The sequence below is a fragment of the Hyalella azteca genome, unplaced genomic scaffold (assembly GCF_000764305.2).
Source record: "Hyalella azteca isolate HAZT.00-mixed unplaced genomic scaffold, Hazt_2.0.2 contig7612, whole genome shotgun sequence".
NCBI lineage: Eukaryota > Metazoa > Arthropoda > Malacostraca > Amphipoda > Hyalellidae > Hyalella > Hyalella azteca.
The window spans coordinates 80,696-142,227 of record NW_025937733.1 but is presented as its reverse complement, the minus strand read 5'-3'; the positions used below and the strand labels follow the sequence as shown (position 1 = coordinate 142,227).

General features: G+C 37.6%; 2 protein-coding genes across 2 annotated transcripts in view; one reads left to right on the top strand and one right to left on the bottom strand.

Moving 5' to 3' along the window:
• Positions 1 to 1,064: 1,064 nt before the first annotated feature.
• On the bottom strand, positions 1,065 to 26,904 carry LOC108682989 (serine/threonine-protein phosphatase 2B catalytic subunit 2; the record flags this gene model as incomplete). The annotated part of the gene is made up of 11 exons (XM_018172261.1): positions 26,547 to 26,904; positions 15,234 to 15,437; positions 13,850 to 13,974; positions 13,029 to 13,140; positions 12,606 to 12,618; positions 12,178 to 12,205; positions 11,419 to 11,636; positions 10,601 to 10,694; positions 9,606 to 9,732; positions 8,112 to 8,192; positions 1,065 to 1,094 (listed from the first exon to the last, which is right to left on the bottom strand). Coding segments are annotated over exons 1-11 (1,204 nt in total), but the record flags the coding sequence as incomplete, so codon positions are not given.
• Positions 26,905 to 55,338: 28,434 nt separating this feature from the next.
• The window catches only part of LOC108682993, an 8,404-nt gene continuing 2,210 nt past the window's right edge, over positions 55,339 to 61,532 (top strand). Inside the window, exons 1-2 of the mRNA XM_018172265.2 lie at positions 55,339 to 55,396; positions 60,064 to 61,532. The exon at positions 60,064 to 61,532 is cut by the window's right edge and continues 2,210 nt beyond it. Of these exons, the coding sequence (XP_018027754.1) occupies positions 55,388 to 55,396; positions 60,064 to 61,532 (1,478 nt within the window). The 5' untranslated portion in view covers positions 55,339 to 55,387. The remainder of the gene's footprint in view (positions 55,397 to 60,063) is intronic.

Below are 61,532 nucleotides of genomic sequence, written 5' to 3'. Positions count from 1 at the left end.
TACCGTCTCTTATAAATATACAAATATATTAAGGAAACAAATTAAAACGTATAGAGTTTATGAGTATTGTATAATGAATGCAAAGAAATGAGCACATCGACCCGAACGCTGGGGGCTCCTTGAATCGGTCCAACTGCAATACCATCACTTATAAATATCCAGATACATCAAGGCAACAAATTGAATCATATAGAGATTGTATGTTTTATCACATGATGAATGCAAAGAATTAAATAAATAAATCAAATTCTAGAGAAATTATCTCATGAATAATTAGAATGCAGATAAATCAGGGCAACAAATTAAAACGTATAGCGGGTATATGCATCATCACATAATGAATGCAAAGAGAGAAAGGAAATAAATCAAAATTTAGAGAAATTATATCATGAATTATTAGAATGCAGATAAATGAAGGCAACAAATTAAAATATAGAGATTTTATATATATATCATCACTTGATGAATGCAAAGAAATGAGAGCAATAAATAAAATACACTCAGGACAAAATCTAGAGAAATTATACCATCAATTATTAGAATGCAGATGAATCAAGGCAACAAATCAAAACATATCATTGGAAATGACGTTCTTCGCTGGGAAATTGAGTTTTTCCTAGAATTGGTCTAGCTGTAATATCATTAATTATTGAAAATGTGAAAACCCGTCAACTACCTAGCGAAATATTTCCTCAATACGGCAACAGGCAACTGTCTCCATATATTGAGAAAGTACTGAAAAACTTGAAAGAAAAGCAAGATGCAAGTTAGAGCCAGCACCATTTATCACATCTTTCTTATGTCCTCGAGCTTGAATCAAGACAAAATAATTATAACAGAGGACAGGATGGGAGAGGAAACAACAGAGGACAGGATGGGAAATGGAAAGGGTAGGATAAAGTATAGGCGGAACAAGGCAGACAAGAAAGTGCAAAGGGAAGGAACGAACGGAAGATGGAGGAACGGAAACACCAGTAAAGCTTTGAACATAAGGACAGGAGAGATAAGGGAAAATGAGTAATGGCAGTTGGTGGAGACGCGAGAAGCAGAAAAGAACGACTTACCAGGTGTCACAATGACTTGTTGAATAACAACTGAAGTAGATGCCGGATAACAAGAGGTAGTAGAAGTAGTAGTAGTAGTAGTATAAATTGTGGTAGGGGGTACAAAGTAGTGTGGGCAAGTGAGAGTAGGAGCAGTAGGCAGCAGTAGCAGCAGCAGCGGCAGTAGCAGCAGCAGCAGTAGCGGCAAATGACGGGCAGACCAACACGAAGGAGAAGGAATAAATTCAATGAAAGTGAAAGGAACTTTCCCCAATTCAATGAAAGTGAAAAAGTGAAAGGAACTTTTCCCTTCCGCGGCGCTAACTGCTCTCCCGCCCCAACACCGGGCAAAGCACCTCAAGCCCCTCAGCCACCAACTCAAATATATAACAAAAAATAGAATTTATTTAGCTTTTAGTAAATATATATAAAAATATGAAATATATAGCGGAATATAATCTAATAAAGTAAGGAAAACTTTAGGGAGCAATAGAGGTACTAGATTATTTGCTGGCGTTACTTCTTGCATTACAGAGTAAAATATTTGTGTGGAAAACATTTCCACCGAATGTTGATGTAGTGCGGAAATTTAATGTTAAGGTTACCCATAGTAACAAAATCTGTGCACAGCATTAAAATGATCGTAATTGGACTTCATTAAAGCTTTATATTTCGAAATTAGATGTTCGTAATCGGTAGTTATCGCATTTTAAACATGTGTGCTAATCGTATTTTCTCACTTAGTCGAATAATCGTGATAAAGAATTTTTCTTTTAAACCATTCTTTCCTTGCGCAAAGTAAACTCGTCGTAACTATTTTCAGGAAGTCGTCTCAAAGAAATGTCTTTGCTTGAAGCCGAATTCAAAGTTTAATTTTAGCAATGGGCATGGATATCACTCTGGATAATGGACATTACACTGTATAATATATATCACTGTTCAATTGCAAAGCAGGTAATCAGTTCACCATGGACCTAGCGTAACCCATTAATATAAAACCATTATAAAGCGAAACCCAATAAAAGAACGGCGTTCAGAGAGGCTTGAGAAGCTTTACCCGTGCCCACACCAACCAATACAACACCGATTAAACAGAACAATGGCCATTACATTAATATAAAACTTAACTCAACCAAAATAATAATACGTGTACACAAAAATAAAAAATCTGTCCCAAGCTCTCACCATCGATAAAGAACATTAATATGTACAAAACAAATTATATTAAGACTGGAACGAGGGCAATGTACCTAGAAAAGAGTATATCGCAAAAATTATCAATAAAAACAATGAACATATTCGTCAAAAGAATGATGTGTGAATGGTGTAGGTTGATGTGAGTTTTGATGTTAGTTGATGGTGAGATTTGCTTAGACGTAAATGTAGTTAGTTCATTCGTTTGATCACTTCACATTTGAAAAACTCACGTCTCAAGCAGTTTTTAAAATTTTAATTATATTTTACTCACAAAAAAAAAAAAACGATGATAATTTGAAAACCTAGACGCGTTTTGCATCATCTCCAGTATCTTCAGTCTTAGGATACATCAATTATAATAAGATATAAATGACACATAAAATGTAAAGAGTGAAAGTCTGAATGAACGTTATTTTTGTATATTTCGCACACTAAGCGGACTGGTACCCAGTATGTAGAATACTTATCTGAGTTACGGTTATTTTAGGCGACGTAAAACAATTATGAGGAAAATAAGAGGAGAAATGTTCTTCAATAGAATATGGAGAATACAATCTACCAGTTAATTGGCTACCGTAGTAATTTTAACGCGTCATTGCGTATCGATTAAGCAAGAGTGGCTGCTGAAGAAACTGTATTACTTGAGTAAGTTGGAGCTTCATTAAATCACCCAAACGACACGAGTTGAAGGCCAACTTTAGAGGAATTACGATCAGGTTTTCTAAATTTCAATATCTTGGATACGTGCAAAAATAATGGCGATAGATTTTCTTCAAGTTATTTAACCATCAAATCCTGTATTATGCATTTTAGTTGATTTCGGAGCAAAAGTTTTGGATTTTCGAGCGACTTGATTGACGCTTGTTTTGATTGAGATGTTTGATACTTGATTTGTCTATCCATAATTTCCGATAATGGGCCTTCAATGTGGGAAGAAGGTAAGTCTGTGTTAGCTCACGAAGTTACTTCACAAACAAGTTCCAGACAAAAGATACGGAATTACAATACTCCAACTTTAAGAGGGAGAGATGAGGAGAATCAATGCTACAGACAAAAGAACGAGAGTAACTTTAGCAAAACGGATTTCAATTAAGTTATCAATCAAATATCAATTACGCCAGTTCCTGGCGCTGAACATGAATTTATAAGAACGAAAAAATTCAGTTTTTGATTTAACATTTTTCATTCTTGACGAAGTTTATAAAATTTTCCTTTTTTACTTTGATCTTAGTGTGTAAAAGAGTCCTATAAAAAGTGTTTGGATGGAAGAGCGTTTGTTGCTGTTGCTGCTGTCGAAATGGTGCGCTTGTGAACAAGTATGTAAATCAGTCATAATAATTCTAACTTCTTCTAGTTACTTGAACGATTCTCAACTACAAATGATAAGAAGCGATATGAGCGATAGACGTTATCAGGAGCTACCATCAAATGTACAGCAGGAACAGCACGCGTGTGCTCTCTCCATATACTTGGGAAGTCTCGTGTAATAAAATAAATATTCAATTACATGTACTCGTAAATATCATGAATAATATTCTTACCAAACTCTCAGAAAATTTATTAAATTCGGATAATTTTAGTAGGAGTTTGTTCAGGTCCTAAAACCAAATTTTCCGTCAATGGAAATATAGAGAAGTTTTTCAACGCAACTCTTGCATTCAAGTCTGTACTCGACGTTACTGGAGATGCGTACAAAATTTCAACCTGATCAATTATTTCAGGAAAAATATATATATATATATACCGGTATATATACCTACTCGTTTATCTCCTAAGCATCAAATGTGAAGAAAATGCGAGCGAATTTGAGGGGAAAAAAAACGTGTGAAATTGTGGCAACGATTGCGACTGTTGTCATAACTAAATATCAGTCAGGGGATGAAATGCTACGAAAACTCAGGAATAACGTGAACACAATAACTGAAAGTTATTCAGTGCAACAACAAGGTACACAGCGGAAGGCAGCGAGGAGAAGGTAGAAGGTTTGGACGAAGATCTACATTCTACCACAAGACGCTACAGAACTTCATCCAAAGCGACAGCAGCAGCAGCAACAACATAAAGTAGTAGTAGTAGCAGAAGTAGTAGTAGAAGTAGAAGTAGATGTAGGACTAGTGCAGCGCACCAGCTCTTAACTCAAAGGCCGCATGGTCCACGACCTTGTTCCTTTCGACATCCAGCAATGGCTAAATTTCAAACTCGTATCTCGTTGTTACTAATCTATAAACTTCCAATCATGAAATTCGTACGTTAATTACTATATTTTTATTTCAGAAAAAAAATTCCCTCAATGCAAGGGCAATGATGAAAATATACATTTTTTCATGAAAAGTTGGCAAATTTCCTCAATGCAAGGGCAATGATGAAAATAAATCATTGCAATTGCAATAGAAATAATGGAGCGTGCGGCCTTAGTGTGTTGGAAAGGACATAGGTAGCTCTGCCATCTCCATGGTAACTCTAGGATAAAAACGCTGCCTCCTTACCATCCTCCCCTTCATCGTCAACAGTTCAAAGAAAAGAAAAGGATCACAATAAAAATATCAGCTGCGTTCCTAAAAAAAAGAGAAAAAATTCACGCAAAATTCTTGTAAATAACAAAGTGTCGTCAGAGACCTGAATTATTATAAAAATACAAATTTTGGTTAAGATGATGTTAAGTGAAGGTAAGGTAGAAGTGAGTAATGCTTTGTTATGGGTGGAAACAACTAACATTTCTTCAGTGTCGACAATAACGTTAATATGAGAGCCGGACAAACAGGGAAAAAAGTTATTGTGCTTTGACAGAAGTGTGAATTAAAAAGATTTGTTAATTAAAGAAAGCATGAAATAGATGAGCATCTTTTTCACCAACTCAGACAAAAGCTTCGATCTTAAGTCATACAAATGATACACATCCATTCATGAACTTTCCTTTAACGGTCTTAAACAAGTTCATACTTTGAAGAATTAGCGATGAAAATACGAAATATTCACGAAGAGAACAAATTCCGCGTTATAGAGTAAATAATGAGCATACAAAAGAAGGACGAGAATTTTCTACTGATAAAAAAGCGGTGATGAATAAAGATAAGAAACGGCATGAGCAGTGACGGCAATGTGGACGTGACGGGGCATGCAAAAACTGCCTGCAAACTCCTACAACTGTGGCATGAGTTGCTTCATTCGCTCAGTTTTTTCAGCATTCACCAGCATTCATTGGTCATTCACCAACATACTCTGACCATCCACAACCAGTAATCCACCATTCATCCACCACCATTCTCTGGCCATCCACCACCATTAATCCACCATTCATCCACCACCATTCTCTGGCCATTAACCACCAGTAATCCATCATTCATCCACCACCAGTAATCCATCATTCATCCACCACCATTCTCTGGTAATTCATCCACCACCATTAATCCATCATTCATCCATCACCATTAATCCAGCATTCATCCACCACCACTCTCTGGTCATCCATCACCATTAATCCAGCATTCACCCACACACGCCAAGTTGGATGCACCGCAAAAGAAGATGGATGCACGGTAAATGGCGCAAGATGAACAAACGAGATAAAAAGAAGTCAAGACCAAAAAAGATACGAAAGAAAGCAGGCAAAAGATTGCTGCTTAAAATCTTAGCAAATATAACGTTCATAAAATGTTTAGATTTGATTAATAGACATTATTATATAAATTATTAGACATACGAAACAGAGACAGTACGTAAGGAAGCTCAGCCGTATCGTCTGCCAGTTTTAATTGCTTTTCTCTAGTGTCCAACCATAGCATTAATTTATCAAATGGTCCATATAACAAACAATTATTGAAGTCTATAATAAAATTCTTAATACAAAGGGTAAGGAGCTTTGTAGGTTATTCTTGTGTTAATCCGCGTAGCTGCAATCGAAATCCTCCCTCAATTTATATGCATTTTCAAATTCAAAAATGGAAAAAATAATGCGACTTCCGATCATATTCAAATTAAATCATATCCAAAAAGAAAATGATCTCAGGATAAACAATTCTGATTCGTGTAATCAAAATAACAACGACAGTAAACATATTGTATTATGAAAGCTTTCATCAATGAAAATGGTTTTACGAACGATAATTGATTGAAATGGTTTTAATTTTGAAATGGTTTTACTAACGATAATTAGAACGTGACAATAGCAAATCTGGCAGACGTTACTACAGCTGAACTTCCGTACGGCGTCTCGACCCACAGACATCAGAATATAAAGGAAATAATGATCATAGGAAATGAAACAATCTGGGCTCTGAAAGAACAATGTAAAAAAATATTAAATATTATTAAATACCATTAAAATATTCAAGATCATGATAATTTGTGGTTATTTGTTCCAGGCTACCTGCTGCTGGCTGACTACAATATCGAAGTTTCAATGAAGTATATGAAAATACACTCATAGAAATAAGCGAGACTTGTCCAAATACGCTATATGCTACGACCGCTTCTTGCTTGTACCACGTGTATCAAAGCATCAAGGTTTTGACATTATGACATATTTATTGTTCTGAGTGAGCTATTCAACATACTTAATCCAGCAACTTATTAGCAGCGGGAAGCTTGATGAATTACAAATTTAATCTTTATACAGCAAATAATTTTGATTCAGTCAGCATGAGGACAACACTGGAGTTCACTCGGAATACCAACTTTCGATAAGAATAAGAAACATTGAATAATAACGACGAAAGCCGCTGGGCAACAAACGATGTAAATGATGAATTGCAGCATTGTTGACTTCTGGTACATCATCGTATACCACGCAATGTGACTCTTGCTCATCAATGATACCAATTGTAAAACAACCCGCCAGATATCAACACCTCAACTCGAGCTAACAATCGCACTCATGAATAATTAAAATGGAACATTACATTACTTCATTAATAATTACAATCCCATGAAGGCAATGATGTCCAGATCTCGATAGGACGGTCGCAAGAACCCTCCATCAGGCTTTGAAACGCAAGCAATAAATTAGAATAAAAATCCCCACGCGTTTCATTGATTATATATACATAATGAATGGCTACTACCCTTATGCGGCTCCAAAACATCTCCAAGGAAACGCAATGCGCGTAAAAGTTACAATAAAGGTGTTTAGAAAGAGGTAACGAGACCATAAATATCAGTTCTTCATTCAACGTTACTGCAGGAAATGAAATCTTGACCCCTTAGATGGCGCCTAAATCTCAGCTTCTCAACCCGAGGGACTGTAGCAAATGCTATGTGTCCTATATACCATAAATTTCAGTACGTCAACCCGAGGAACTTTAGTTAATGCTATATTTGTCTTACGTACCATAAATGTCGGCTCTTCAACCCAAGGAGCTAGTGCTATATTTGTCCTATATACCATAAATGTCGGCTCCTCAACCCAAGGAGCTAGTGCTATATTTGTCCTATATACCATACAGCTCAGTTCCTCAACCCGAGCAGCTGTAGCTAATGCTATACGAACCCTATATACCGTAAATTTCAGTTCCTCAACCCGAGTCTCAACCCAAGGAGCTAGTGCTATATGTGTCCTGTAGACCATAAATCTCAACTCCTCAACCCGAGTCACCGCAGCGAATGCATTAGGTTTTATTCCAACACACCGACCCTAGACACCAGACTCCTCAAGCTTCAAACCAGCGATAGAAAGCCACTAACAAAACCGTAAACATGACTGGAAAAATCCAGTGATAAGCGGCAAGCGAAGGCACCGGACAACCAGAGTTGATGAATGTAGGGGACCAGGAATATTGCAAATAATGATGAGCACCAGACGCCCTGCAGTTATCATTGTAACCAATAATAAATAATAATAAAGAGCAATAATGGTGCTGGAGTGGAGCGTCTTACCATCCTCAGGTGAGAGATCGCCTTCGTTTGTGAGCTCGTCGTCTGAGCAAATACTCAGCACGTTCACCAGCATCTCCGTCACTGCAAACAAGAGGATGTGTTATTTGTATATTTCACCATTGATTTGTCACTTAACTTCTTCAAAAATGATATTCAACCAAGAGTTTTCAGAGCATTTTCTCATTTATGGAAAGAAAGGCGCTATTGAGCTCGTCATGTTCCTCCGTTTGTCCGGTCCGTCCGTCTGTTTGTCCGTGACTTCACGGACGGACGAGAAAATGCGCTCTCTGTCACTCACTGCAGTGAGTACCGAGTTAGATTTTTTAATATAAGCGCACACCGTGACACGCATTAAGAACTGCACATAACCACCGACTAGGCCTTGATAATGACAAGCTGCTGCCTCACAACGACGTCCATCATACACGTCCACACCGATAATATCGATCTTATCTCGTCTGCCCACTTAGATCGCGGAACGTTCCAGGCCAGCGCCCTACGGCCCCTGCACCCTTCATTTCCCATCGTCTTTGTTTATTTTGGAGGAAGCCCATAAAGGCTAATTTTTAATCCAGATTTGGTCCCCTTGTGGCCACCCGATTAAGGGAAGGCATCATGCCTCCTCTTACTAAGCAAATGCAGTGATTTTCCGTTCGCGTCATAAAGGCAGCTTTAGGCAACAGGATTCAGGATCCTGTTTCAGGATCCTTAAATTTGTACCAGGAGGACCGTACGAATGTAACACAACTACCTCTATCAATGTTGACCGCAAGTGAGCATCTAATTCCAACGCCTTGTAAGAAGCCTGGCTTCAAAGTCCTTATCGCACAGCGCTGACCCAGCTTCCCTCTAGGGCCCTGCAGTTCCCTAGCAGCCTACACCTCCAGGGTCAAACGAACTCCTATTGCTGGTTGCCCTGAATGAGGGAGATCCCTTCCAGTCCACACAGCCTGTACCCTTCCCCTCAACCCTTAGCGCCTCGTTACTGTGGGACAGTCCTCGAGAGAGAGGCGATCTTTTTGGTAACCATCCCTACGTTCCCTCACCTCCCCTCCCCCGTGGGCCATCTAAGCCGCCCGGCGCAACAAGGTACATCAACCGCCGTTTTCGTAAACGTCAATAACGCGTCTAAATAATAATTATTACATGCCAAAGTGAAATTTTGTCATTGCCATGAATTCTCCCCGCTTTCGTCTTGAGAACACATTGGAAAAAATCAAGCAGCACAAAGAAAATCAAAAGTATCAATGGTTGTAAATCCTTACCAATTGACCTTTTAGTCCACACATCACTTCACATTTCAGTAATTCACCGTTCATTTGTAAATGATTTACAGCAGCGTGAGTAGCGTAAATGTAAAACAAAGCGCATTTCGCAGATAAATATATTTACGTAGGAAGCGAAATTCTTATTTAAATCTATTTACCTTTGAAGCGTAATTTGTAGATAAATATATTTACTTACGAAGCGTAAATCTTATATAAATCTATTTACCTTTATCGCCGACGAAAGGCAGACTCCATGTGAAGACATCCATGAAGTTAGGTAGCCAGTACGGGTGTGGAGAGCAGTTGAACTGTCGAATGTTCATCACGTTGTTCTCGTACTTCAACACGGCAGCCTGCAACACAAATACTGTTCAGCTTTGAGCTGTTGAAGCATTCACCTGCATTCATTGGTCATCCACTACCAGTAATCCACCATTCATCACCACCATTCTCTGGTGGTGGATGAATGTTCAACAGCCTCAGTTCAACAGCCTCGGTTCAACAGCCTCAGTTGAACTATCATTGAACTAACCTTACAAGAAAAACATTAATCATGATACGAAAACCTGATTGCGCGAATACCGAAGACGAACTGTCATGAAATAATCAATAAAACAAAGTATTCTAAATTTTTATTTTGATTGCGACTGCAGAAAGATGTTGCAGAGCAGCACTACGTATAAGAGGCCTTATTATTGATATGTTGTATAAGATAAGATAAGATAAGATAAGAGACCTTATTATTGATATGTTGTATAAGATATAAGATAAGATAAGAGACCTTGTTATTGATATGTTGTATAAGATAGAAGATAAGCTAAGAGATCTTGTTATTGATATGTTGTATACGATATAAGATAAGAGACCTTGTTATCGATATGTTGTATAAGATATAACATAAGATAAGAGCCCTTGTTATTGATATGTTGTATAAGATATAAGATAAGATAAGAGACCTTGTTATTGATATGTTGTATAAGATAGAAGATAAGCTAAGAGACCTTGTTATCGATATGTTGTATACGATATAAGATAAGATAAGAGACCTTGTTATCGATATGTTGTATAAGATATAAGATAAGATAAGAGACCTTGTTATTGATATGTTGTATAAGATATAAGATAAGAGACCTTGTTATTGATATCTTGTATAAGATATAAGATAAGATAAGAGACCTTGTTATTGATATGTTGTATACGATATAAGATAAGATAAGAGACCTTGTTATTGTAGACGTCCAAGTAATTCGGTGCCGAGAATATGGTGATGAGGGAAGGGAAGCCAGTCGTTTGACTCTTGCGGTACATTCGATAGCTGCGCACAAAACACACAATAACAATAAATACATACAAAACTACGACATTATTATATATATGTTTATATGTTACGTATATAGTATATATATTGACATGATGTTATAAATATACAACCATATATTTTCATTATTAAAATAACTTGAAAATAAAAACTCTTGTGTTGACCCAGAATTTTGGGCATTTTGCAGCCGTTTGTTGAGAAATAAGATTGTACATTTAGAATAATGCCAATTACGAAGAAAACAAAAACAAACGGCTTTGTAGTACGCTCGTATGGAGGTTGTTACATTTGAGGTTAAGAGGCAACCATCAAATTTACTGAGAAAAATCACTTGCAAAAATAACAGATGGCAAAAAAATGGCGGTTATGAGAAAAAATATGACTCAGTACTCACTGCGGTGAGTGACAGAGAGCGCATTTTCTCGTCGACGAAAACATGAAGTCACGGACGGACAGACGGACGGACAGACAGATGAACAGACAGACGAACAGACAAACGGACATGGCGAGCACAATAGTGCATTTTTTCATAAATGAGAAAATGCGCTAATGAGGGAGATCCCTTCTAGTCCACGCAGCCTGTACCCTTCCCCTCACCCTCAACCCTCAGCGCCTCGTTACTCTGGGACAGTCCTCGAGGGAGAGGCGGTCTTTTTGGTAACCATCCCTACGTTCCCTCACCTCTTAAATGAGAAAATGCGCTAAAAAGAAATTGGCTTACCCAGCATCCTGCGCTTCATGCGCCCGTATGATGGACAGGAGGTTGTTGTGTTGAAGGAAGTCACAGCACGCCGCATAACTGTAGAAATACGAGCATCCGCGTACAGAATTGTGGCTGAAATGCTCGGCGTTCTTCTCGTTACCGAACTCCTCGAGCGGGTCCGACCACAGCAGGTCGCACATCGGCCCGAACGCTGGGGGCTCCTTGAATCGGTCCAACTGCAATACAGTCACTTATAAATATCCAGATATATCAAGGCAACAAATTAAAATATTTAGAGATTATGAGCATTGTATAATGAATGCAAAGAAATGAGCACATCGGCCCGAACGCTGGGGGCTCCTTGAATCGGTCCAACTGCAATACAGCACTTATAAATATACAGATATATTAAGGCAACAAATTGAATCATATCATATATATCATATCATACATATAATCATAGAGATTATACGTATCTTCACTTGATGAATGCAAAGAAGTTAAAGAAATAAATCAAAATCTACAGAAATTATCTCATGAATCATTAGAATGCAGATAAATCAAGGCAACAAATTGAAACATATAGAAATTAAGAGCATTGTATAATGAATGCAAAGAAATGAGACCAATAAATAAAATACACCCAGAACAAAATCTAGAGAAATTATGTTATCAATTATTAGAATGCAGATAAATCAAGGCAACAAACCAAAACATATCGATGTACATGACAGTACTTCAATTGAAAATTGAGTTTTCCTCTAGAATCGGTCTAACTGTAATATCATCACATAGAATTAAAAAACTGAAAATACGTCAACAAGCAAACTATTTACCTCAAAATCGCAACGGAATAACTATGAACTATAACTAGGTATGTAACTATAAATTGAGAACGTACTGAAAAAAATGTAAAATGGGAGCTCAGTTTATTACAACTTCCTTATGTCCTCGAGCTTGAATTACACAAAATATAACTCAGTACGGTACTCACTGCAGTCAGTGACAGAGAGCGCATTTTCTCGTCGACGAAAACTTGAGGTCACGGACGGACGGACAGACGGACATGGCGAGCACAATAGTGCATTTTTCCATAAATGAGAAAATGCGCTAAAAATAATAATAATATAGATGATGAATATAACAATAATAATAATAATAATAATAATAGTAATAGTAATAATAATAATTCCTGCAAGTAATACTGCTTTATTTTACCTGCAAGTAATACTGCTCTTTATTTTAAATGCAAGTAATACCTACTGCTTTATTTTACCAGTACATTAGAAAACTTAATGTTTCCTGAAACTAAAACCTAAAACTAAATCTTTAGCTGTGATTCATTCAAATTTCGCCTGAAGTCTCTACTCCAAATTATGTTTCACTTAAAAAATTATACCAAATATTTGCAACCTAGAAACGCGAACATGCTATTAAGATGAGACTCAACATCGTCGTTAATTAAATAGAAACATTATAATTATATTCAACATGAACGGAAACAATTTTATAACCAAATCATACAATTCCAAATATTAACAATTACATGTAATAAATAGCAGCACGTATGATTACGAAATAGAGTAATTTATGATTATTATGGGATTATAAGAGACAAGTGTACTGACACTCTTGTTTAAATGTGAAGTATTCTGTAAGATGCCGACATTCGTGGTTCCCTCTCAAAAGATACAGGGTTGTTGGATAGCATATTTTCAACGCCCACAGACATAGCACACACTGAAAAAAATATACATACACATTAGTACAAGTGCAATCGATTTTTCGACAAAAATCTCTTCAAGAAATAAAGTACCGGTGCCTATAACATTTAACGCGATCTTAATAATTTTGATGTCTACAAACACAATCAAAACTCTTTCAAAACTGGAATATTATTCATTAATTTGAGTAAACATCAGTTCTTAACTGTTCCTCGTTTAGTAACACTAATATGACATAACATTTCAAATGTACGTACCTCAATATTGATAAAAAGAAAATATTCCCTGTAACCTCCTGACAGTCCATTATATAAGAATTCATGATACGAAAATGCGCCATGAAAGAATATTTTTATCACGAATCGTATGCTAATGGGACATGAATAACGATAAGGCAAATAGACGATGTTATTATGATAACGATACTGAATTTCATGCAGCTTTATATATTTTTTTCATTCCATGGCTGACCAGCTGGTTAAACAACTCAATTTTTATTGTGAGGCATCATCTCACAAGGAATAGCCTCATCTCACAAGGCACGGCCTCACCTCACAAGGCATAGCCTCATCTCACAAGACATGGCCTAACCTCACAATACTTGGCCTCACCTCACCAGGTACCTGCAAGTAACACTGCACTAACACCTCACAAGACATGGCCTCACCTCTATATATATACGGTATATTCTAAAGCAGCCTCAGAAGACTTAGTCATGACCTCACCTCTATACTAAAGTAGCCTCGGTCAACATAATCGCCTAAGAAGAGGTATTTGGTGGAGCTGGGCGGTCCTCCGACCTCGAACAATTTCATCAGGTCATAGAACTGGCCGTGGATGTCACCACATACTGAAACGAAAAGCTTCATCAGGTCATAGAACTGGCCGTGGATGTCACCACAAACTGAAACAAAAAGCTTCATCAGGTCATAGAACTGGCCGTGGATGTCACCACATACTGAAACAAAAAGCTTCATCAGATCATAGAACTGGCCGTGGATGTCACCACATACTGAAAGAAAAAGCTTCATCAGATCATAGAACTGGCCGTGGATGTCACCACATACTGAAAGAAAAAGCTTCATCAGATCATAGAACTGGCCGTGGATGTCGCCACATACTGAAAGAAAAAGCTTCATCAGGTCATAGAACTGGCCGTGGATGTCGCCACATACTGAAACAAAAAGCTTCATCAGATCATAGAACTGGCCGTGGATGTCGCCACATACTGAAACAAAAAGCTTCATCCGGTCAACAGGTTAAACACCGTGCATTGTTCAAATCCCAATTCATCTAACCATTCCAATGTATATTTAAAATGAATTTAAGCAGTGAATATTATAGTCAGATTAAAAGGCTGCATGCCTGTAATTGTTCAATAAGTAAACTCAACCGTGTGTTCGAAATAAAATAACGCTGTGTGTATTACACACATCAACAGAGGGGATGCCTTTGATAGTACAAATTGATCTTAACGTATCTTTGAAATAATATTTCGATATCTTACTAAGTCATTACCCGTATAGTAGAGTTCCCTACAACATGAGGACCTCTATTGAATGAGACATGAAACTGATCGAGAAATGATTATTTATACGTGATGTATACGATAACCCCTACAATCAACAGGATATTATAATGAGTAGTAATGAGATTACGATGGAAGCGAAATAAAATTAAACTCTGTTTAATTAAGATAATAGTAATACGGTAGCATAGTTCTAGGGATGTATATAACTCAAGTTTTGAGCTATAAAATAGATCATTTTTAGCAAGAATGTTTTTGTGAGGGTCATCCATGATATTAGTTACCAATGAGTTGTGTTCCTCAATGAACTTCTCTCCAGGCTGATACCGAACAGTGAACACCGCACTCTCAAGAATACTTACGAGTTCGTTACTCCCTCAACTGATCACTGACGGTTTTTCGAGCTAAATACATCAATCATTGACGAGAAATCAGCTTCTACGTGTATTTAGGCTGCTACTTGTCCTAAAAACTACGTGTACTTTCAAGAGCCTCTATGTCGTCACCTGTTACAGGAGCCTCTATGTCATCACCTGTTACAGGAGCCTCTATGTCACCTGTTACAGGAGCCTCTATGTCACCTGTTACAGGAGCCTCTATGTCGATCATAGTCTTCTCCTGACGCAGCAATGCGGCGCCCTCGTTGATAATACGCAGAGCTGCCGACTCTTCGATGCGGCCTTCCAAGATGAAGTGGTTCTTGAGCCAGTCGAATTTTGGTTTACCAGTCTTGGGATCAAACACCTCAGCGCAGGTCATCTTGTGAGAGGGAGGGAAGGGCACGCCTGCACATCAAACAAGTACCAATTAGCGCTTATCCCTGGTAAACTGCAATATATCTGATCGATAGTGAACAGTAATGCGATAAGACTTCATTGGCTTGGGAACCTAAACAAATATTGGATCGGCTGAAAACAGTAATAAGCTAGGACAATTTTCATTGGCATTGCAAGCTAAAAATATTGGAACTGAAAACAATAAAAATGCTTGAGAACCTAAAAAAAATATTGGATCGACTGAAAACAATAATGCGCATAAGACATCATTCATTGTGTTCACTTTTCCCCAACCAGTTGGTGATTCCGTCCTTTTAATGTTGTTATCCCAAGACATCGCAAAACTGTGAGCAATTCAACAAGTATTGCACAGGGAGAAGTGCGAGCAAATGATGATAGGGCAGAAACATATCATTAAGATTGAATTGCATAGATATTTCACAATGCCGCGTGTCAGATTGTAAGATAATTGTGAACAGAGTAGGAAAGAGTTGAAAAAAACAACACAAACTGGTATTGAGGGAGAGTGTATACGCAAGATTAAAATGGATGATCTAAGAAACATTGAACAACGCTTATTCTTCCGACAGACACAATGATAAAATAACTATCTCCTGCGACTATAATAACAACGAACGATACCAGTAGCATGGTGCCATGAATGCAAATACAGAAATTATCAAGTGTAGAACTCTAAGCTTCGTTGAGTACGGGAAAAAAACGCTGACGAAGAGAATGAAAGATTGGAGGTGGCCAGACCGTCAATAGCTGCTATCAATGAGCGGTTGCGATAAAGGCGAAATTGATCAGACGAGCAAATCCGAGGCATGTGTATAGGAGACGCACCGAGGACGACGTTGATGCACGTGAGCATGCGACATCCTTCCGTCATCCAACTCCTTCATCAATAGGTAGTACCTACACAGCTACACTGACAATACTCCTTCATCAATAGGTACCTATACTGACAATACTCCTTCATAAATAAGGGGACATTAGTAAAAAAACGCAGGTTATCATAAACAATAGGTACCTACACTTTTCTACCTCCATCATCTAAACATACCTTTGCTTTCTAAACTATCAACATCAATATAAGTACCTAGGATTTCGTAATATTTTCACCTCGTCACAGGACGACAATAAGCATATTAAACCATACACAAGCCACGTCACCATTGATATACAAAGACTAAATAAAAACATCCAACCATCCATTACCCGCGAGAAGTTAATAGGTACTAACCCCAGACAGTAATTAACCGCAGCTTTATAGGAATCACTTATCTTGCTATAATCATTTATTTACGCCTGGTCGTCATTTTTAATTGCAATTAAATGCATCCTCCCAATGTTTTTTTTTCATTTTTCAATTACGACGTTCATATTAATAAATTCATAGATTTAATAATTGACATCATAATTGTATCATTTTTCATCATCTCACTATACGCAGACAAAATATTAGTGATTTGCCATAAATGTCTTCAATCTCAGGAGGCGATAATAAGAAATATCTCTGATTGATTTGTGTCTAATCGGACACTATTTCCGTCCACAGACTTAATAACTTATTCATAAGAATGTTGTGAAAGTATTTAAAACAATTTTAGTCAGATCGACTAAAAACCGAAACTAGGATGCATATGAGAATTGCAATCCATGCAAAAGGACGACCAGCAAGAATTAAAATGGCGCGCATATTCGGTAGAACATAATCATATATTGAGCATGAGGTATCAAACAGAAGCTTCTTCCATAGCACAGCAGACTCGGGGCACTTTAGCAGACGTCTACAGCTATAATGCAGAGATGATCCATTAAAGGAGAAACTCTGACGCGAGAGTCCGGTTATTCAAATTTTTTTTTGCTATTAAAAGTGATAGATTTAATTGACAGTATCTTAGTGTCTGTTGGGACGGCATCGACGCCCGGTCTCTAGTAGGAGTCTGCATGATGCCTTAGTTTCCTTAGTATTTGTTTGGGACGTAGCAGTCCCAGGCCACGATGGATCGCCGCCACGATGGATCGCCCGACCATATTTTGCGACGAAACACACATTTTGTCCAGGACGAATATTAGTGAATAGGAATATGACTGAAGCACGCAATACAAAACAAGTCCCGCACAATTATGGTCAGGAGAATAAGGTGCGCCGTCAAAACAGGTTCGACTTCCCAGCCTCACATCTAGGCGCTGTCACTCCCTATTCAAAATCGGCGCCGCGCCACAATCGGCCTTTTCCTGGCCTTCAAATCATCACCGGGGCAGAATGATGTTTAGCTAAAACCTTCCATACATTCATCACGAATATTTTGTTGAGAGTTCCGACAAATTAATTTATAAAATAGGCAATGCGATTTTATTTTTCCGCAACCCAATTAAGCCGTTTCGTGTGAGTATACTTTTTGCTCGAGACGGACGACGGATTACTATGAATTTAATTTATTTTCGAAAATCTACCTGCATGAAAACCATTGTGGCGCTCAAGGGGATACTCTCCTAGGAATTCTTGTGAACGAAAATATAAATTGCTGAAAATGCTCGTATATAAAAAGCCACTTCAAAGAGAAAGTCGTCACGAAAACAAGAAAACACAGGCGGCTATGATGATTTTAGACCATAGAGGTCCTTCAAACGAGCGTTAATACAGAAATTGACCATTTAACACATAAATAAAACATTGAATGGAAGAACTCAAGTTAAATGGCTAACCGTGACCTATGAGGGCAACGGCTGAGAACGAGCTCCACGCCACCACACGCACCACAAATTACGATGGATAACGAGGCAGTTTCATGGTAAAAACGGAATATTTTCAACTATGAATCTACTTGGAGCTTAGCTAGAGAATAAAGTTCTTTAGTAAATGCATTAACAATAGAACTGCACAGTCGTAGTAGTTTTCTCGGTTATTTCGTAGTAGTTTTTACGGTTATAAAATTGGTAATTTTTAGAATGGTAATTTTTTTAGAATGAAAGATTCAGTTCATTCTATGTTGCATGCTTATTTCCACCCAGTGAAGTGCAGTTGTAGACAGACACCCAGCCAGAGAGAGAACACATTTAAGCAGCAACTGATCGGATCAGTTCAGCTTCGAGAAGAGAAACGCGGAGAAGATCGGATTACAAGGCCTAGGACATCTGCCTCAATCAGCACGACACAAAGGCAAGTTAGGGACAGGTGAATACAGGAGTGCTTTATAGTCCACGAGACAGACATTCAAAAGGCATGGTGAGCGCAGCGATCGGCAAGATTGCAACAAAATCTAGGCAAGATTGCAACAAAATCTACGCGCCTGACGACGACACAACAACACGAGATAATAGCATTGGCACAGCCGTAATCCCTATGAAGCTGTCACGCAAGCCATATGTACTTTTGAGGCACGCGTAGGCGAAAATTTACAGCTCGCCACTCACAGATTACTTGGCAAGAATTGTGACTTTAGAGAGTTGAGATCATAAAATAATATGCGTTTAAAAATTACTTTTCAAAGACAATTAACACTTCTAAAGAGGCCAGTATCTTCGAAGTTACAGAAGTACAATGAATTTTCAATTTAATTTTTAAGTTATAAAAATTAGTTCAATATATATAAAAATTAAATGTTCAAAATTATTTATTCTATCAACTGATTTATGCATTGTCTCCGACTCTACGCAAGTGTGCAAAATTTCAGATCGATTGGACAGGTAGAGGAGTGTTAAATATCGATTATAAGATTTGTTGCGGACAAACAAGAAGTGAAGTTAAAGAGAAGTGTTGTTATAACAACGGCAGGTATTTGGGCGTGAAAAATCGCGTGTACATGATCGATTTTGGTAAGAATCACATTATGCTGCCTTAAGCATCAAAGATCGATGTTTGGAAATACATCGCTCAATATTTTGTCATTTCGAGTTTTATACTCAGAAATGCGGAACAGAGTTCTGTTTCTATTTCCCGAACACAGTGTAATCCACAGTTGGAAAGAGCATTTTAACTTGGATAAGGTTTGCTCCCAGTACATGCAAGAACACACGAGACATGCAGACAGTGATAGACAGGAACACTGAGACGTGCAGACAGTGACAGACAGGAACACTGAGACATGCAGACAGTGACAGACAGGAACACTGAGACATGCAGACAGTGACAGACAGGAACACTGAGACGTGCAGAGTGACAGACAGGAACACTGAGACATGCAGACAGTGACAGACAGGAACACTTAAACGTGCAGACAGTGACAGACAGGAACACTGAGACGTGCAGAGTGACAGACAGGAACACTGAGACATGCTGACAGTGACAGACAGGAACACTTAGACGTGCAGACAGTGACAGACAGGAACACTTAGACGTGCAGACAGTGACAGACAGGAACACTGAGACATGCAGACAGTGACAGACAGGAACAATGAGACATGCAGACAGTGGCAGACAGGAACACTGAGACGTGCAGACAGTGACAAACAGGAACACTGAGACGTGCAGACAGTGACAGACAGGAACACTGAGACGTGCAGACAGTGTTGGCCACTGCTGGCAGCGCTGACAGTGCCAGCAACTAGTGGCGTGCTGGCCACTGCTGGCAGCGCTGACAGCGCCAGCAACTAGTTACCCGCTGACAGCGCCAGCAACTAGTTACCCGCTGACAGCGCCAGCAGTGCTGGTATCTCGTACTTCACATTTCATGACGATACCTACCACAACTATTACCACCTAAGTAAATACTTTTCGCCCTTTCGTAAAAACATGATATATTATAGAAAGCATTAAATAATACCGTTTACAAAACAGCGAACAATTGTTAATTTAAACGAACAGAACATAATGCGTTTCAAACTAGTATAAAATCTTTTTCGTTTAAATTTTGCGTTTTAAATTTTTCATTGAATTGGTCCAACTGTGACCAAAACACGTGCCATTTCAAATACGAATACGGGAGCAAGCGAAGCATTTTTTCACAGCATTACTGCCTACATGACTGGCAAAAAGTGTAGCGTCAATACCGGTAAATGCCGATTCGGCAATCTTGTCGATCTTGTACTTTTTATGTCTTCACTTCATCTATAAATTCTTCATGGTTATGAGAAGCAGCTCTTTTAGCACAAAATACCAACACCATTGCAGTTGAGAACAGGCCTGATTAAGATCAATAAACTGGTCAACTCGAACGATCAGTTTCGGCAAAGGTTGATAATAAATTTGATCAAGACGGAAATCAGAGAAATGCAGCAAGAAAGAGAATGAAGTGTGCCAAGGGTCGCTGCTGCATTCCTCGCCTCCACCACTCGCCCTCAGTTCGCAGCCGTTGGAATTCATGCCAAAGCGATGAGACTGTGAATTGAATCGCAAGGTCTAATTCTCGATGCGCTCAGCCTGCATTTTGTTAAGATGCGAGGCAGCGACAGAGCGGCCCCACAGCAGACTCTGCCTTCGACCCTTTGTCTAGCGTAGTAACTCTTGTTACTAGGCCTCGATACACGAATGACATTGACAATGCACCCCAAGACAAAGGGTTTAATTGGACTGTCATGTACCACCTACGACTGAGCTGTTTTTTAATATAGCGTACGGCAAGCATGGCAAGGACATTAGACAAGCCATGCAAGTGATGAGTGGTGTCATACACTCTGAAAACGACGGGTAATGTCCTAATAGTTACGCACTTTCTAACCACAGCACGAGCCGAACACGCACGTAGCAGGCAGTTTTGCAGGGCGTAACTGTTTTGTCAGGCATATTTTTACCTACAAAAAAGCGAAAACTGTACAGCTACCTAGACATTGTCTCACTCATATCTTTGAGTGTGGCGCAGGGACATCTCGGTTGAAGAAGTCCGCAAATAATTATTTTATATTGAAATTACTAGCCGTTAACTACAAAATGACTCTGAACTAATTTTAAAAAGCTTAGAACTAATTGAAGCTCATGTTTTAAAGCTGCAGAACTAATTGATATCCAAATTTGGATATCCATACAACTGTAGCAAGAAACACAAAGGGTACTGATGCAAACGAATTAACGGTACAGATACGAGAAATTTGAAGCTCGTGTCAAGAAGGACGATGAAACGGTTACTGGAAATTATTTTAATGATCATAAGTTTGCCGGTCCCGTTGTGTATATTTAAGCTGTATATGGAGCAACAAAATTGCACCAATATTATTGCATATTGAATGAACACCGGCAGTCGTCTACTACTAATGGCAAATACCTGCACTGGAGCACCCCCGAAAAATAATAGACACCATAAATTGTATTTTGTAGCTTTGCCAAAATCCACACTAGATACAAGTGACAGTGGCGGCTTTCTACTAACTTCGTAATTCATAGCAAATAATGTAAATAAATAACTGAATACTAAAACGCCGGTTTGAATAGGAGATCTTAGCATGTCATTGTGAAGTCTTTATTATACTATCGCACCGTGAAGGAATTACGTACTAAACGACTGTACAGAAGCATCATTTCATGGCGCGATAAGCTCGTCTGCACACGCCATCATAAAAAGTTACAGCTAAATTGGCGGTATCGACCTATTTGTACGACTTTTGAGAACATCGTTCATCATATTATGTAAGCTCGTTTAGTGATAGATGGTAATGCGCACTGCCCGGCGATATATTATCTGCACATACAAAAAAAAAACACTAACAAAAATATGAAGAATTTAAAAGCAAAGAAAACGGCCAAAAAGATCACCATTTCGTATGAGAAAAACCGTTCCAGAGTCCATCTCCATCGTCAGTTCAAAATCCAAAACACAATTACAAACAACTAGCAAACACAAAATCAACTTGAAGATATTAAAATATAAATTGTAACGAAAACAAAGGAATGTGGTGAACAAGAGCAGACAAATCTATCGTTTATAAAGCGTGGCTTTCGTATTTGCTCTTCTTTCCATGGTTTGCACTCCGAATTTGATTTTTTACGCATTACTTTGTCACCAAATGGGTTTCCGTCGCAATTGGTATATACCTACTCAAATTACAAAATTTTTTTCTAAGCAATATTCTGAAGTCGTTCCAGAACGTGACAGTGGGAACGCTCTTTATTGTTCATTTCCTTACTATGGTCCCGCATCGGAGACTATGGCAAAAGAGTTGAAAGATTTGTTCTCTAAATGCCCCCCCTCCCCAAATGCAAATTTTCATATATTGCTGGTGAATAATTTTAAAGTCGGTTCTTTTTTCATGTATAAAAATAGACTCCCTGTTCCTATGCGATCGGTCCCCTACTTTATATAGGTCCATAGTTGTGTGCAGTGCACATCTGCGTACGTCGGTATGACAGCTGGAAATTTTTATACTAGGCTGGCGGAGCATAAAGGAAGGAGTTTTAGAAAAGGGAACCTGCTTGCGAATCCCCCTCATTTAGCAGTACGCGTTCATGCCGAGCAGTGCAACGTCCCGGTGTCCGATAGTGATTTAGAGTATAGCCTCTACAAGCGGTTTTTCTGACCTGCGAACTCTAGAGTCCCTGTATATTTTTAAACAAAAGCCTAGTTTGAATCCCGCCTGCAGTTCATATCCCATGGAAATTGTAAATAGATAGATAGGTTTGTCTGCTTATGTTTACCTCATTCTTATTTGCTTTGTTATGAGAATTCATGGTTTAATATATTCAATGTGAATTTAAGTTTGCTAATTGTTGGTGCTTGTGTTTTAAGTTCGTGAACTGACGATGGAGTTAGACTCCGAAACGTTTCTCGCATATGAAATGTTGCACTTTTTGGCTGTTTTCTTTGCTTTTAAATTCTTGATAAACTTGAGCTTTGAGCAATCAAGTGTTCTTAATTCTAATGAAATTATACATTGTACGCAAAAAGTGTAACTGTGTCTGAAGACGTTTCACTTAAATTTTACGAGTTGTTTTGAATGTACATAAAAGTTTCTTGCGAATAACCAATAGTCTACACTTCATTCGGAAATGTACATTGAATTAATTGAATGCTTATCAATTGAGCTTTTTCTAATAGATCTTAGTCCCGCCATCGGCATGCATGATGGAAGGAGACCACCTATGGACGAATTAAGCATGGCCTGCTAAAAAGATCAGGGGCCGCACTATAAATAATAGTCAATAATTTTCATCTCCGTCAGGCAATACTGACGGCTTTTCAAGCTAAACCCAACAATCACCGACAAAAAATCGGCCGTTATGTGTACTTGGACCGTTGCGCGTATTTTGGCCGCTAAGTGTACTAAGGCCGCTACGTGTACTTTAGCCACTACGTGTACTTTAGCCGCTACGTATTGCTTTAGCCGCTACGTGCACTAAGGCCGGCCGCTACGTGTACTAAAGCCGCTACGTGTACTGTGGCCGCTACGTGTACTAAGGCCGCTACGTGTACTAAGACCGCTACGTGTACTAAGGCCGCTGCGTGTACAACGGCCGCTACGTGTACTAAGGTTGCTACTAAGACCATCACGTGTCCTTAATAATAACAGTAGTCTAGCATAGCGGGTTTTGAAAGTACTGCCCCTGCAGTTCGCCGCGACGCGTGTGTGATGAGCCCCCGGGGACGGAGGCCGCCGCCACTCACAAGGTCACAGCGCGTGCCGTCCACAAAAACTTTGGCAGCAACGAGACTCGCGACGACGCTGCTTAGCCCGCCCTGCATGCTGCTCATGCTCTCCGCTACAAGCCACGGTGCTACGGCCTGCACTTGCGGCATACCTTCCTGCGCGGCTACCCTGCATGTTTACGTGCAGGGATTGAAATCTGACTGCGGATCTGTTACGCAGGGGAGGGATCTTGCACAGTCTCCCCCTTCTCTCGTTGTGATATGTCTGAATCTTGAAGGTCTCGCTCTCGAAGTTTGGACTGATACGTTCCAAACAAGTACCAAGATTAACAAGTGCCAAGATCACATGCGAGCCACGATCTTACGATCTAAACAGGTTATCATTCATACTTACTGGGAGTATATAGTGAACTATTGAAGTATCGCCTATCGCCATGCATAATGTCGGCATGAGACAGTGATACGAGTGAAACTAAAGTTTTCCCTTAAACCTTTTTTTCATTTCATTTATCGTGCGGCCTTGCAGCGGCACGAATAAATTCTGAAGCATTAACACCACCGGTTTTGGCTGACACTTCAGCGCTGTGGTCGCCACATAGCGAGAGTGCATGCGATTCTTTGCTAGTGCCCAACGAGAACACAACGATACAAGGGCACAAAGCCCGCGCGTACGATGACAGTTTCAGTTGCATCGACTTCCTATACTCAGACGCATAGTGCGTAAAATTCTTCACAGACCCGAATCGCTCAAGAATATCTTGAGTTTCACAAGCTTGAACACAAGCTTATGTTACTTTTCTTGAAATTTCTCAGTCATAAGATTGGAAGTCATTAAAAACTGCAGCTTTAAGTTATGAATTTATAATTGGCATTATTGAGATGTAACGATTATGAACTTCTGAATGACATATAGGTTACCGGTGAGTACCAATGCTCCATGCACCTGACATGAAATTATCTGAACTTCAAATCAAACAAAATCCTTGCGGCATTGCGGGGCCCATAAAACGGAACTCAGGGTTCATTTCAACGCCATTAGCAACCACATAAACCGTGACTTAGAGTTACTTAAAATATTAATTTCAACGCGAAGGCAACCACACTATTCGTGGCTAACATTAGCGAAAACATCAATTATAAGGACATATCAACATAAATCATGTTTTTGGATAGAGAAAATGTTCCTAATCACGATACGGTAACAAGAACCTTGGGTTAGAGTTGAGGGAAACGTAATTGAAATGCAATGGTGACCACGTTAATTATGATGGGGCATAAAAATACACGTGAAAATAGAAAGAAAAAGGCGAGCATGAAAAAAGACACTACATCAAATTCAGGACTACGAGACTCGTGAGTTGCAGGTGGTGTACCAGTCAATTGTTTACCACTAGACATTTTTAAAAACAAAACCCGGATGAGGGAAAATAGATGTGAATCTACGCCAAGCATTTAATGCTCGTAAACTTTTCACAAAGAAAATATATAAATAATCAATGGATGATATTGGCAAAGGAACAACCTGATGCTCGATAGATCGTATTTATCGGGATGATATTGGCAGAGAAACAACCTGATGCTCGATAGATCGTATTTAGCGAGCCATTTAGCTGGCACTACGTTCTCTTGCTTGCCAACTCGTCCCTTGTTCAAGAGCTTTGTTCTAGTCAGTTCTGTTGTGCATACTATTAATGTAGTACCAAGAACAACATGGAATCGAATCCAGTTCAAATATTACTTCTCTTACGTAGAGCCTCGAATTTCAACTGTGAATTTAAAAAAATAAGTTTACGAATACATACGATGTGCAAACGAGTCATTTAAGATGTGCCAAAAACGGCATTTGAAATGCAGTGATTAACATCATTCGTACCATAAGCAATGCAAGGGATTATTTACAATAAATAACTTAAAAAATTGTTGGATGATCAACCAGTGGCAGCAAAGCAGGGCCAATATACCATGGCCAAAAAGCAATGTTAATTAATTATCAGTTTATGTGATAATACAACGAGCAGAGCAAGTATTGCAACAATACTCAAATGGAAAAAGAGACGACAAAACACTATACAAACAAGTGATAATGATGAATCTAGATCATGTCGCGCATTGATAGCTTAAACTTATAAAGTATTAGAACATCATGAGGACAGCACTGTCGTGAGAACAGCACTGTCGTGAGAACAGCACTGTCGTGAGGACAGCACTGTCGTGAGGACAGCACTGTCGTGAGGANAGCACTGTCGTGGAGACAGCACTGTCGTTTAGACAGCACTGTCGTGGAGACAGCACCGTCGTGGAAACAGCACTGTCGTGGAGACAGCACTGTCGTATAGACAGCACTGTCGTGGAGACAGCACTGTCGTATAGACAGCACTGTCGTATAGACAGCACTGTCGTGGAGACAGCAGCATCTTGAGAAAACTAGAACTCAACATGAGCAAATAATTTGACTGTATGATCAGCACAAAAAGAGGACCATACCATAAAGAAATAGAATATATTAAATAATCACCTCGAGCACCAGTGCACACCATCACCACCAGATTCGACCACCATGTCGGTCGGCTGGCAAGCTCACTAGATCGTGACTCACCATGCCGAGGATCTTTCTCATCGGCGACTTCCGTCGCACCCTCGTCGCTGTCTTTTCTGTTGTCACCATCTGTAGGATTTTCCTCTACTTCCGTAGGTTCAAAATTCTGCTGCTGTTGCTTCTTCTTCCTCTCCTCAAGACTGAGTTTTCTATCGCTAGCACTCTTCTCCATGTCTCACACTACACTGCAACACCTGACCTACACACTTGTTCAAGAGAATGCTTTCTCGTCTTCTGGAACCTGAGCTCACAAATAGGATGCCTAGACAGAAGACCTCTGACGCTGCTTAGATAGCGCGTAATTTTATAGAGATGCGATACGCGCAGACTTGAATCCTGTATAGTTGTTGAAATTTAAGGGAACTGTTGAAAGAAAAAACGCTATGACTAAACATGCATACTATCTGTAGTTAATTGCAATGGTATATAATGATAGGGCGGGCGTCTATCCTAAAAAAATGAGTAGGCTGGAAAAAACAGAAAGGCCAATTCGAATGCAATTTTCAGACATTCTCAACATGCAATTTTTTAGAACTATGCCAGTGATTCGAAAGTATGCCGCACCATTTAAAAACAACCATTATGCATGCTTTAAAAACGACCATTATTCGACTTTAAACCGTTAAATTGTGGCTTGAAGTTGCCAGGCCGCTCGGTGCAATAGAGCACAGCAAGTGTTCGGTAGACCAGAGAGCAGTTAAACAGTAAGAAAACGTAAAAAATATCATGTACTATTGTATACACTCAAATTAGGGACTTCTTAAGTGACGGCGGTTAAACAGCTAACAGCATACAAGAGGTCTTGTTAAAAAGGAGGCAGATAATTGATAGAGGCCGGCGATAAGCCTATGTCCTTTAAGACTTCAAGACTCCTGCATGACAGAGATCAATTCGGCGAGGAAACATCGTTCGCGCATCAGAACGTACGTTTTTTTATTGAAATTCATTTGAAACTTGAACAGAGTGTCGTGTGGTATTGGGATTTCAGTTGAAATAAAAAAAATAATTAAGGTGCATTCACATGCAATTGGAACGAACTCGATTTGAAACGCGAAACATTTTTTTTATTATAAAAAGTTTTTCTTCTTCCCTCTAACAATGTAAATTGGCATTTTCAAAAGTTTAAGAAAATTTAAAGCTAAGAAGAATCAAGTCAAGACATTTGGCGTGGCTACAATAAGACGAGTTCGACCACAGTTTATAGTCCAGATAAATAAATACAAGCTCTCATGACCGGAAAATACATAAACGGATAATAATACAAGCTCTACTATATTAGGCCCTCCATGAGTATAAACGCCTCTTGAAATGGCTTACTAAAAATTAGGAGAAAAATCAATTCAAATACCTACTCTACCCGAATCACTAACAACGGCACCTCCCACAACCTTAACGACAATCAGAGTTGCGATTTCTTACTCATACTAAGCCAAAATAATTATGATATGTCCCATAGATAATTAAATGGTCAAGTACATCGCTAAATAGCCAGCGTCACCGAGTCATCTGTAATTATACGTGTCAGGATAATTGCTTGAAAATTTCAAACTATATTCTGAGTATCCAGTTAGTGCAGAAAGATCAGAAATTATATTCGAAATCGAAATGGCTATCAAACATTGGTGATGAAACAATAAACAATAATTAAATACAAATTTGAGCAATGGAACGCAATACAAATTCATGACGATGCTGAAAAAATACCCCAATTCAAAGTTAAGAGATTGAATTAAGTAATTAACTAGCATACGACCAGTGACAAGTGTCAGTCAATTTGCGAGGCCATACGAAAATTTGTTTGGGAGCAAACAAGCGTTGTGAGTTAATCAAACGAGATTCGAGCGCTTGATAATAAGCTTCACAAACAAATCAATACATGCATTTGTTTCAGATCAAAGTAATGAGCTATCAGTTGCTGATGTCAGGTCTGGGGGACACAAGACAACAACACGCATTTGTTTTTATGCATCAAACGCTAGTGACAAGTATGAAACTTGAGCAATTAGACAACGTCGTTGGCTTGAAGAATAACAAGAGTAAACTCGGGTCAGTATTCTGTTTTTTCTTACTCAAATGATAAGAGGACAGAGGAGGGATCAAATTAAAATGCAATATTTTTTGGAACTTCAGAAAAAATTGTATGGCAAAGGGAGTACTTCGATTACAAAATCCACAAGGAGAGTAAAACAAGGAGTAGAAGAGCAAAATTAACATTGTTCGGATGCAAATGTGAATGTAAATATTCAACCATTCACTGACTAGCTCAAGATTTTCAAGTGAAAATCACCCGATGGTATCGAATAGTCCAACAACAATTTCTTGGAAATTAGCGGCTGGACGAATTGAGATCTGCTTTGAATTCGCGAAATGTGTGTAGGTGTAACATTGCGGGTGAATAAAATGAAATGCATACAGCGTTCATGAAGTCCATAGGCGATGGCATTTTAGTGAATTAACTCCAATAATAGCCACCGATAGGTTACACTCTAGTCCAGCTCTCGGTATATAGCCTACAAATAAAGCACTAAGCGAATCTCAAAGTAGAGTGCGATGATTGAAACGCGTCGAAATAATGCGTCCATGGCGAACGTAAAATCATGAAAGCGTTCAATCACATAGCCGGTACAGTAAAATTTTTAAAAAATCCAATATATGCACGGAACAATGAAATGACAGGCAGGCGTTTGACAAGCAACTGATGGAAACTCGGTGGAACCTGCAAGCTTAGATGAGTGTGCAACGATAAGAAAGAGGTATGGAGGCGTTTATCATGAGAAGAGCAAGAGATAAGATAAAAAGAGGGGGCAGAGAAGGCGAGGATCTCGTTCATAGTATAGCAGCAGAGCTGCAAGCTTCTCGGGCACCAAGCCAATGCGACACACAAAAAGCTTTCCGCAAACAAGTTAAACAAATAAGCAATGTTCGCGTTGCTTCTCACATCTAAACAACACACAAAATGAACCACCTACTGGCGTAAACATCACCAGTTAGCAGATAACCTTCGAACATACGATAACGGCATGTTAATTATAATGTTATCTGCCAATCATATCACAAGGGCATCTTGGTCATTTCTTTTGTTTATCAAGGCTTAAAATCAAGTTTAAACTCGGACGTTCAACGTTATATGTTCAATATATGTACTAGAGTGGGAACAATATTATAAAGTTTGAATTATTTCGAAAACTAATTGAGAATAAAATTTCATTGTTAACTTAATAAATGAAACCGACTTCCGTGCCTAAAACTTGTGCGAGAAATGTTTTTACTGCTTTGATTTGATAAAGAATGAAATTTCGAAAGTTCTGGAACGTACTTTAAACTTTTACTCGTACCGGTATCCATTTCAAATTTTACTCACACCGGAAAACCATGCAGGAACTATTTTTAATGCGACGACCCGGACGCGACTTCCTACAACCAAGTCAAAACATTGCGAAAAAAATCTGTAAAAATTTCTCGAGTTAAAACCTGAATTTTATGCGAACGGAAAGCAGTAATTAGCCGGACCGTGTCTACTTTCCCTGCAAGGAACGGTGTACGCCACCTTTCGAGTGAGCAAACTTTCCATTTAAGTCAGGAAGTGTCACGTGTAGGAGCGTCACCAAAGCGACGTGTCATCATAATTAAAGGTGGAGGTTAATTCATATTGCTAGCAGCATATTGCTGACACGAACAAATAGGCCTTAGACCAGGAAAAAAATATTCAATGACGACCGTCAAGCAGCAGCTGTTAAATAAGATCGGTGACGAATTGCAAATCCACAAGTTGTAAATTAGGACAATTTTGGTACCACAGAAAAAGATCATTGCAACAAAAATATTTATTGCGAGATGAAAGTTGCACAGCCAGAGATACAAGTAAAAATCCATTATTAACGTTGAAAAAACATCATTTTCAACATAACGTTTTGGTAGGTACCAAAAATGAAGAAAAAAGACCAGCAAGGCAAATTTGAGAGGCTTTTTAGTGTTCGCAAGGAAAGAGAAGCTAGAGAAGGCAATTAAAGAGAGCACGCGAGAGCTCAGTTTGTTCGTGCGCGTATAACAAGGAGGCACTCATACAGGAACATATTGAGGTCTTCAGCTCTTGGTCACAATAAACATATTGAGAGCAAGACGGTCAGACGAGCTTCTCTCCAACCCATAAGCTCCTCAGTACAAATAATGTGACGACATCGTTACTATCAAGTAGCGGGCTCAGCCACCGGAGAGACTTGAACTTGTTGCATGTAAGAAAACGGCCAGCATACGCTTTGAAGAAAAAAAATGTTTAAATTTAGAAGTCAAGTGGAACTGGTATAACCGTGAAGTTCAAAACGATGAAATTCTATTTACTAAAAATTAAATAAGTGAAAAGGTGGTTGAATCACTAGATAAATTCTTCTACAGGTAAAATAGAAGGGGTCATAAAGATCAATAAAGTAGATAAGGGATTCTCACGTCATGGACAGGCATACAATACAAATCTGCTGTGAGCAGAGAAGAGTAGAATTCTCACCGGGACTGTAATTTCCTACTGAGGAGGCGTCAGATACGTATAACGAAAAAGCGATAGTTGAAAACTTCCAATATGAGGAAATTCCGTATGTCTATTAGAAATTAATTGAAGTTTAAATTTCGTGTAAACAATTTCGGGGGAGATGGCCGAGTTTATATATATTTTAGAGATCGTTAGAATATTTAGAAAACACATGTAAGTTGGAGCGTAAACATACTATACAAATGATTATCGCTAAGAATGTGAAACGAATGTTTACATATCCAGGTCAGTTAGTATCAGGCGGCTCGCGGCTCGGATACTAAAAAAATTAGTTAGTATATATGACGTTGTATAAAAGAAGTTGAAGCATCCAAGAGAACATTGACAAGCCAGCTTATTGAGCTCTGTATGAAAAAAACGTACCTACTGAACAAACTAAACTTGTATCTACTGTGTGCCATATGAGACAAATTACTGCTAATATTTTATAGTCTTTTGTTGCAGTAATTTGTTGTCAACGTACGGCGGCTAGATATCATATTTAGATCACATAAAAGCGGCACAAGGAATAATTTCAGCAAATAAAAGCAATAAAAAAGAACCTTAATTATTGACCATTGTAGAAAAACGTGAAATCAGTTGTAAGTTCGGAGTTGGATCACTTTTTTAATCTAAGGCAGATTTTTAAATTTAGGTGTCACTACAAGTAAGTTTGGTGGAAGGTGCGCTTCGACCAACGACTGTACACTGTACAGTATCAGTAACAACAGAAACACTTGTTCAATGAACGATGCGCCCGGCCACTTCTGGATCCGTGCTCCTTTTTCCTGTTTGAACATATTCATCAAAATAAGCTGAGGATAACGGAAACACACATAGAATCGTTTCCGGTTATCTAATTTAGCTACCAAAGTTTCAGTAAAAATGAAATTGCAACAAATTATCAGTCATCTTAATTCATGCGTACGAAATGGTACCGAAGAAACAATAAAAACGTTCAATCTTTATATTTATTTCCTGAGAATGTTTGTACTGCATGACCGAGACAAAATCTATAACATGGCAGGCAGGCTGAGACAGCTGAACTCGTAAAGCCGTTGACAGACGAGCGGTTATTGCTGATAATTTTTATCCTGTGTCTTGATCAACAGTTAGAACTCATTAGCCACGTATTCTGGATACGATTCTTGCCCTGCAAGTATTATTGATGCGGTAATGAATGGACACAGGCACGTGGATACGTTTAACAAGTTAATAGTTCACGTCGAGTTAACTTGACAGGGGGGCGAATGGTGGGCATTTTTGAATATGCTAATACATTGCGATGTTACATCCTGGGACTGTCACTGGAAGAGTAAAAATTCATCCATTTAAGAATCGTTGAATAAAAAATTTTCCGGGAAGATCATCAGCGTTACTACAAACTAGCGCTGTGAAGCCGATTGGTAGTTCTCTCTTGCACTCATTGTCATAGATAAATATGATGTCCTTATAAAATGAACAGCTTTCCAAAGGATATCTCACATCCAGGGTTTACTGAGGCAGTTACAATAGTGCATTGACACAGAGAACTGTAAAAATAAACGACCGCTTGAATCTCCATCAGAATCAATTAGTTACCTCTTGGACATGGACACGAGACAATGATAGACCCTTGAGCAATACTAATTGGCAATAGACGTTGATTCCGTCTACAAGGCCTGTAATATTCATGCGAAATTTCTACAATCCACGAGCTTCAAGATGACAAGCAATTATTAAATAATAGGTCGAATAAAACTGTGTTTAAGGTCAATACGCACGTAATTTAAGACCCGATGTTTGAAAGAAATTCAGATACATATTTTAAAACAGTGGATTCCTCATAATTCAAATCAGGGAGAACACTGATGTTCAAAACCATTTCAGTTGCTTCCTACTTGAAAAATCTGTACCCGAGTGTTTCTTACAATTTCCTTACCCACGACGTCTGCATGCTTAATCCAAGATAAACCATAACCGTTATCCACATCAACTCCTCCAGTAAAAACCTAAACCACAGAAAACTTCTAGCGTATTTCTACCCCTAAAATTCAAATTCAGGGATGTCAAAGAGCAGACATGCAACAGAAACTCGATCATACAAGACGAAACGAGAGTGAAACTTCACTAGCGCGCGCGCGGTTACATCGCCTCTGGTCGGGAGGCGGTCGTCAACTGGCAGTCTAGCTAGCGAGGCAGCTTATCACGATGAGCACGATACATACACGCGCACGGCTCTACCTCCCTCCTCTTTCTCTGTACCATCAGCATTATTCTTATAATTAACAATGGCTGTAGAAAAATAATTAACAATTGCTGTAGAAGAAGCGATTTCAATACTCAGAATACAAGAAATTTTTCATTGATGTTTTTACTAAGACCAAAGTACAAGTATGGTGCAAAATAGCAACATAACGTATTTACAGGTGCCCAACCTCGTGGTCCCGTGGAGCAACGGACTTGGTCTTCTTTCACTTTGCTTCGTCCATATGCTATGCAAAGACGATTCTTCAAATGTCATTCTAACTGCGGTATGACAGTTGCATACGTAAAAAATATTTAACTAGCCCTGCATTGCAACACGCTGCATTTTTAGTGACAAATTCCCCGCTCAAATAAGTTCATATGCTCGAGTATTCAAACATCGTAGTGACGCGGAACACGCGCCTGAGGAATTTAAGGAAGGCAACATGTACACGACAGCATTCATCCCTGCAAATAAGCTGGCAATTTACAGCAGAACCTCACGTTGGCTCCACGTACGAGAACAGCAAACACTGAACACTTGCGCACAATTATATTAGACGTGCACACAACACAGGTATACACGACGCTCACACACTTGCACCACACACACAACACACTTGCACCACACACACGCAACACACTTGCACCACACACACACAACACACTTGCACCACACACAACACACCACACTTGCACCACACACAACACACCACACTTGCACCACACACAACACACCACACTTGCACCACACAACACACTTCCACCACACAACACACTTCCACCACACACTACACACTTGCACCACACACAACACACTTGCACACCACCAAAACACACGGCTGTAACTCGTGTAGCGCCATCTAACACACCCAAATAAAAATTAAGGGTGGAGCACCGATGATTATAGGTGGCGATAGTAGATTATAGGTGGCGTAACGGTGGGTGGCCAGATCTACCAAAAATCGACAATAAAACGTCAATAAATCGAAAGGGTGGCGAGTATAGGTGGGAGTCATCGATGAATCATCGATGATTTATAGGGTCTGAAACATCTATGGCTCATTGCAGACAAATCAATTGTGAGCCACCGATAACCGTTTGCCCAAACTGCACAGTGCACGAAGGTATTTGCCTGTCTCTTATACACATNCACTTACACTACACTACACACTTGCACCACACACAACACACTTGCACCACACAACACACTTACACTACACAACACACTTGCACCACACACTACACACTTGCACCACACACAACACACTTGCATCACACAATACACTTGCACCAGACAACACACTTGCACCACACAACACACTTGCACCACACACAAGACACAACACACTTGCACCACACAACACACTTGCACACCCCCCAAAACAGACAGCTGTAACTCGTGTAGCGCCATCTAACACAGGCCACACATCACACGAGCTGTATTATTCCTTTATTCCCATTGAGACAGAATTTGATCTGAATTGGATGCAAGAGCACAAAAGTGGACCGTTTACAGCTTCTCGTACTTGTAGAAGCAGTAGCTCTTTCAATGCGTATCAATAACAATATTCAGCTCTACTTTGCTATTGTATCAATCAATAGCAAATCAATTTTATTAAATAAATAACAAAATTAATAAATGTAATTAAATAAACCACAAGGTTGATTTTATTTCTAAACGAGCAATTCATATTCATGCGCTCGAAATGCTTGACACAGCACTTTGTTTGCAATGCGTCATCACTAAACTCCGCTGAAAGCAATTTAAAATCAAACTTTGAGACATAAACGCATATTAACAATTAACACCAGCGACTATTCATTTTACTGCCCACGTTATGCACTGACAGCCATACACTTGGATGGATCAAGAAGAATTACTAATGCACTTCATATTCAAAATTGTCATCAACTAAAGTACCCTCTTTCACGGGACACATCTGATTCAGTTTCCTCGCATTAATAGAACCAATATCAAACATGTGCTAGCCAACTGTGATCAATTTCAATGCAGTTAATAAAACAATAGAAAACGTAGTGCGATCAATACACAAGTCGGTAGTCACGTCATAAGCGAATCCTTTCTTCACTCCAATTACAACTCGTCAGACATGGGCTGTGATGAACAACAAATAAATTTAAATACATAAATATGATCCTTCTAACATACTTGCGCACAATTACGTTAGACGATACCCGCTTTCTCAGTGCATCAGCAATATTTTTAGATATAATTTTCATTTTACTTTAATGAGTTAAACGCGAGATTGCATGCTCAAGATTTAAGAGAAATATACCATTGGTAGGCCAGCTGAAATATAACGGAAACTCGAATGAAATTAAATTATGTCGAAGCCAAATTAACTGTGAGCGCAACAAAACAAAATAAAACAGGGACATGCAAAAATCATAGTCGCATAGGAGTTAGCAAAACAAAATTATCACAAAAAATAATGATCCAGACGAAGTAAAAGAGAGGAGAAACGACAGTTGGGTTATCAGGGACAACGCCACAGAACAGTATTGCAATGAAATAAAGAGAGGCACCAAACAGCAGCGGATGCGCATAATCTCGAGAGCTGCTGATACCGTCACGGATAACGTCTAGCAGACTCCAGTAGACGGAGGTGCAAGTCTCATGCCAGTGTCACACGCATCCATAACTTCTCTTTCGCATTATATACTCTTTGTTTGCATCGATACTTGTAACTATGCTCTCAGTTGTGATGCAAGTATCTCGCGAGTAGCAAACGCACTTCGTTAGTTTGATCTGTTGCAGCGCCACTTCTCAAAATGTTAGTCTAGACACAACCTGGCAATAATTCACTCTGATACAAGGAAAGAACTGGCGTGAATATCTGAGCAGATGTGACAGTACATGTACTTATCGCGTTGACAATAATAATTATACTAATTCATTAACATTTCCATGGCCCCATTTCTACCGGACTCGCGGAAAATATCTAGTCTCCATTAATGCCTCATTCGCGCAGAGTAATATCATCGTCTTGATCGATTCTTATTGTGGATATAGAGGCTTGTATATGTGCAACAACTTTTCAACGAATATTTCCTACAATATTTACGATGGATGCCAGTTATAAATGTAAAGTTCCTTCCAGCACACAACAACTAAACAATACATTTAACTTCACTTGTTTGAATAAACATACGATTGGTCAAATTAGACTTAAGTCATTCGTCCTATACATAATTCCCTGATAAGTGTCTCAACTAAGAAAAGTGGGAGTACATGAAGACCATAGAACCGTCCAGCACTCAGATTTACTGACAAAACTTGAATAAAAGCAGACATAAAGACACTAGAAGCGAGCAAATTATCTATTGCAACGAACGTAAAACGACGGTTATCGAGCGGCGTATCGGTAGAAGAGTTTACCTGTAGCGTATTTTATAAAGCCATAGGTAAAAAAACAAACTGATTCCCTGGCCTTCACCCTGAGGCAAACAAACCTGCTCAGCGCCATGGCAGCATTATAGCACTTGACCGAATACAATTCTATATAGATTTAAACAATATATAAGGGAGTACATATTAGTCTAAATTTAGATGTCCAACTTCTGTCTACACTCAGTTCAATGTGGTCTATCTAACCTTGACTTACGCGATTAGAATAAGAGGTGCAAAAATTAAAACGTCAATATATAAATTGAGTACCAGGTCCTGAATTTCGATTTCAAAGATATTTACATCATTGCTAAGCGATATGAAATATGATGGAAGAAATTCGTCACGTTTCGAAGAGAGAGCGAAGCCCTACGAGTTGTGTCAATACTGGATCGTGTTCAGTAACTATTCGCACGCTGAAAGATTGAGCTTTTCGCGTTCATACATTATGCGGACACAAGATGAACACTGAGCTTTATATGCTTACGTTATCATGCTTCCGTGAACATAACTTGAACGTAATAGTTGATAAACAGCAATTAGTATTCTAATTTCAGCTGGCCTTCCTTGGTCATCGAGATTGATTATTTTCGATGTCTTAAATGCAGATAACAAGTAGATGGAAGTTATCTACGTTAAAGAAATGTAAAGTACTATTCGATGAAAGGGCAGTATCTAAAGAAGCCTGAAAGTGAACTATGAACAAGATTATGTTTAGACTAAAACTCCGCTTTTAATGTCACAGTTTAGCGGAAAAATAAAATTTCAATAGCGTAGCTAGAAATTAAGAAAATTAAAATTAAAACGACCCGCCATGTAAATAATTTAAAACGACTCGCCATGTAAACGTCTCGAGGGTTAACTTTTTCGCAAGACGCTACTTTCTTCCTTATACGTATTGAATCGTGATCAGGGGACCTCAACTAATGAAGTAACGTGACCTGCCTGTGGTGTTGCTGCACTGAATTCAAAGAAGACCGAACGAATAAGGAATGGCGATTCAAAACATGGTGGAAAATACCCTGAACTGCATACTAAAGCTCTATCATAATCTAAATTTTGAACCAAACTTTGTCCGAAACAAATACCAAGATGATGTACGGCATTCAGATCAGAAGCGTTCGAATGCACAGAGAGAAATGCAGTGTACAATACTAAAATATATGTATAATAGGCATCCAGAAAATTACTAAAACTTGCATATGGATTAAGATAGCTACCTAAAACATATCAGCTTGATACTTTAGAAGGGGTTGGGGTTTTGCGCAACGCTGTTCAGGCCCACAGGCCCGCGGCCTCGTGCGTTTTCATGCACACTAGCGCGTTTCTTATTAGTAATAAGCGCCCGACTCAACCACCAAAAAGCCCAGCCCAGAAAGGTCACTGATTGAGAAACGATTTTCAGCGCCCGATAACCAATAATCGAGACCGAGTCCTGTGGACTTTCCAAAAATAAAGCAAAGCGCGGCTATGGATGAATTTTTTACTTTTTATTGCATGGTGTGGAAGAAATGGGAAGAATTTAGTAACAGTGAGCAGTAGAATGTCAAGGGAGTTTTGATTGAGTAACGCAAGGAAAAATTTTAGTATAGAATAAATCAAAAATATGCGTGCATGTTAATGTCTACTATAATAATGATGACGAATGAGTCCAAATGAGTAAAAATGTTATCACTCATAGCAACAAACAGAGAGAATTAAACGAGGCCTTGTCACATTATTATTTATCTACACGAATTGAAACGAGCAAAACAGCAATACATTTTCGGCGCGAATCTAAATCATTTGATGCCAGCGATAACATTGTAAATAAAGATCACTACCCGTACCTTAATTCAAAATAAAAAAATTTGCGTAGCCTATAACAATAAAACTACAGTACAAGCAATATGCGCGTGCCGCGAAACGCGTAAACGAACTCATCAATAACTTCTCATAAAATTCAAAAATACAAGCGTCGGGACAAGAGGTATTTTCAGTACATCAGCCTTTTGCGATGCTCCTTTTCTTGTGCATCAGAAAAATATCACAAAATATAGTTCCAGGAAAATTTATCGAATGCAGTCATAAAATTTAATGCAGTAATTAATATCATATTTCCAGCTGAAATTATCGAAAAATTCAGTGATATTTAGCACAATTATTCAGTCTTCAATCTTGCACGAGTGTTACTATGGTAGAAAAGTTGCTGCGCAGGGCCTGGAACTGCGTTACCAACACAGCCAACAACAGCAATAGGAGCGACAGGTGTGCCACTGATGCTGGCACATGTGTTTAGTACACCTACACAACACATTCATATTTACAACTCGCATTCATACTGCTGTATCATTAATCAATGCGGTAACAATTAAATAGTCAATTTTACCTGCTATTTTTTGATGGACGAAAGCTCTATTCCACAACTTACGTCTTAGGTAAATTTGAATGGTGAAGAGCCAAATCCTTTTCCTTTGGTTTTTCTTAGCTGACCAAGCTCTATTGTTGACCCATTTATTAAATTAAATTCACTACGTTGTTTATAGACGCAGGAAACCGCAGCATCACCAAAACAAGTTTTGAACAATAACTATTATTGTATTCGATTAGCAAGTGCCTCCAAGTCTTTTCCTCTATTAAAAATTATGGCTAGAGATTGAGTGGACACACAGGACGTCTGTCAACTTCCCTCATTTCACGGTCTCTACAGTTCCAATCATTCACATTAGGGCACAAATGTATCAAAGTATTTTTGATATAGTATATTCTTCAGTAATCATCTATTAGAAATTGAAAAACAGTATATACACAACTATATCAAGTTATTGAAAAGCATTCGTTTTAATACAACTAATCATAGACACGCATTCAAACACATCAACACCAGGAACTTAATTAATCAAACCTGTAAAACTATTAAAACATTATACAAATCTGGTACACTCAAAATTAATGAAAACGTGGACCACATTGCAGATAGCACTTGAGTTCCAACCGCCGAAAAGCACGCGATGTAGAAGAAACACACGTAGACGCTAACGCGGGATATTCCATTGAATTCCCTGTCCTTTTAGAACGAGTCTAGTAAAATTATCAACACATGTGTACTCATAGCAACACAAATCGCATATATATGGTGGATTTGATGGTGTGCAAGATGCTCGACTGATGTACACTTATAACATCACAAATTGCGTGAATGGCGATGAAAGAGTGCAAAATACTGGACTCAAATATTCTCGAAGTATTGTAAGACTTCGAATTTTTTAACTCTAGCGAAAAAAGACGCAGATTCCCGCATTGAATGATACAAATTACATAAATGTTTTCAATTAAAATAAGGATCTAATTGTGACATACGAATTCAGATGTATCTATTTAAATTGTAGACCATATACAAGTAAGATACTATTCTACATTCAAAAAAATTCTGTTCGAAAATTTACACATTTCTACAAGTAAATCTCACGACAGTTCGAAATTCTTAACTGATTCATAAACACTAATTCAGTGTACAAAACAAAACTAGAAGCATCATGCATTAACTTATTTAAAAAAAAATACTACGACTGTACCAGTAGAAAGACAATACAGGTCAACTAACGAGTGATCAAAATGAAATCGAAAGTAAATAGGGTCAGTTCAAGGCATCAGAGTAACTATGCAGCCCTTAAAGGGTTTCCCAGTTGAACACATCAATTATTCCTGTCACAGAGCAACAGCGATCACAGCCGAGTGTCAAATCAATGTGTCGGCTCATCAGTATACATTTCAGGAGTTAGAAACACATCCATGCATACATGCACCTATAAGCCTTGGCTCAATACTTTCTGCCTTTATACGCTCCACAGTTAAGACAACCTGAGATTGATGTGGTGTTGGGTTTAGGAGTGACGCTGAATACGCTAATAAAAGAAAAAATTAGCTAAAAAAAAACCTTTAGGGCCAATTTTGATCACTAAATAGAAACGATCGGAACAAATCTTACATCAACATTTGTGCAACAACTTCTGAGAAGGCAATATTTAAAAACTTATACGTTAATATGGTAGACCCCATGTGCCAGCAATGCTGAGTGCGCGCAAGCTGGTAGACATTATATACCCGTCAACTCTTATTTGGGTAACAGATCGAAAAGCCTCCTAAAAGATCGAAAAGCCTCCTAAAAGATCGAAAAGCCTCAGTGATCGAAAAGCCTCCTAAAAAAGCCTACCACGTTAATCGGTCAAATTAGAATTTCTCAATACGAGTGATTAATTGAACAAAGGCTGCAATTTACCCTTCTATGTACAAAATTGTGCAAATACTCATTCCTGAATATATCTTATAATTGGTAATACATTCTGCTTCTAGTTTCGTTATTTCGAATTTCTGTCATTTCTATGTGTATGAGGCCAACTTTGTACACTATTTACGCGTACAATCTGTGGATACTACCCACAATAATACCAGACGCAAATTTTCTTCACCATTGTTAATCAAATCCCACTTTTGCATATACGCTCTTACTGGCGCACTCAATAAATAGTATAGGAGATAACATCAACAAAATACTAAAGAGACCACGAACAGAAACCGAAGAAAAAGTAGGAAGTAAGCGCAGTAGGTCTGAGGAAGAAAGTAAGAAAACGAGCAAGAGCAGGAGGATGAGAAATAAGGAGACGAAACACGAGAAGCAAAAAACGAAGACTAACTGGAGAAAAATATGAGGTGAAACTAGAAAGGCATATAAGCACCAAAGTAGCAGCAGCCCCGGCATGGAGTTGGGGGCGGCAGTGGGTCAATATGGCCGTCATAATAACGAGCCAGAGAGGCTGCAATCATAAATGGCAGTTTATGGTCCCAAGAGCTTCCCCGGGACAATTAGAGCGCCAGCGATAACGTACCACGCCCTTGCCGGAGCGACAGTTTTGTCGTGTGGCAGGCGCCAAAATGGTTTTCGATACATTTAATAATGACCAACATGGCACATGCATTGCAGCTCACTGCTCAGAATTAATAGGGACCATGACCAAATAACGCTTGACAATACCGCATTTCGCTAAATGTAGAATGCTCTTTGGTTCAGCGACGATGCAGGGTGAATGAATAAAATCACATAAATATGTCAGTGGCATCGAAATTCGTACACTGATGAATGCAGGTAACAGGTGCCGTCGTCTCATTAACAATAAACACGTCGTGTATGTGGCTGACCAATAAGTTCTCCAGAGTACAAGGCGTACGATAAACTCAATTTAATACGCTACAGAAAAGCATCGCTACAGAAAAGCTGAGTATCAGCATTGACCTCTAACCAAAATGAGCAAATTGGAGATAATGGAGCCAGTATTGTGAGGAATACTCTTCAATGCATGCAGCATTAGAGTGTCTGCAGTGTTCAGGAATTGTGAGGTTGTGTCTTCAAATTAAAAGCCGTGCGAAAAACTTGAGTTAGCGCGTCGATGTGAGCGAAAAGTTGCGCAGTAAACCGTGACTACCAACTGTCATGGAATGATCAGACGGCGGCCCCCGTCGCACAATACACGTCAAACTTGCAGTTTAGATCAATGTGAAGAAAGCGAATTCAACAAATACAATTTTCTAAGCATTATTTTATGTTATCACACTGACTAGACAATAATAAATTTGATTATGAAGAAAATTAAATTTTAATAAAAATAAAAAGGTTGATTGAATTTCGTTTGCATTAACGAGGCACAAAACGTTCAACTAGCGTCGTCATAAATGTTGAACCAAATTGGGCAATAAACCTAGACGTCCAAGTTAAAATGGGCACAAAAAAACAAATGCGATAGCATCGCGAAGTTTTTCACCATTCAATACAAAACTATACACTCGATGCTTTCCATCACCCTATATAATTATAGGTTTCACCGCACATATACTGGACGAGTAAAAAAGATCAAATTTTCCCGGGGAAAATCTCGAGTATAATTAACAAAGTAAAGCACTGTTGGAGCTGCACAAGCCTGATGTCCGAGCAGCAACGCGGCTTTAGCTAGAATACAGAGTGCATAGTAAATGCCCGGTTACCCAGATGTTAGGCGCGTCGTAACCACACAATCACCGTCCAATATCGGCGAGTCTGCGCCCGCATTTCCAAAAGAAATTGCTACTCATAAAAACGAGGGCAGTGCAAATGAGAACAGCGAACGCAACACAAATCGCCCACCCACCACCCAAGGCCTATACCACAGGCTTGTGCAATGGCAACAAAACAATCCAGAAAAACTCGACGATGACTGGGGAACTGAAGAACTAATGTTCTAATGTTAATAGCCGAGCTCCTGAGTGCAATGATGGCCGCGACCTGACGTGAGGTCCACCCAATCAACACTTGAATTCAAATTAGCTTTTAATCGGCGAGATAAACTGAAGTGTGAATACACGAGCTGCAGGAGAACGTCAAAAATACATCCATTTTCTATATCTCATTTGTCATGCAAATGAGTTTTACTCGTGAGTTTTTACTACCTACTGTAGTTCAGTACCTATTCTATTAATTCTCAAGATACTCAAAGACCAAAATTATTATATTTATCTCGAAAGTTTACATAAAAAATTATAATGATACGACAATAAATAAAAATACTTTCGTTAAACTCATTAATGCGCTACTACTCATCATTGCGTGGACCGTGCATCCGTATTATGTACAATACGCGACCATTTATCATAAATACTATATCATAAAATCCGTAGAATCATGAGTAATTAGTCATAATAAATGCGATAACTTAAGAAAGAACATCTCGCCAACAGGAGTACCCGAAGAAATAAGCAATCTGAACAAAAAAGGTAGCTACCACACAGGGCAATCAATTCACTATCAAGATTTCTACGACTAAGAATCTCGTAATTAGCGGGCAAAAACATAAGCTGGCCTTATTTCAAATAAGGCAACTTTCGTTCAGATGGACTTGGGAAAAAACTCGACCTTGCCCTAACATGGGCCGAGTAGAGCCCCGTTGTGTAGTTGTGTTCAATCATAACGACTTACATTTTACCATATATTAGGAAAGCATTTTACTTTAAGTAGACCATATACAAGTAGACCATAATTAACATACACTAGAAAACAAAACTAATAAAAAGAAGCATATAATTGCCCCTAGCTATAGTTCAATTACCACTATACGCCAGCACACAGAAATATAATCACGAGCTAAACTCAGGAATTTACTGCAAGGGCAACAAAAGTAGTTTATTTTAAAGCAGAACAATCTAATCCACAACAAACTGTACACCAGGACCGATAGAAACAATAAACATGTGAATTGGAAGCATTTATCTCTAACACGTCGATTGACATATAAAAGACTCCTCAAAAGGATTCAATTCTAAGAAATAATAAATTTTGAATTAGGCATGAAAAACCTGATCATCATTGATCAGTCGCGGTGACGCTTCCATCGCTACGAGCATAATAAGACAGATCAACTTAATTACGAAGTTTTCGATAATATCGCCAAGAAATTATGCAACGAAATGTTTTCCTTTAACGCGGTGAATGTGTCCAACACAAGCAAAAAAAATAAATTTTCACGAGGTGAAGGCACAGAAGTTAGTATTGTTTTAATGCGTATTTGCACTCGTATAGACAGCCCTGAAATTTTAAAATACTCTACGACGCTTCGGATTTATACGGGTCAAACATAAAAAATGGGTATGAATTAGTCACAGAGCCCTTCTCATTCAAAATTTCATAGATTTCATCAACTAAGCAAAAGTATATAGCTACCTTAATTCAACTATAAAAACTCTGGAGTAACAAATCGGGACAAATAACCGAGTAAAAACAGAGGATTAAAGCATAAGAGGAAGCAAATTCGCACAGTTATCTTATATGCAGGATCAAATAATGTGAGAAGAGTTTCCATCAGCACCCGTTTACGAACATCACAACATACATTAATAAATGCAACAATAAACGCATCATAGGCACAAAGAGAATAACAGAACTGCGTGAGGATCCAAGCAAAATCTGCGGTCCAACACGTTGCATACATAATTTATCTACACGAACACGCCGCACGAAAAAAGCACGCAAAACACGCACATTTTCACAGATCACGTAAGTTTCCCGTTATTCTGTTGTCGATCACACGAGATTTAAATCGCATTTAATTTATTAATCTCCATCGCTTCCAATCATTTCACAGCACATCGGCTCACTTTCCGTATAAATTTCAATATATTTTCAATGTGAAGACAATGGGATAATACACATAAATGGTAAGCAAGAGCGATCCAATTTTGTTTTTAACGATATAAAATTACAAATAAATCAATTTTGCTTATTCATTTTTTTATTAATATATAAAACTGCATTGGTAGATTTAAAAGCTTATGCATGCATAATTTAAAACGCCAGGCGCTTGAACGTCAGATGTTCTGGACGCCATACTCTCAATACTGGCCAAGTGAACGTAAGTACTTACACTATTTTCTCATCTATTATCGGTGATTTTGCTTGAAAGACCGTCAATGATTGGCTGATGAACTTACGATCTCTTAACTTTTTTGTAAGTATAGGCCCTGGACGCCGCTGCACACATAGCCCTGGAGGAAGGCACAACCCTGACCGATGGTGAAGACTAATACACCCGCAAAGACTTCATTATTTTGTATATAATTAAAGGATTAACTAGGCAGCTGGATGTACGCAGTAAATATCGAGTAAATAGGCACTCACCCAGGATCTTGGTAACAAATAACACGATGTTTAGAAGACAGTAAGGAACCAGCACTCACCTGGAAGAAAAGAAGCATTTGGTTACTGAGATATACAAATGAACCAATTTAGTAAAAGCGATACTTATATAATATAGTACCACTAAAAGCAGATTCTAAATACAAATATAAGCTAAATAAAAAATACAGAGCGTTTCAATCAACAGTTTTGGAGAGAGCATGGAAACCCATTTAACCATAAACTTTATTCCAATGAGCCAATTCAAAATATTTTGGAAAATTATGTAGTCTTCTCACAATTCAAATATGCTGAGAAGTCTTGTGCTACAAGTTGGATCACATTTCATTATTAATGCGATTAACATTATTGTTTCTAGGATAATTCCATCAGAGAAACTACAATTTTTATGAATAAAATCTGGCAACTCAAAGTTACACTTCAACTTGAAGTAGTCACCAATTTCATCAAAGCAAACTTATAAATTTGAATTGATCCTCTCCGACTAAAAACAATGTGCCACAGTATACGTACCTACTTAAACATAAAAGAAGTAAACAAGTTGTATTCATTATTGGCAGCATACCTACCAATTAAAAAATATACTATATAAATATAATGCAGTTTGGGTATACAAGTTTTGAATGACACTTAGGATTAGCCAGAAAAAAATAAAAATTTTCAAGCCATTGCAAAATTATATTGCTGCCATACAATGGAGAAAAATCAGCAAATTCATGCTTGATTGGCCAGATTAAACTGAACTGGCAATTATATGTGAACGCCAATTTAAGTGGCAATGGCTCAGAATCAGGCACTTTGCAAGCACACAAAAGTTTTTTCTAGCCGTCATTCTATTGATGTGAAAGATACCCTAAACACCAGGTTTCGAAGAATCTGATGACTTTGGTTACATCAAGATAACCAAGCGCCCTTTTCCAGAGAGAATAGTAATTATAAATAATAATAACTACTTTCTTTCCAGAATCTTTCCCTCTATCAGCTTCCATGACAACTTTTGAGAAAAAAACAATTTACAAAAAGATTATTTTGAGAAAAAACAACTTGGCTGAGCTGGCACAACACAAGATTTTTCAAAAGGAAACTTACAATAAAAATTTTCACATCAGGAGACTGGCACAAAGAAAAATTTTTTTTTTGTACCAGTAGCTACTAATCTACAGAAGTACCCAGATTCAGAATCTCAAAGTGATATCAATATTTTGACAAAAATTTAAAAATTAGGCCAAATAATAAAAGTATCTACTTTCTAGCAACAGCTGGTGTATTCCTGTAATTCGTCTTGTCATGAGGTTTCTGGTAAAGAAATGTCTTGCGTAATTTTTACTTAAACAGCATGATTGTGCTGTGGTATTTGAATTCGTGAAAACTTTTTGAATTGCATGCTGCAAGACTTTGATAAATTAGAAAAGAGTAATACAATTTAATATATAGACATTTATTTTATTGGAGCAGACAACAGTGAAATGTAGTGTATTCTTTACAACTTCATCCACATTTTTGGATCTACTTTGATCTAAGAAACCCAGCATGATCATTGCTGAATGTTTGACGTTATTAATATGCAGAATTATATTTCTTGTATTTAACCAAGTGTATTAGTCTAAAAAAAAACAACAAAAATTCAACCAGACAAGAATCCCAATCCTTTTAGCAGGCAAGTTACCAAATTTGGTCACTTGAAATCTCCTTCCAAAAAAGCTCCAGTTTGTCTCAGGACTGGTTAGTGTTTGAGGCTACATTGTTATGCCTCTGCTAAGTTTCTATCATCCGCCCATACATCCAAACATAACATCATCCCCTGCCATGCCCAAGAATTAAAATATGAGCATTTTAATTAAATTTTGACCAAACAATGAAATAGACATTCTTTCCACAGTTTTTTGTTTGAAGTCAGAAAAAGCATCAGCAATTTAATTAATTTAAAGTAGCTTGAAAAATCATATTACATTGCAGCTTGATATTTTCCCTTTGCATTTGAATTATTAATTTAGAAAAATACAATTTCTTCTAGTGTAGAGACCACTTTTTGTAAAATTTTAATCTGTAATTTACTCAAATACCATGCAAAATTTTGGAAAAATACATAGGCATATATTTACCTTATAATTCTCCAAACATTCTTATAATGGATCCAGAAATTCAGCTTTTGGCATATTTCTATGCTTACCCACAAAAGGGCTAGTTAACCAATATTGGGAAAGTCAAAATTTGTACCATATATATAGCACAGCAAAGTAATCTCTTATTACTGATTAGGGGTTAATATAATATTCAACAGGCAACAACTCAATTGTGTAAGTTCTTTCATCACTTATAGCTTAGTTATAGGACTAGGACTTACTAGCAGACAATTCAAATCTTTTCACTGCAAAATGTACACAATTGTACAGCAAGCTCTAATGATCTTTTGGAAAGAATATATTTTCAAAACCTTATTAAACAAATTGTAAATTGAAAAAATTCTCAGGTCAGGTCCTTCACCTGTGTTTTAACAATAAGAATAACATTGCACTACTTAACAAATCGTGCAATTCATAAGAAAATTATTAGAAACCAAGATAAAACCAGGCTTAGGCTAGTCTTAGCAAGATAGTCATTTTGAAACACCAACCAACCAATCATCCTACACATACAAAAATATTGTAGTAGAACTCTTCTAGTTACATATGCAAATGACAAACTTGAGGAAAGTGTCATAGTTTGCAAATGGGGGCGCTGCCCCATAATGAGGGAAAGTGAGACTACCTAATGGCAGCCCTGATGGGGTAATATAGACTGGCTTGGAAATTAAGTTAAAATTACCATATATAAGACTCTGTAGAGTCTGAAACATAAAATAAAAACATAAATAGGCTGTCAAACATAAAATATGTTATATATGGTAGTAATGGTACTATTATATTAACTTCCAAGCCGGTCTATGTTACCCCGTCAGGGCTGACATTAGGTGGTCTAAGTTACCCCATTTTACGGTATCTACTTTCTAGCAACAGCTGGTGTATTCCTGTCATTCCTCAAGTCATGAGGTTTCTGGTAAAGAAATGTCTTGCCTAATTTTTACTTAAACAGCATGATTATGCTTTGGTATTTAAATTCGTGAAACTTTCTGACTTACATGCTGCAAGACTTTGATAAATTAGAAAAGAGTAATACAATTTAATATATAGACATTTATTTTATTGGAGCAGACAACAGTGAAATGTAGTGTATTTTTTACAACTTCATCCACATTTTTGGATCTACTTTGATCTAAGAAACCCAGCATGATCATTGCCTAATATTTGAATGTTATTAATATGCAGAATTATATTTCTTGTATTTAACCAAGTGTATTTGTCTAAGAAAAAACAAAAATTCAACCAGACAAGAATCCCAATCCTTTTAGCAGGCAAGTTACCAAATTTGGTCACTTGAAATCTCCTTCCAAAAAAGCTCCAGTTTGTCTCAGGACTGGTTAGTGTTTGAGGCTACATTGTTATGCCTCTGCTAAGTTTCTATCATCCGCCCATACATCCAAACATAACATCATCCCCTGCCATGCCCAAGAATTAAAATATGAGCATTTTAATTAAATTTTGACCAAACAATGAAATAGGTAGACCGTAGACATTCTTTCCACGGTTTTTTGTTCAAAGTTGGAAAAAGCATCAGCAGTTTAATTAATTTAGAGCAGCTTGAAAAATCATATTACATTGCAGCTTGATATTTTCCCTTTGCATTTGAATTATTAATTTAGAAAAATACAATTTCTTCTAGTGTAGAGACCACTTTTTGTAAAATTTTAATCTGTAATTTACTCAAATACCATGGAAAATTTTGGAAAAATACATAGGCATATATTTACCTTATAATTCTCCAAACATTCTTATAATGGATCCAAAAATTCAGATTTTGGCACATTTCTATGCTTACCCACAAAAGGGCTAGTTAACCAATATCGGGAAGTCAAAATTTGTACCATATATATAGCACAGCAAAGTAATCTCTTATTACTGATTAGGGGTTAATATAATATTCAACAGGCAACAACTCAATTGTGTAAGTTCTTTCATCACTTATAGCTTAGTTATAGGACTAGGACTTACTAGCAGACAATTCAAATCTTTTCACTGCAAAATGTACACAATTGTACAGCAAGCTCTAATGATCTTTTGGAAAGAATATATTTTCAAAACCTTATTAAACAAATTGTAAATTGAAAAAATTCTCAGGTCAGGTCCTTCACCTGTGTTTTAACAATAAGAATAACATTGCACTACTTAACAAATCGTGCAATTCATAAGAAAATTATTAGAAACCAAGATAAAACCAGGCTTAGGCTAGATAGTCATTTTGAAACACCAACCAACCAATCATCCTACACATACAAAAATAATGTTGCATTACAAATGAAAAAAAAAACATTTAAACTAGGCTAGGTACCTATTCATTTTAGGTACGAATATCAAGTCTTTAATAAACTAGATTGTTCTTGAAAATAAGAAAACTTACTTAGAAATAGGACTGTAATCAGATATCAGGACTATAGGTAATTTAAATGAATGAAAGTAGCAGCATAAAAAAGAGATTTGGCACTAATTGGCACTTTTTAATTTGGCAGCAACGTTGATCCAAGAATTCCAGGTCACTGCATTACGTTAACGGTCAAGTGACACTTGCACTGTAGTGCCACTGTCACTCGGTAACTATTAACTAACATCAGAAATATTTTTGTATATACTATTTGTGATTATCCAACGCATAATTCAATTATAGAAAATCTAATCTCAGTTTTTACGAATTTTTGATTAAAAGCACTCGCATCAACAGTCAGCAAGTCTAGATATAATTATCGTTCTAACCATACCATATATACTTACTTTTAACGACCCTTTCCTTAGTCGACAACTTGGGTGTTGTCGTATTGGCGTTAGAACTCATCTTGACACTAATAATATCTGAACCCTATTATTACTCTCCACACTAATATTATCTAGAGTTTAAACTAAAAATCACGTCTTTTACGTGCACATACACAAACTTTGCACCAATTTTCTTTCCCAGACACAGCACAACGAAGGTTCCACCAAGATGGCGTAACCAGCTCTAATAAATACACTTTTGTGGTCAACAATAATTGGAGTTGCAGTGAAGGTGCCCGCAAAGTTACCCTAATGCAAGTAATTTTCCTATCATACATGAAAACGGAATTGAACACATTTTGCAGCAATTGAAGCTGTATTTTAATATAAGAGGAAAACAATTAAAAGTTCCCATTATTTTTGTACATGTTTGAAAATGAAAATAGTGATATTTTACGCGCTTCATAATTATTAGCACGCTATGTAATTTCTCTGGCAATGCATGCGAAGCTGTTAAACTCGATAAAATCTATATAGCAACGACTTATGAAGACAATTTTCAAACCAAATATGACAGTTTTACTCTGTATTCAAGACTGGTGACAGTGACATGACGGTTATTGCTGCACGTGTTTATATAAGTTATTGCAAAAATGTCGGGCTGGTGGAGATGAGTATGATATGCTTGTTACTGTACTGGAAAGAATGTGCGGACAGGAGTTGAATTGACATTTAACAATTAATTCAGTTGATTTGCTATGCGAAAATGCTAATCTTATTGAGAAAGTTATGAGTAAGATCATGCATAAAACTCATTCTCTTGTCATCAATGAAACTGGTATATCATAAAAGTATACAAATATGATGCGGTATAAAGTAATTCTGAAGTATGAATTATATCTCATAAGTAACTACTATCATAGACCTGAGTGGGTATTTCCTAGGGATGAATCAAAAACAGGTGGAAAAAATACCCTAAACTATTCAAACTCCCTATTTCAGTTCAACAGTGCCAGTCTGTACTACTCGTTGCGCAAGCGCCAACCGGGCCAATCAATGGAAATATCACGTGACCTGACCTATGACTTGCTGACCATGCGCGCTGTACTCAAAATTTATCGACTGAAATTTATTCGCAATACATTCTGAGATGTGCATGATACTGCTCGATTCTTAAGCTAATGCGCGATGAAATTCACTATCAAGGTCAAATTTTAACTTTGGATTGCGGTAATGTTGAAGCTCGAGGTAGTTTGATCGCGAAGCCTTTTCAAGTGGAACTAAATATTTTCCGCGTAGATTTGGCCCTTTTTTCCTTAATACGAGGCTCAAACACGAAAACATTAGAATAAAAAGACTAAATTCAAATCGTCTTATTCGTTTGTGGATTTCAAAGATTTTATAGCTCGAATTTACTAAATCAAACCTTTTTTTGGTAATGCAATAAAAAAAAAGAATGAAAGCCAATTAAAAAGAAACTCATGGAGAATCTGTTGAATTTTTTAACCATGGAATACAGATAATGGTTTCTTGCTCGTTTCGAGGACATTATCGAGTTGACCACAACTCTTAATTTCATAGTTTTGAATAAATCTTTTTGAATATGTGAATTTCCATTTTATTGCAGTACACCTCCGAAATAAATTTTCTGTTTTACATCCATCTTAGTGAGGCTTACTAAAACAATTCGTTAATCTCAATTTTCATTCAATTATGCTCTGGATCATAAATTGGCTTATCGAACAGTCATTATATTGAAAGAAGAAATAAAATATAGAGATTTAATAATAAAATGAACAACACATGTGAACTTGAAGCGTCTCACGTTAATATCGGGACAAATAAAGACACTTTTTCTGAACACTGTATAGAACCCTGTATGAACAACATAATCTCATGTTACACAAATACAAGTACATAGAAAAAGAATATAATCATTATAAATCAGTTCATCTACTTACCATAGTAATTACTATACGATTACAGTAGCAACAAGTAGTACTTACTCTAATAAGAGGTTCCGGTGAAATGAATCTGAATCCTAAAAGTTTGATTTAAATTAACTACTACTGTTGTATAATCTCATGTTACACAAATACAAGTACATAGANGGTAGCGGCGCTACATTTCAAAGTAGCGCTGCCCAGCTCTGCTTATGGAGCTATTAAAATTTGTTTATCCATTTTTATAACCAGAGGCCACAGAAGACAGAATCATTGGGAAAAACTTCCCTTATTCTAATTGTATTAAAAACATTCTATATTGCCGCAGTGACAACATATATAAAAATATGTGACAGTGCAAAACATAATCGAAGCCACTGTTCACCACAAGCACCAATGCACCAGGCGAAAATTAACCCATTATTAATGATTGGAACCATTTTTTTACTTCTTATATTATATTTAAAAAATGTTATTCCGTAAAATTATCACACCTGCTACTTTCCGCTCTAGAACACAATTATTTACACAACTTTAAAAGCCAGGCCAATTATTGAATTCGAAACTTTTCAATATTAAGAGCATCAAAGTTTTTGCATGGTTATATATTTACAACACAGATGAATGAAAAAACGAAAACACCAGTTATGCTCAAACATTTAACTGAAAAATTCTACATTTTGTGTTAGGGATGCATTACATAAACAAACTATGTTAAAAGCAACGGTAAACTGATTGACCAGCGAGTCAAAGTGAACGTAAATTCCATCACTGGACATTTTTTTCCGCAACTAAGGTTCCAGACTTGCCGATGCCTAACTTTCTTTCTATGATAGAAAGCGAAATCGAGATGCCGCCCGTTGCATCGAGACGCAGAGCGTGTGCTTTAGAGTCAACTTTTTGGTCTGAATAATGCGATGGAAATTTAGGAAATTATAGACGGAAATGTTAGGGCATTTATTGCATAACTTTAGGTTAAATGTGGAAACAGAGAGAGTTGCTATTAAAATCAACTACAATGTAAATATTTTATGATATTATTTACAGCTCGGCGATCCGTAAAAGAGGCGAAATTAGAACGAGACGAAAGAATGGAGCAGTTGCTACATGAATAGAAGTGCTTTATTCCACAAGCAGCGAATAATAGAGCACTTACTATAGAAAGTGATATAAGAAGTTCGTTTTATCATTGCGCGCAGAATGCAACCTCGTAAATACCTGATGAGTCAACACAAGAAAAAATCGGGATCAATACTGTGGATCAAATTTACCAATATTGTGGAGTAAACGCCAGAACATTCTAAATATCACATTTTAAGACCCAGTATGATCAAGGTCTAAATAAAAATGACTTAATTTACACTCAATTTGAAGGAGCTGAATTGTGGCGTTTGGCTGTTAGCTCTTGAAACTGAACTTTTATCAACCGAACAAGATAATTGGTTATTAACGGAACACGTATCGCACGGTATTTTGTACCAGCACATCACTGTATTAGGATGGCATTTCCATGGCAAAATAGGCGACCATCAAGGGCCTTCACACACCTCACGTTTACTGGTCAAGACAGAAACGTGTCTCCCGTTAGCTGCGATCTTGCAAGAATTAACAACTCATGTGCTAAATTTCCGTCGATTTCTGTAAAGAATGTGCATTGTGCATATTGCCGTATTAGAAATATTTCTATCCCCTGTAGAGAATGATGAGTAATATGCAGAAGTTGTAATTAAAAGGAGAATAGCGTCCTATCAAGTGGCGAGGTATTTCGCGCTTTTCGCACACCATGGCTGAAAAAGTTGCAATGCGTTAGAAGAAGTGAAGTTAAAGAGGAGTGAAGTTAAAGAGAAGTGTTGTAAAAAGTGACAACAGCCAATAAGTTATCAATCACCTTGCAATAGGTTCTTAGCTCGATGTATAATCGGAGGAGAAAAATGATATAAAGCACTTTAAAATAAAGCACTTGGAATCCTTTTAGAGCACTTGTAATTAATATATATATATGAAATAATTATTTGGGAAATAGAATTTATGAAACAGTGACATAATTTATTAAATGTACAAGAAATAGCGTTTCAGAAAAAATATTATTTTAGTGACACTTACACATGTAGGAGCTCGTCTTACGTAATATGTTTATTGCTGAATAGACCCAAAACTTGAGCGTCCGCAAGCAAGAACTGGATCAAAATATAGCGCGCCACAAACCAGTTTCCTTTCTCTGGAATGAACTCTTTCGGTTCTGCCCAAACCATCCACGGTAGCGAAAGTCGTTTTTTTATCTTTTTTAGGCTGTCCATTGAATTTAGAGCACACGTGGGCAACGATTTTTCGAACAGCTTGTTTCAAGGTTTCTGCACAGTGTGACTAGTGATTTGAATGCTTTCACCAAGAATTTGAAATTTCTATGACATGGATTTAAAAAGCCGAATAAATTATTAATGATGAGATGTATATTCTGTTTGAAATAAATATGGAAAAAAATAATTAATATTCCTACAATTCAAAATGTAAGACCGTTGATTATTTTTTATTTTTGACATATTTTCTCCTTCAAAGTTCTATATTTCTTGTCAATTATGCATTGTTTGAAATAAGTCCTGAGTCCATTAATAAGAAGTAAAACGGTTTTAGCAGTATAAATTTTAACCTATATATCTAAAATATGACACCATTGAAACATTTCTTATGAGTAATATTAATACTAGTGCATAAAGACAATTAAACTTCTACTCTACTTAACATACATGTATGTACTTGAGTGTATGCTCTAATTTACAACTTAATTAAATGTTTTATCCATCTACGAATAATATTACTGCCTTGAGTCATACTGAAGAAAACGTATATATTTCACTCGCAACATGAATATTTTATTCACGTAGAAATCACAAAAAAATGTACAATTATCCAAAGGTCGAAAAACAAAAAAATTCTCATAACGCGTCGATGAAGAAAATAACGAATCTGAAGCCACTATAGCATGCTTATAAAACGTCCATTGATTACCGTACAGGTCGCATATTAGTCATTTTTCCCTCCGATTATTGCGTCCGAGTTTTTGTGCGAAGAAAGTATACCGAAGTCGGTTTTTTTTCCATGTACGAACCGCGACGGAGGAGAGAGAAGACGACTTTTCAGCGATTCAGTCGCACCCTTGCAAGCGTTGCAGATGGCGTCAAAGTTTAACTTATAAGAAACCATGCTTCTAGTAAGTAGAACGTGGTCTGTTATTTATGTTATTTTACAAGCTATGAGCCATAATGTTTGAAGTTTACAGTATTCGGGCTGAGTGAAGCGTAAATGTATTAATTAGAAAGTGTCAAGACTCACGTGAAAACGAATAATATTGAAACCATAGCAAATTTTCAAAGTGGTTAACTCAGATTGCGAAGCAGGAAACAAGTGAGAGAAGGAAACTAAAGTGCCATCAATCAATGAAAGTTTACATTCGGAAAATTTCAATAGCACGCGATAAATTCAGAGTTGAATCTGCGTTGATGTTTCAACCAGGGGTTTAATGCAGAGAAAAAGGCAGTAAAAAAGTAATTACGAATACTAATCCCTCGCAATATCGTGTTTTATTTGTCCGTAGTCTATAAACACGAACTCGGTCACTAACTTCTATCAGTCTATAAACTGTCCATCACTTATTTCACCTATCGTCTAGAACATAACACCCGCGATAAGTGAGGGACTGCTCTAATCCTTACGATTTACTGAATTTTTTTACAAAAACAATCACCGTATCTTACTACTGAGCTTTCTTATACTTAATTCAGAAGCAATCAAGGCTGAATATCTCGTGGCTATCTTTGTTAACCGAAGCAGTCGAATGGCTAAGCATGAAAATCAAGGCTGGAGTAACACATGGCTCTCTTCGTTAACCAATTTCCAGCGTCCACATCTGCTCCATGAAATGGAATTTAGATTACAATTGGAAGTCAAAGTCCGGATTCATGGCCTAAATGTCATTGATATCAAGTTTTAATACTGATATCGTCATAGAAATTGGATATGCTTCATCTGATTTACGCCCCAGAATATGTGAAAAACGCTTCATATTCCAGTCTTTTCGGTGCTTCTGCACATTAAAACCATAAAAAATATTCCCCAAAAAATAAATTCCTTACTGAAATAATACAGAACATTATATTTTTTCCGGTATATGTATATTATCTTGCAGGGTTTTCTGGTAAAACTATGCAATACTTCATCGGTAATTAGTCATCTCTATCAGAATAACAAATTTCGTCACTGAAATGAACATTTTTTTTTGCACTGTGTAATCAGACTCGTGCAACCTTAAGTTCATACTGGTTTCCGTACCTTTCTAACATATTTATTCCTCTCGTTCCGATCCGCGTTCCAGCTGCTCCGAAATTCCCAGAAATTTATAAGATTTTTTTGGGGGGCTGTGCGGTACTGACTGCTTTTTATTCACAGTTGATGTGTGATGTGCAAAAAAATTAGGAGCCGTAAGGAATCAGGTTTTTCCGGCCATTGGTATGAGAACTTGTAGTAGGAACATTTCCGAATACTTTTAAATTTATCAGTTTGACAGAGAAGATTTTTTGAGTTTAAAATCATCATTTTGTGAAATTCTTTGATCCCATCATAAACGATAAACACTGAAAAAACCTATGCAATAATCACCCGAGTTTACACTTAAAACAATAAGGAATCATTCGTCGATCTTCAGTCAGAACGAATATTTTCGCAGATCAGCTAACAATAATATTTTTCAGACAAATTTAAATCCGCAAAAACCGTTCAGTTTTTGCATTAAAAGAAAGCATTGTCTGCGGGCAAGATAAGGGGAGAAATCACGATGACTCAGCAAAGAGAGCGCTGCAAAAACTTGTGTGCATGCTTTAAAAATATTATTATAAAAAAAACAAAAATTAAAACGAGGGCAATGTAAATAAAATGTATTAGTTATTAATTGAGATTTTTTCAGTTAAAAAATAAGAAATTTTCTTTGTAGTAATGTAAATAAATAAATCATAGAAGTGCAGCGAGTATTTTTAATCAAGTACAGTTTTTAAATTATGCCATTGCTGCGGTCTCCGTTTGGCACATTTGTGCCATGGAGCCAATAATATAGCGTTACGTAGAAATATCTGCGTTGAAGAATAGGCTGGATTGTACTGTCACCAATTTTTAAAATGCTCTTGACGTGTTTCTTAAAGTACTGGCCTTTTGACCTGCTGTTATATCCAAAATTGACGTCGAAGCTAAATAATATTGACATCGAAGCTGCTGAACATTGTGAGATGGGAGGCACTTCTAGCCAAAATATATACTCCTGCATTGCTTCATCCAGTCTGTTCTTGTGCGCATTTCTGTGGGAGCGCTGACGAATGTAGCGGAGTTTGTTCCACATACCTGTGACTGGAACCGAGAAGTGTTGTAACATGGATAAGTTGCAGCGAAGTTTTTTTAGTTTATGGCCGCGACCCCTTTTGTTATTCTTGTTCTTTTATCCTCTAGTAATTCTAATCTTGTAGAATCCATCTCCATGGGTGTAGCCTACATAAATACTTCGAAGATGTTGCCACGTACACGTCTATAACAAAGACTCGAAGGCTTCATTGAAGCTTTATATTTCTTCATAATACTTGCCCTTTAATTTATCCTGGAATTATCCTTCTTGCACGTCTTTGAACGCTCTCGACTAAATTTTTGTTCTTTTTAAATTTCGGTGACCACTCGGCGTTTCCAAAGTGTTAATGAAACAGTGTTATTAGTGGCCTCATTATTTGGCCTAATGGCAGCCAAATAATGAGGACACGGTCGTACCCAAGCTCCAGACATACCTTTTCGTTTAAAAGGAATGATAAAACTTTGTTAATTACATTTTTGACATACATTTTAAACTAGGCCTTGCATTATTTAGCAAAAATATCTTTACAGGATATGTTATTCACGGTCTCTGCAGTAATTTTAGTTAAAGTTATTTTTAACAAACTTGACATGGAACAAATGTTCGATCCCCGTTTAAAAATATTGTTAGAGTTCTAGCAGTATGCGATGTTGCAACTGTGTTATACCTTCTTACATAATCCAATGCAACCCCGTCATAAAATTTCCAGGCTTTGGCCAAATTTTAACTCCCCGTCCAAACACACTGCGAATTCTTAAAAAAGTATAATTTTAAATTTGAGAATTCTGCATTCAAATAACAAAACTTCATTTCTTTAAAATTTCATTGACAATTGATTGCCGTTTTTTTGGGTTCTTTAAAGGTTATTTTTAAACATGTAACTGATGTCTATGAAATGAGGGGATTCCAAAATTTTAACCAGACTATGTTTTAACACGCATAAAACTGTCTTGCAGGATCCTAAACTAGATTTAAAACTGCCTTCCTAATAAGTTCAGCATAACATCATCTCGCAAGTAATATTCGCAAGTTTAGGTAAAGAAACTATTGACCAGTACGTGAGAAGCGGACGAAATAAATCGCAAGTCCATAGCTTATTGTGGTTGAGGAGTAGAATAACGAGTCTACTTCGCATTTTTCTCTCTTTCCTATATCATAGGCAAAAGTCAAAAAGTGACTTTCTGTTTGCAGTATGGGCCAAAACTTTTGTCGCCTGTGATATTTTTTCAAGAACGAAAACTTACACGAAAAATTCGAAATATGGCAAATCTCCCAAAGGTATTAATATTTGCAGTGATAGACCCTATACTACGAAGAACTTCTCCTATTCTCTTAGGTATGCTGGAAATCAAATTCTGAATGATGTTTATATCAATAGAATTCAATTCATGTAAGTCCTCTAAGTCCTCTGTAGAAGTTCGCTTGTGTTTCCTCTTGTGTTTGCCCTCTGTTTGAGAATGACCTATAACTTATCAATAGGATCAAATCTAGGGAATTTCACGGTTGCATTTCTGTTTGAGAATGACCTATAACTTATCAATAGGGTCAAATCTAGGGAATTTCACGGTTGCATTTCCCTGTGAATGACATGATTACATCGCGCCCAAGGTGAAGCCTTCAGGCACTGTCCATAATTTGAGATGCTTCTTAGTTCAGGGAACAGAAGCACTTCATATCCTTCCCACAAACACTGCAACGAATGCAGTTTGGTACGAAAAAGTTCTGATCGAAGAGTTGATTAATTCCCTCAGTTGACAAACAGTTTCCCGAGCAAAATTACATTTTCCAGCACAAAGGAGCTCTTCGTCATAGAGTCAGTGATATCATAAAGCTTCTAAAAGATATTGGCATCGAAAAATTGACACCAAGACCTGGAAATTCCCCAGATTTTACCCCAATTGATAATTTATAGGCCATTCTTAAACAGAGGGCAAACACAAGAGTAAAACAAGCGAACTTCTACAAAGGACTTACAGAACTTACGTGAATTGAACTCTATTAATATAAACATCATTCAGAATTTGATTTCTAGCATACCTTAGAGAATATTTGAGGTTCTAATAGTAATATAGGTCAGCACTGAAAAATAATCACCTTCGGGAAATTTGCCATATTTCAAATTTTTCGTGTAAGATTTCGTTCTCTTTAATGTTTTATTTTATGGTAAAGTTAAAAATTAAATATTTGGGGTTTCCTGATTTTATTTCATGCCTCATAATTTATTAATCCAAAAAAAATATTACATACGGCAAAAGCTTTGGACACTACTGTACATTTTCAAGGCATCAAAATGGAAATCAGGCGATCAATAACATTTATGTTGTTTATACTAATCTAGTAATCTACTATCTTCAAGTTTCTTGCTCATGTTACAGAATCGCTATTTAAATTGACCCCAATTTCTGTAGGCAGATATGTGTCTGAAGATATATGAAATGAAGATTAAACATAATCTGTGCAGAAAAAATTCTCATGCAAATTTATGGTTACAGGGCGCTCGTCAATGCATCGGGACGCGAATCCTGTTGGTCACGGCCTTGCTGAGAGGTTTGGCATCCGGAGCGGAGCCTCAAGTTTACGTTCCAATTAAGGGAAAATTCAAGATTGTGACGGCATCTCAAGGATCCTATCCATACGCTCCATCGTACAGCAATGCTCCCACAGTAAAAGTGGTGCGTGGCACACCTCTTTCAAGTTCAGGAGGCTATGGCCAAAGACCTTACGGCCACCGTCCCGCGTCTTACGTCAGGGCGAATCAAGGCAACGATGGCTATTTCAGCAGTTTCTTCCGCTCTATGTTCGGTAATAACGCATATGGGTCAAGTCCTAACTATATTCCGACTGGTTATAAGGTCGTGAAAATCCCGAAAACCAAGTATCGGCCCTCCGCAGGTGGATACACGGGACGTCCTCTGTACCCAGACAAGCAGCCTCAACATTCTTACTCTCCGTCATACTCTTCGTCGTTCCAGGGTACATATCATCATGAAAAATACAAAGCACCTCATAAACATAGTTTTAAAGCCTATCATCAGGACGATAAATCACACAATAACAATCACCCAATGTATCACGATCTCGACGATTTCTACAAAGCCCCCAAACATAAAGATATCTATCAACCACATGAGAACTATGACATCCACGAGTCGCATGGTCATAATTACCATAAATCACTTGAGCACCACAAATCACATGAGCACCATAAATCACATGAGCACCAAAAGCATAACTCTCATGAGTTCCATGATTTTAATAAATCACCCGAACACTCAAACGAACATCACGACGCACATCATCAAGCACATCATCACGCACATCACCACCGGCCCAGTTTTTCCTCGGAGGCTCTCCATTCTTCATTCTTCCGCTTCTCCTCTGAGCATGAGCACCGCCATTTGAATCATCCTCACAAACAGCATTCTTCGTCAATAGAACATTTCGATGACGCATCGTTCCACACACCTCTTCCTCTGCCAAATAAAAATCCAAAAAAGTATCTGGGCTTCGAAGAAGCCAAAGAAGAAATATTAAAAGCAAGTGCTTTGAGATATTCTTCAGAAAAATCCGGCAGTACAGCAAGTACCGAGTACAAAAAGAATAAATCTGTTCGCAAACCTCATAAGAAGACTACTGAGCCTCCATATAAGACCACTTCAAATGAATCCAACAAATATAAAGCTAGTGTAGAGAAAGAGGCTTTAGACGAAATGACACGAGAAGAAAAGTTTATCGAATTTCTGAGGCAAAACATGAATAAAATTGAAGTCCAAACTTCACCACCCCTTCCTAATGTCACGAGACCGTTAGATGTGTTGAGGAGTTCAGCATTCCAAGTAAATCTGCCTCTGGAAGATGAGAGTACCGAGCGATCAGTTAGGCTGCAAACTTCATCAAGCAATAATCTCAATGTCAAAGCACAGCCTACGCCTTTTAGTAAAATTAAGCCAGACTACGGAAA